Source organism: Oncorhynchus tshawytscha, linkage group LG25 (genome assembly GCF_018296145.1).
Source record: "Oncorhynchus tshawytscha isolate Ot180627B linkage group LG25, Otsh_v2.0, whole genome shotgun sequence".
NCBI lineage: Eukaryota > Metazoa > Chordata > Actinopteri > Salmoniformes > Salmonidae > Oncorhynchus > Oncorhynchus tshawytscha.
Genome location: NC_056453.1, coordinates 39,489,125 through 39,550,072, shown reverse-complemented (window position 1 = coordinate 39,550,072; position 60,948 = coordinate 39,489,125). Strand labels below are relative to the sequence as shown.

Sequence of the window (60,948 nt, the reverse complement as noted above, 5' to 3'; positions counted from 1 at the left end):
ACTCATCTACTCATCCCTGTCTCCCTCTCTCTCTCTCTCTCTCTCTCTACACAGTGAGCACTAAACAGTTGCTGCTAATCTTCTCCTCCTGACTTAGCCCCCCTTTCCCCCACTCCCCGTCCTCCTCCTTTTCCCAGGCCCTCTGCCAAGGTTACAACAGGGATGAGAGAGGGAGGAAAGAAAGGAGGGGGAGGGGAAACGAGGACTGCAGGGGAGGGGCCTGCGTTATGCACGAAGAGCTTCAGTGAAGAGAGGGAATAAGCAGCAGAATCATTTCTGGAGCTGAGCAGCTGCAGGGTATAGAGTCGTGTGTGTCCGTGCAGTATTCATGGCTTTGTGTGTGGTGTGTGACACTGGGACTTGCCCCGGCTCACTTAGCTCACACCCATCGAAGCCACAGGACGTCCCCAGAGCTGCTGTATTAAACAAGGACTGCACTACAGGAACAACCTGACAAGGAGAGAGGAGAAGACAGAAAGGAGAGAGAACACAGAGGAGGAGAGGAGAGAAAGGGGAGAGAGAGAGAGAACACAGAGGAGAAAGGAGAGAGAGAACACAGAGAAGAGGAGGAGAGGAGAGAAAGGGGAGAGAACAGAGAAGAAGAGGAGGAGAGGAGAGAAAGGGGAGAGAGAGAACAGAGAAGAAGAGGTGGAGAGGAGAGAAAGGGGAGAGAGAGAGAGAACAGAGAAGAAGAGGTGGAGGACAGGGAAAGAGAGAAGTACACAGCGTGTTGGAGAAGAGGAGAAGAGAAGAGTAGAGGAGAAGAAGAGGAGGAGAAGAGGAGCAGAGGAGAAGAGGAGGAGAAGAGGCGAAGTGGGGAAGAGGAGAGAAAGAGGAGAGAAGTGGAGGAGGAGAGGAGAAGGGGAAGAGAAGGGGAGGAGGGGAGTACACACCTCAGCTTATATTAGAAGGAGAAAAGGAAGGTGAGAACCGTCGGAGTGGTTGTAAAGGAGCTGAACTTCTCAGAAGAGACTTCCTGTCATGTTTACCTCAGTCCGGAACCTTTGTGTTCAGGACACAATGTCCAGGCTACTATCCTCAGAGTCTGGACGCTGCCTATGAATCCGTCCATACAGCCGCTGCACACACCGAGCCCTGTCTCTTTTACCGTACTTTGTTGTTGGTCAGGAGGGAGGCACAAAGGGAGCTGAAATGCAGAATGTACCGGAGGAATGGAGAGAAGAACAGAGGGCTGGAGGAGGAGAGGTGGATGCTAAACCCTGGGAGGGTAGAGAGGCCTTATTCCAAATTAACACTGTTAACGCCAAACAGGATATGGACACTGGGAAAGAGAATGGAGAGACCGGGGTTAAGGAGAGGAGGAAGGAGAATGTAGAGATGATGAACGAAGGGGGAAAGGGGACGGAGAAAGAGTCGCTGATGATGGAGCTGACCCGTTTGGTTCAGAAGACAGTGAAGGAGAGTAGCTGGTGGGAGAGGCGAGGCATCGACATCACTATCCTGGTCCTGGCCTTTCTCCTGTTACCTCCAGGTAATCCATACAGCTGTCTCACACACTTCATGCACCTGTCTCACACACTTCATACACCTGTCTCACACACTTCATACACCTGTCTCACACACCTGTCTCACACACTTCATACACCTGTCTCACACACCTATCTCACACACTTCATACACCTGTCTCACACACCTGTCTCACACACTTCATACACCTGTCTCACACACCTATCTCACACACTTCATACACCTGTCTCACACACCTGTCTCACACACTTCATACACCTGTCTCACACACCTGTCTCACACACTTCATACACCTGTCTCACACACCTATCTCACACACTTCATACACCTGTCTCACACACCTATCTCACACACTTCATACACCTGTCTCACACACCTGTCTCACACACTTCATACACCTGTCTCACACACCTGTCTCACACACTTCATACACCTGTCTCACACACTTCATACACCTGTCTCACACACTTCATACACCTGTCTCACACACCTGTCTCACACACTTCATACACCTGTCTCACACACTTCATACACCTGTCTCACACACTTCATACACCTGTCTCACACACTTCATACACCTGTCTCACACACTTCATACACCTGTCTCATACACCTGTCTCACACACTTAATACACCTGTATCACACACTTCATACACCTGTCTCACACACTTCATACACCTGTCTCACACACTTCATACAGCTGTCTCACACACTTAATACACCTGTCTCACACACTTCATACACCTGTCTCACACACTTCATACAGCTGTCTCACACACTTCATACACCTGTCTCACACACTTAATACACCTGTATCACACACTTCATACACCTGTCTCACACACTTCATACACCTGTCTCACACACTTCATACAGCTGTCTCACACACTTCATACACCTGTCTCACACACTTCATACACCTGTCTCACACACCTGTATCACACACTTCATACACCTGTCTCACACACTTCATACACCTGTCTCACACACTTCATACACCTGTCTCACACACTTCATACACCTGTCTCACACACTTCATACACCTGTCTCACACACTTCATACACCTTTATCACACACTTCATACACCTGTCTCACACACCTGTCTCACACACTTTATACACCTGTCTTACACACTTTAAACACCTGTCTCACACACTTAATACACCTGTATCACACACTTAATACACCTGTATCACACACTTCATGCACCTGTATCACACACTTCATACACCTGTCTCACACACTTCATACACCTGTCTGACACACTTCATACACCTGTCTCACACACTTCATACACCTGTCTCACACACCTGTCTCACACACTTCATACACCTGTCTCACACACTTCATACACCTTTATCCTATCCCAAGGTAAGATATCTACCTGCACATCGCAATACATACACCCGTCTCACAGACTTTATAGTGGTCCTCTCTGGCTCAGTTCATAGAGCGTGGCGCTTGCAATGCCAGGATTGTGGGTTCGATTGCTGCTGGGTCCACATATGCACGCATGACTGTAAGTCGCTTTGGATAAAAGTGTCTGCTAAATGGCATTATGATATACTAAAGGTAAACATAGTTTTACCACATTCAGTTCACCAGGTAAGACACCAGGTCACAGCTTGACCTGAAACACCTGTCTTGTGTTTGTCTCCACCCCCCCACCATGTGTCTCCCATTATCCCCATTATCCCCATTTTCCCCATTTAACCCATTATCCCCTGTGTATTTATATCTGTGTTTTCTGTTTATCTGTTGCCAGCTTGTCTTGTTTTATCAGGTCTTACCAGCGTGTTTCCCCTTTTCTCCAGTTCTCCAGTTCTTGTTTTCTAGTCTTCCCGATTCTAACCTTTCTGCCTGTCCTGAACCTGAACCTGCCTGCCGTTCTGTCCCTGATTGACTCTGTCTTGGATTACGAACCTCTGCTTGCCCTCGACCAGCCCCTTGCATGTCCCTTTCTTATAATAAATATTCTGAGAACCGAACTATCCGCCTCCTCTGTCTGCGTCTGGGTCATATTCTGAGTCGTGATAATATGAACTGGCCATGACTGACCCAGCAGACTCGGACCAGCTCCGCAACGCTATCTCCTTCCAAGGAGCTGCGATTCCTCAGATTATCTATTAGGCACCAAGCCTCTAGGGTAAACCCCCAGACTCTCAGTAACCCCGCTACCAGCGGCGCTTCTCCCCAGCCTCCCCCGGCACCCAGAGAACCCCGCTTACCTCCTCCGGAGCGCTACGCTGGAGATCTGGCAACCTGCCGGGCGTTTCTCTCTCAATGCTCCCTCATCTTTGAGCTGCAGCCCTCTTTGTTTTCGCTGAAAGATAGCGTACCTGACAACGCTGGTGTCCGGGAGGGCCCTCGCCTGGGCTATGGCGGTGTGGGAGCAATAATCCACCGTTTGCCTCAGTTTGAGGAGTTTGTGGTGGAGGTTAGCAAGGTGGTAGAAAGGTGCCCGGAAGCTACTTCAACTGTGCCAATTTGCCTCCCCCTTCTCTTTGTGGAGAAGAAAGACAAAACCCTGGGCCTGTGTATCGACTATCGGGGCCTTAATGACATCACGGTTAAAAAACTTTACCCTCTACCACTCATATCCTCAGCTTTCAAGCCTCTCCAAGGGGTGACGATCTTCTCGAAGTTGGACCTTCAGAACGCATACCACCTGGTTCGGATATGGGAAGATTACGAATGGAAGACAGCCTTTAACACTGCTAGCGGGCACTGCGAGTACCTTGTTATGCCATTCGAACTGACACGCTGCCGCAGTGTTCCAGGCCCTGGTCAATGATGTGCTCTGTGACCTGTTGAACCGGTTTGTGTTTGTCTACCTTGACGACATCCTTGTTTTTTCCCGTTCAGCTCAAGAGCACGTCCTTCATGTCCGACAGGTCCTTCAGCGTCTCCTTGAAAATCAGCTTTTTGTTAAAGGAGATAAATGTGACTTCCATCGCTGCACCATTTCCTTCCTAGGATACGTCGTCGCTGCAGGAAATATTCAGATGGGATTCTGACAAGGTGGAAGCGGTGGTATATTGGCCTCAACCCAACATCCAGAGTGCAGCTGCAATGTTTCCTGAGGTTTGCCCATTTTTGCCACCATTTCATCCGGGGTTAGAGCACCCTAGCTTCCCCTATCTGAGCACTCACCTCTCCCAAGGTTCCGTTCACGTGGTCTCCAGCAGCTGACCAGGTGTTCTCGGACGTCAAGCATCGATTCACCACAGCTCCCATTTTAATTCATCCGGACCTGTCCCGTCAGTTTGTGGTGGAGGTCGAGTCCCAGCTTTCTGCCCAGGACCAAAAGCTGCATCCCTGCACTTTCCCTTCCCATCGTCTTAATGCCGCTGAGAGGAACTATGACGTGGGAAATCGAGAACTACTCGTGGTCAGAATGGCGATGGAGGAGTGGAGCCTCTGGTTAGAGGGGCCGGAACATCCAATCTTAGTGTGGACTGACCATAAGAACCTGGAATATCTCTGCACCGCTAAGCGCCTCAACTCAAGGCAGGCTCAATGGGCCTTGTTGTTAAATTAAATTTGACTATCTCCTACTACCCTGGGTCCAAGAATGTGAAGCCTGATGCGCTCTCATGCCTGTATAGCCCGTTGCCACACCGCCTGACCCCGAGACCATCCTCCGTACCTCCTGTCTATCGGCTGCACTCATCTGGGGTATAGAGAGCCTGGTCTGTAACCAGATGTTTGTCCCAGACTCTGCCCTTTCTCCTGGTCCTGAAATGGGTGCATTCCTCTAGACTGACCTGCCATCCTGGTTCCCGTCGGACCCTGGCTTTCATCCGACAAAGTCTTTGGTGGCCCACCATGGTTCCTGACGTCTCTACATTTGTCGCTGCCTGCACTGTGTGTGCACAGAATAAGACTCCACGGCAAGCTCTGGCTGGCCTCATTCAACCATTCCCTGTTCCTCACCAACCCTGGTCCCATATATCCCTGGGCTTCGTCACTGGTCTTCTTCCGTCAGATGGCAACACCACTATCCTTTCGGTGGTGGATAGGTTTTCCAAAGCCGCCCATTTCATTCCCCTTTCCAAGTTACCCTCAGGCAAGGAGACAGCCCAGCTCATGATGCAGCACGTCTTCCAGATCCATGGACTTCCGGTTGACATGGTCTCTGATCGCGGTCCTCAGTTCTCGCCCTGATTCCGGAAGGCGTTCTTCACCCTCATCGGGTCGTCAGCCAGCCTGTCATCCGGTTTTCATCCCCAGTCTAACGGCCAGTTGGAGTGAGCCAATCAGGAACTGGAGATGGCTCTTTGTTGCCTCCTCTCCCCAATCCCATCAACTGGAGCAAGCAACTTGTGTGGGTGGAAAACGTCCACAACACCCTTCCCTGCTCGGCCACTGGTCTCTCGCCTTTAGAGAGTTCCTTGGGATATCAGCCCCTGCTCTTTCCTGAGCAAGAGGAAGAAGTCAACGTACCCTCTGCCCAGATGTTTGTCCGCCGCTGTCGCTGTACCTGGAAGAGAGCCCGGTCCGCACTTATTAAGACCACCTCCAGGTATCGTCTCGGGCAGAGGGTATGGCTTTCCACTCCGGATGGAGTTTCCCAAACTTTCCCCCTGCTTTATCAGCCCATCTCTAAAATCCTTAGTCCCACTGCTGTTCGCCTTCTATTGCCCCAAACCCTCCGTATACTTTCCACTTTTCATGTGTCTAGGATTAAACCTCTGTCTCACAGCCCTGTGTCTCCTTTTGCCAGTTTGTCCTGTTTGGTCAGGTCTTACCAGCATGTTTCTCCTGTTCTCCTTGTTTTCCAGTCTTCCCGGTTCTGACCTTTCTGCCTGTCTTGAGCCTGCCTGCTGTTCTGTCCCTGATTGACTCTGCCTTGGATTACGAATCTCTGCCTGCCCTTGACCTGCCCTTTGCCTGTCCATTATTATAATAAATATCCAGGGAACCGAACAATCCGCCTCCTGTGTCTTTGTCTGGGTCATATCCTGAGTCGTGATACACCTGTCTAACAACCGCAAAACTGGTTGAAATGACATCTTTTCAAACTATTTTGCTCACTGGGTTTTAGCCTGGTCAACCAGGTTAAGCAATTGGTTCAATAGTGAGAGTAACATTTAGTCTGGTTAAACCAGGCTGACGCCTCAAACATATTCGTATAGGTTTGCCACATCCTGTGTAACATGCAGATGTGTTGTAAATACACAGGGAGAAGGGAAGTGAGAAATCCACTGTACTAAAACATGAAGGATTATGGCTGTAAAGTAATCCCAGATTTGAGTCATCTGGCCAAACAAGGTCCCCCAGAGGAGAAGGGTCAGGACCAGAAACGGATACCACGTGCTTGATAGCAGAATAGAATATTCATGGAAGCTGTTCTCTAAGCTGTGTTTCAAATGGCAGGAGTAGAATGGAGTAGAACTGTGTTGCAAAATGGTCCAATGAAAATCTTTTTTTATGCTTATTCATGTAGCCTGGGACCAGGCTAACGCTAATGGCTAGATGTTTGCCTGTTCTACATTCCATAATGTGGAATATTTGCGTCTAGAACAACGTGTAAACTTTCCACCCTTTGTTAGACTCCATTTCCTCCCAACTTCTTCCCCATATCCCTCACTCTATCACGCCCTGACCTTAGAGAGCTTTCTATATCTCTATTTTGGTTTGGTCAGGGTGTGATTTGGGTGGGCATTCTATGTTCCTTTCTCTATGTTTTGTATTTCTTTGTTTTGGCCGGGTATGGTTCTCAATCAGGGACAGCTAACTATCATTGTCTCTGATTGGGAACCATACTTAGGTAGCTTTTTCCCACCTATGTTTTGTGGGTAGTTATTTTCTGTTTCTGTTTCGTTTACTCTCTTTGTTATTTTGTTATAGAGTTCAGTTTAAATAAAAAGCACAAACACTTACCACGCTGCGCTTTGGTCCGATTATTCCTCATCCGACGACGACACCTGTTACACTCTCCTTAACTCCTCAACTACATCTCTCCTTAACTCCTCAACTACATCTCTCCTTAACTCCTCAACTACATCTCTCCTTAACTCCTCAACTACATCTCTCCTTAACTCCTCAACTACATCTCTCCTTCCACATACCCCTCTCTCCTCAACTACACCTCTCCTTACCGATATCATTCTCTCCTTAACTCCTCAACTACATCTCTCCTTAACTCCTCAACAACATCTCTACTTAACTCCTCAACTACATCTCTCCTTAACTCCTCAACTACATCTCTCCTCAACTCCTCAACTACACCTCTGCTTCCCCATATCCCTCTCTCCTTAACTCCTCAACTACATTTCTCCTTCCCCATATCTCTCTCTCCTTAACTCCTTAACTCCTCAACTACATCTCTCCTTCCCCATATCCCTCTCTCCTCATCTCCTCAACTACACATCTCCTTCCCCATATCCCTCTCTCCTTAACTCCTCAACTACATATATCCTTCCCCATATCCCTACTCAACTACGTACATCTCTCCTTCCCCATATCCCTCTCTCCTCATCTCCTCAACTACACCTCTCCTTCCCCATATCCCTCTCTCCTTATCTCCTCAACTACATCTCTCCTTCTCCATATCCCTACTCAACTACGTACATCTCTCCTTCCCCATATCCCTCTCTCCTTATCTCCTCAACTACATCTCTCCTTCCCCATATCCCTCTCTCCTTATCTCCTCAACTACACCTCTCCTTCCCCATATCCCTCTCTCAACTACATCTCTCCTTCCCCCCTATCATCCCTCTCTCCTTATCTCCTCAACTACATCTCTCCTTCCCCATAGCCCTCTCTCCTTATCTCCTCAACTACACCTCTCCTTCCCCATATCCCTCTCTCAACTACACCTCTCCTTCCCCATAGCCCTCTCTCCTTATCTCTTCAACTATACCTCTCCTTCCCCATAGCCCTCTCTCCTTATCTCCTCAACTACATCTCTCCTTCCCCATACCCCTATCTCCTCAACTACATCTCTCCTTCCCCATACCCCTCTCTCCTCAACTACATCTCTCTTTCCCCATACCCCTCTCTCCTCAACTACAGCTCTCCATCTCTCCTTATCTCCTCAATTACATCTCTCTTTCCCCATATCCCTCTCTCCTTATCTCCTCAACGACATCTCTCCTTCCCCATATCCATCTCTCCTTATCTCCTCAACTACACCTCTCCTTCCCCATACCCCTCTCTCCTCAACTACACCTCTCCTTCCCCATATCCGTCTCTCCTTATCTCCTCAACTACATCTCTCCATCCCTATATCCCTCTCTCCTCAACTACATCTCTCCTTCCCCATACCCCTTTCTCCTAAACTACACCTCTCCTTCCCCATACCCCTCTCTCCTCAACTACATCTCTCCTTCCCCATACCCCTCCCTCCTCAACTACACCTCTCCTTCCCCATATCCCTCTCTCCTTATCTCCTCAACTACACCTCTCCTTCCCCATATCCCTCTCTCCTTATCTCCTCAACTACACCTCTCCTTCCCCATATCCCTCTCTCCTTATCTCCTCAACTACACCTCTCCTTCCCCATATCCGTCTCTCCTTATCTCCTCAACTACATCTCTCCATCCCTATATCCCTCTCTCCTCAACTACATCTCTCCTTCCCCATACCCCTTTCTCCTAAACTACACCTCTCCTTCCCCATACCCCTCTCTCCTCAACTACATCTCTCCTTCCCCATACCCCTCCCTCCTCAACTACACCTCTCCTTCCCCATATCCCTCTCTCCTTATCTCCTCAACTACACCTCTCCTTCCCCATATCCCTCTCTCCTTATCTCCTCAACTACACCTCTCCTTCCCCATATCCCTCTCTCCTTATCTCCTCAACTACACCTCTCCTTCCCCATATCCCTCTCTCCTTATCTCCTCAACTACATCTCTCCTTCCCCATAGCCCTCTCTCCTTATCTCCTCAACTACACCTCTCCTTCCCCATATCCCTCTCTCAACTACACCTCTCCTTCCCCATAGCCCTCTCTCCTTATCTCCTCAACTACATCTCTCCTTCCCCATATCCCTCTCTCCTTATCTCCTCAACTACGCCTCTCCTTCCCCATATCCCTCTCTCCTCAACTACATCTCTCCATCCCTATATCCCTCTCTCCTCATCTCCTCTACTCATCTCCCCTTCTTTGTTTCTCCTCCAGCCTTTCTGCTGCTGGGCTCATCCCAGGTCCTGGTGTTTTTCCTGGGCATGGTGCTGATGGGGGTGTCCCATGCTGTCATTTCCATTAAGGGAACCCACCTGGCCAGCCACGGATCGCTGAGCGAGTCCCCCGCCTGGGCCGAGTTCTGGGCTGTGTTCTTTATAGAGGTAAGAGGGGGCGGTCGGGGGTGGGTGGGTGGGGGGGGTCTGTGATCTAATGTCACCATGGTATAATTGCTGTATTTTCAGCTAGTAATTCAGCTATCTCTCTGTCCAGGTGTGTGGGTCGTTCACAGCAAGGGCAGGTGTAACAGGCCACATTAAGATGCATCATGCCCACACCAACGTGATCGGCCTGGGTGACTCCAGCACCTGGAAGATACCCTGTCTACCCCGGAGCGTCTACCTGTTCATCGCACCCCTGGCTATACCCATTATCACACCTCTGGTGGCACTAGGTGAGGCAAAGACAGGGTGTGTGTGTGTGTGTGTGTGTGTGTGTGTGTGTGTGTGTGTGTGTGTGTGTGTGTGTGTGTGTGTGTGTGTGTGTGTGTGTGTGTGTGTGTGTGTGTGTGTGTGTGTGTGTGTGTGTGTTTCCAGGTGTAGCGTCTACACGTGTGCTGTGTAAGATACATAATGCTCTGCTGTTAGGTTGTTTTGAAACAGGAACATGTTGATACCTGTGCTAAGAGAATCATGTTTCAGAAGGCTGACAATAACATTATTGTTTAGGCCCCTTCTTATTTACATTGATATTTTCACTCCAGGCTGTGATGGTGGAACTGTCTGTGTCTCTGGTCTCTGTCTCTGGTCCCTGTCTCTGGTCTCAGGTCTCTGGTCTCTGGTCCCTGTCTCTGGTCTCTGGTCTCTGTCTCTGTTCCCTGTCTCTGGTCCCTGGTCCCTGTCTCTGGTCTCTGGTCTCAGGTCTCTGGTCTCTGGTCCCTGTCTCTGGTCCCTGTCTCTGGTCTCTGGTCTCTGTCTCTGGTCCCTGTCTCTGGTCTCTGGTATCTGGTCCCTGTCTCCTGTCTCTGGTCTCTGGTCCCTGTCTCTGGTCTCTGTCTCTGGTGTCTGTCTCTGGTGTCTGTCTCTGGTCTCTGTCTCTGGTCCCTGTCTCTGGTCCCTGTCTCTGGTCTCTGTCTCTGGTCCCTGGTATCTGGTCCCTGTCTCTGGTCTCTGTTCCCTGTCTCTGGTCTCTGGTATCTGGTCTCTGGTCCCTGGTCCCTGTCTCTGGTCCCTGTCTCTGGTCTCTGGTCCCTGTCTCTGGTCTCTGGTCTCTGTTCCCTGTCTCTGGTCTCTGGTCTCTGGTCCCTGTCTCTGGTCTCTGTTCCCTGTCTCTGGTCTCTGGTCCCTGTCTCTGGTCCCTGGTCCCTGTCTCTGGTCCCTGTCTCTGGTCCCTGTCTCTGGTCCCTGTCTCTGGTCTCTGGTATCTGGTCCCTGTCTCTGGTCTTTGTTCCCTGTCTCTGGTCTCTGGTGCCTGTCTCTGGTCCCTGGTCCCTGGTCCCTGTCTCTGGTCCCTGTCTCTGGTCTCTGGTCCCTGTCTCTGGTCTCTGGTCTCTGGTCTCTGGTCTCTGTCTCTGTTCCCTGTCTCTGTTCCCTGTCTCTGGTCTCTGGTATCTGGTCTCTGGTCTCTGTTCCCTGTCTCTGGTCTCTGGTCCCTGTGTCTGGTCCCTGGTCCCTGTCTCTGGTCCCTGTCTCTGGTCCCTGTCTCTAGTCTCTGGTCCCTGTCTCTGGTCTCTGGTCTCTGTCTCTGTTCCCTGTCTCTGTTCCCTGTCTCTGGTCTCTGGTATCTGGTCTCTGGTCTCTGGTCTCTGGTTCCTGTCTCTGGTCCCTGGTCCCTGGTCCCTGTCTCTGGTCCCTGTCTCTGGTCTCTGTTCCCTGTCTCTGGTCTCTGGTTTCTGGTCTCTGGTCTCTGGTCCCTGTCTCTGGTATCTGGTCCCTGTCTCTGGTCTCTGTTCCCTGTCTCTGGTCTCTGGTCTCTGGTCTCTGGTCCCTGTCTCTGGTCTCTGTTCCCTGTCTCTGGTCTCTGGTCCCTGTCTCTGGTCTCTGGTCTCTGTCTCTGTTCCCTGTCTCTGTTCCCTGTCTCTGGTCTCTGGTCTCTGGTCTCTGGTCCCTGTCTCTGGTCTCTGGTCTCTGTCTCTGTTCCCTGTCTCTGTTCCCTGTCTCTGGTCTCTGGTCTCTGGTCTCTGGTCCCTGTCTCTGGTCTCTGTTCCCTGTCTCTGGTCTCTGGTCCCTGTCTCTGGTCTCTGGTCTCTGGTCTCTGTCTCTGTTCCCTGTCTCTGTTCCCTGTCTCTGGTCTCTGGTATCTGGTCCCTGTCTCTGGTCTCTGTTCCCTGTCTCTGGTCTCTGGTGCCTGTCTCTGCTCCCTGGTCCCGGTCTCTGGTCCCTGTCTCTGGTCTCTGGTCCCTGTCTCTGGTCCCTGTCTCTGGTCCCTGTCTCTGGTCCCTGTCTCTGGTCCCGGGTCACTGTCTCTGGTCTCTGTCTCTGATCCATGTCTTTGTCCCTGTCCCTTGTCTCTCTCTGATCCTTGTCCCTGTCCCTGTCGTGTGACTGTATCTGACTGTGTATTGTAACTGATTGTGTGTGTCCCTGACTGTGACTGTATCTATCTGTGATGTCCCCGTGGGCTTTCGACTGGATCACTTATGACAATTTACCATAACGCAACACGCCTTTCAAAGTGTGTTGCATTATTGGGATAAAAAGTGTCAGACTTGCGCCTACATGTTGACTCCATGAACTTTACAAAAAATCATGTGATCAAAGGTCATGAAGTTCTGACTGCAGTCGACTGCCATTTTCTGCATTTTGTTCTTCACCAACTTCATCCTGCAGCATCGCCTGCATTGTGGGAGGATCTATCGTCAACCAATCATTAGGCTGTTTTTATTTCACCCACAGGAACGTGACCAAAGACACGACTGAAACAGGAACCAAAACACCGCAATTTATGTGTACAGTGGTTATATATAAATGAATGTGATATTTGAGTCTGGACTCTCTCTCTCTCTCTCTCTCTCTCTCTCTCTCTCTCTCTCTCTCTCTCTCTCTCTTTCTCTCACCAACGTACACAACATACACACATACAGTACGAGTCAAAAGATTGGACACATCTACTCATTCAAGGGTTTTTCTTTACACACATATAGTCAGTGTGATATTGGGGTTGGAGACATGTTTATCTGGTCATTATAAAGAACAACTTCACTGAGCCTTGCAGTTGGAAAACCACATTACTGTCGTAGATGCTCCTCATCCCGACTTCACTCCTCTACTCGTCTACAGGCGGATGCTTTCGCCCTACCACTCAAACGAGCCCCCCTCCTTCCCCCCGTCTGTGTGTGTCCTGTAGGGCAGCTGAAGGACCACTCGGTGAGCCAGGCCCTGAGGACAGTCCTGATGGTGTCCCTGGGGTTCTACTCTCAATACTGGCTACTGATGAGTGTGTCTGGGTTCCAGTGTCCGTACAGCAGCCTCCTCTGCATGCTGCTCTGCAGGGCCATGTTCTCTATACCTTACATACACGTTAACATCTTCCAGGTGAGATGGTGAACAACACGCATGTACACACCTGGACGGACACGCACACACACACACTCACACTCTCACTCTCACTCTCACTCACACTCACACTCTCACACTCACACACACACTCACACACTCACACTCACACACACACACACTCACTCTCACTCACACTCACACTCTCACTCACACTCACACTCACACTCTCACACTCACACTCACACTCACACTCACACTCACTCACTCTCACACTCACTCACTCTCACACTCACTCACACTCACACTCACTCACACTCACACTCACTCACACTCACTCACACTCACACTCACACTCAGTCACACTCTCACTCACACTCACACTCACACTCACACTCACACACACTCTCACACTCACACTCACACTCACACTCACACTCACACACTCTCACACTCACACTCACACTCACACTCACACTCAGTCACACTCTCACACTCACACTCACACACACACTCACACACACACACACACACACACACACACACACACACACACACACACACACACACACACACACACACACACACACACACACACACACACACACACACACACACACTTGACTAGATCTTCTTAACTCTTTCTTGAACTGCACTGTTGGTTAAGGGCTTGTAAGGTAACATTTCACAGTAAGGTCTACACTGTTGGTTAAGGCCTTGTAAGGTAACATTTCACAGTAAGGTCTACACTGTTGGTTAAGGCCTTGTAAGGTAACATTTCACAGTAAGGTCTACACTGTTGGTTAAGGCCTTGTAAGGTAACATTTCACAGTAAGGTCTACACTGTTGGTTAAGGCCTTGTAAGGTAACATTTCACAGTAAGGTCTACACTTGTTGTATTTGGCACGTGACAAATAAAGTTTGATTTGATAACAACAAAGTCAGGAATAAATGGGTAGTTGCTGATCTGGTCATTATTTGGGTTGATTAGTATTTGGGTCAAACTGTTAACTCAGTCTTTCGTAGAAAAAGCCCCCCTCCACACTTCACAATGCAGCATTGTGTCCTCACAGCTTCTACCAGGAATTTGAACATTACAGGCAGTTCAAAGGCTACAGAAAAAACCCATTCATGCATAACTTTCCCAGACGTAGCCTTTCGTTTCCAGTCCATTGTGTTAATGAGTACAAAAGGTTTTTTTTGAAGTGGGATTGAATGAATCAGTGATTATTGATGTAGTTTAAACCCATGGGGTAGAGGTGGGGTGGAGGGGTGGGGGGGTGGGGGGGGACGCTTGTGTCAAAAGTAGTGCACTAAACTGGGAATACCGTGCAATTTGGGATGCAGTCCTTATGTTCTTCAGGGTTGAGTACTAAATGTGAAGGAAAAACCTCTTCCCCTAATAGTATGTTGTTGTTCTGTTTGTGTTTCTATTGTTGTCACCATCCTCCCTGGTACTCCCACGGTGACTGTCCCTCTCGGGCCCTGTACTGTTGACCCCATCCTCCCTGGTACTCCCACTGTGACTGTCCCTGTACTGTTGACACCATCCTCCCTGGTACTCCCACTGTGACTGTCCCTGTACTGTTGACACCATCCTCCCTGGTACTCCCACTGTGACTGTCCCTCTCGGGCCCTGTACTGTTGTCCCCATCCTCCCTGGTACTCCCACTGTGACTGTCCCTCTCGGGCCCTGTACTGTTGTCCCCATCCTCCCTGGTACTCCCTCTGTGACTGTCCCTCTCGGGCCCTGTACTGTTGTCCCCATCCTCCCTGGTACTCCCACTGTGACTGTCCCTCTCGGGCCCTGTACTGTTGTCCCCATCCTCCCTGGTACTCCCACTGAGACTGTCCCTCTCGGGCCCTGTACTGTTGTCCCCATCCTCCCTGGTACTCCCACTGTGACTGTCCCTCTCGGGCCCTGTACTGTTGTCCCCATCCTCCCTGGTACTCCCACTGTGACTGTCCCTCTCGGGCCCTGTACTGTTGACCCCATCCTCCCTGGTACTCCCACTGTGACTGTCCCTCTCGGGCCCTGTACTGTTGACCCCATCCTCCCTGGTACTCCCACTGTGACTGTCCCTGTACTGTTGACACCATCCTCCCTGGTACTGCCACTGTGACTGTCCCTGTACTGTTGTCCCCATCCTCCCTGGTACTGCCACTGTGACTGTCCCTCTCGGGCCCTGTACTGTTGTCCCCATCCTCCCTGGTACTCCTCTGTGACTGTCCCTCTCGGGCCCTGTACTGTTGTCCCCATCCTCCCTGGTACTCCCCACTGTGACTGTCCCTCTCTGTACTGTTGTCCCCATCCTCCCTGGTACTCCCACTGAGACTGTCCCTCTCGGGCCCTGTACTGTTGTCCCCATCCTCCCTGGTACTCCCACTGTGACTGTCCCTCTCGGGCCCTGTACTGTTGTCCCCATCCTCCCTGGTACTCCCACTGTGACTGTCCCTCTCGGGCCCTGTACTGTTGACCCCATCCTCCCTGGTACTCCCACTGTGACTGTCCCTCTCGGGCCCTGTACTGTTGACCCCATCCTCCCTGGTACTCCCACTGTGACTGTCCCTGTACTGTTGACACCATCCTCCCTGGTACTCCCACTGTGACTGTCCCTGTACTGTCCCCATCCTCCCTGGTACTCCCACTGTGACTGTCCCTGTACTGTTGACACCATCCTTCCTCTCCCACTGTGACTGTCCCTGTACTGTTGACACCATCCTCCCTGGTACTCCCACTGTGACTGTCCCTGTACTGTTGACACCATCCTCCCTGGTACTCCCACTGTGACTGTCCCTGTACTGTTGACACCATCCTTCCTGGTACTCCCACTGTGACTGTCCCTGTACTGTTGACACCATCCTCCCTGGTACTCCCACTGTGACTGTCCCTGTACTGTTGACACCATCCTCCCTGGTACTCCCACTGTGACTGTCCCTGTACTGTTGACCCCATCCTCCCTGGTACTCCCACTGTGACTGTCCCTCTCGGGCCCTGTACTGTTGACACCATCCTCCCTGGTACTCCCACTGTGACTGTCCCTGTACTGTTGACCCCATCCTCCCTGGTACTCCCACTGTGACTGTCCCTCTCGGGCCCTGTACTGTTGACACCATCCTCCCTGGTACTCCCACTGTGACTGTCCCTGTACTGTTGACACCATCCTCCCTGGTACCCCACTGTGACTGTCCCTGCACTGTTGACACCATCCTCCCTGGTACTCCCACTGTGACTGTCCCTGTACTGTTGACACCATCCTCCCTGGTACTCCCACTGTGACTGTCCCTGTACTGTTGACACCATCCTCCCTGGTACTCCCACTGTGACTGTCCCTGTACTGTTGACACCATCCTCCCTGGTACTCCCACTGTGACTGTCCCTGTACTGTTGACACCATCCTCCCTGGTACCCCACTGTGACTGTCCCTGTACTGTTGACACCATCCTCCCTGGTACTCCCACTGTGACTGTCCCTGTACTGTTGACACCATCCTCCCTGGTACTCCCACTGTGACTGTCCCTCTCGGGCCCTGTACTGTTGACCCCATCCTCCCTGGTACTCCCACTGTGACTGTCCCTCTCGGGCCCTGTACTGTTGACCCCATCCTCCCTGGTACTCCCACTGTGACTGTCCCTGTACTGTTGACACCATCCTCCCTGCTACTCCCACTGTGACTGTCCCTGTACTGTTGACACCATTGCAGAAGTATGTAACTGAATGGATGGGCCCATAGAGATGAATAGTAATGTTTATAGGTAGACCTCCAGCAGCCTGATCACGCTGGACTCTACATCCCAACTTTCTACTGTACTGTGAATGTGTCCAGAACAGCAACAACATGTTTCTCTGGACTCTACATCCCAACTTTCTACTGTACTGTGAATGTGTCCAGAACAGCAACAACATGTTTCTCTGGACTCTACATCCCAACTTTCTACTGTACTGTGAATGTGTCCAGAACAGCAACAACATGTTTCTCTGGACTCTACATCCCAACTCTCTACTGTACTGTGAATGTGTCCAGAACAGCAACAACATGTTTCTCTGGACTCTACATCCCAACTCTCTACTGTACTGTGAATGTGTCCAGAACAACATGTTTCTCTGTGGGTATCTTTCTCTTCACTGAATCAGCAGCGTTCCTTCACCCTGAGCAGGTCTTTCCTTTAACCCGTCCTCTCCTGTTCAGCACATCGGCCTGTCCATGTTCTCCCCGACCCGCCGGCCCAAGAGGATTTACCAGATGACCCACGGGGTTCTGAACCTTCCCCGGAACCCCCTGCTGGACTGGACCTTCGGACACTCCCTCATCAACTGTCACGTGGAACACCACCTCTTCCCCTTCCTCTCGGACAACATGTGTCTCAAGGTACTATGTGTTTGTGTCCCAAATGGCACCCTATTCCCCATAGGGCTCAGGTCAAAAGTAGTGCACTACCTAGGGAATAGGATACCATAGGACACAGACAGTGTGTCTGTCAAATATGTGTGGGGAAAGTCAGGATTGGGGCAAATTCCGTTTCACATTTACTAATTGAAAAGCAATGAGGAATTGATCAAATTGAAATGGAATTGTCCCCAACCTTGCTTACATTGCAATAACAGTATATCTGTCAAATATACATTAATCAAATTAGCTTCTTTCAAGAAAATTATATTCACTTTCACCTCTTAACTACATGGAAATATATGACAACTGCTGATGTAAAACAAAAATGTCTTGATAAAATAAATTTCCTTTCCTCCCTCCTCTCCTCTCAGGTAAAGCCCATCGTGTCCCAGTATCTAAAGGAGAAGGAGCTTCCATACCAGGAAGACACATATCTCTCCCGTCTGCAGCTCTTCTTTCACAAGTACCAGGAGCTCATGGTGTTCGCCCCGCCCATCACCGAGCTGGTGGGGGTGCAGTGATGGAGGGGGGAAGGAGAGAGGGAGAAGGAGAGAGGGAGACGGAGAGAGGGAGTCAGAGAGAGGGCGACAGAGAGAGGGCGACAGAGAGAGGGAGACAGAGAGAGGGAGACAGAGAGAGGGAGTCAGAGAGAGGGAGTCAGAGAGAGGGCGACAGAGAGATGGCGACAGAGAGAGGGAGACAGAGAGAGGGAGACAGAAAGAGGGAGACAGAGAGAGAGCGACAGACAGAGAGAGGGCGACAGACAGAGAGAGGGCGACAGACAGAGAGACGGCGACAGACAGAGGGAGACAGAGAGAGGGCGTCAGAGAGAGGGTGACAGAGACAGAGAGAGGGAGACAGAGACAGAGAGAGGGAGACAGAGAGAGAGACAGAGAGAAGGAGACAGAGAGAAGGAGACAGAGAGAGGGAGACAGAGAGAGGGAGACAGAGAGAGAGGGAGACAGAGAGCGGGAGACAGAGAGAGGGAGACAGAGAGAGGGAGACAGAGAGAGAGAGACAGAGAGAGAGGGAGACAGAGAGAGGGAGACAGAGAGAAGGAGACAGAGAGAGAGGGAGACAGAGAGAGGGAGACAGAGAGAGAGAGACAGAGAGAAGGAGACAGAGAGAGGGAGACAGAGACAGAGAGAGGGAGACAGAGACAGAGAGAGGGAGACAGAGAGAGAGACAGAGAGAAGGAGACAGAGAGAAGGAGACAGAGAGAGGGAGACAGAGAGAGGGAGACAGAGAGAGAGACAGAGAGAAGGAGACAGAGAGAAGGAGACAGAGAGAGGGAGACAGAGAGAGGGAGACAGAGAGAAGGAGACAGAGAGAGGGAGACAGAGAGAGGGAGACAGAGAGAGAGGGAGACAGAGAGAGAGGGAGACAGAGAGAAGGAGACAGAGAGAAGGAGACAGAGAGAAGGAGACAGAGAGAGGGAGACAGAGAGAGGGAGACAGAGAGAGGGAGACAGAGAGAGGGAGACAGAGAGAGGGAGACAGAGAGAGAGAGGGAGACAGAGAGCGGGAGACAGAGGCCAGAGGTGGAGGATGACATACACCTACTAACTAACCCACACTGCTGTATGCTGTCATTGGAATAACAGATTGTTAACACTGTCCTATCTAGCAGGATCAATAAGAGCTCAAACTAACTGGCATTAACACAGCTGCAAATTCATCAATTATTCATGTGAAAAAAAAATTAATTAACTGTAACGAATACATAATCTTCATAATCTAAGACTGTAATATGATAGCTACCAATGATCTCTAGTCAAGACAATGTGTGTAATTAATGGTACATACATATTTTCATAAACTGACCTGTATTGTTCCCTTATGTGATCTATCAGAGTAATAAAACAATACAGAAACACACCACATTACCGAGAAAGTGTCCAAATCATATTAACATGTAACAATATTAAACCGCTAATATCAATGTGATGTAATTGAAAAACCTATTGATACCTGCTACAGATGTCTTTTTTGATTTCAAGGCTCATAGGCCTCTCGTCCAAACTAGTCCACTACCTTTGACCAAGGCTCATAGGCCTCTCGTCCAAACTAGTCCACTACCTTTGACCAAGGCTCATAGGCCTCTCGTCCAAACTCCACTTTGACCAAGGCTCTTGACCATTTGACCAAGGCTCATAGGCCTCTCGTCCAAACTAGTCCACTACATTTGACCAAGGCTCATAGGCCTCTCGTCCAAACTAGTGCACTACATTTGACCAAGGCTCATAGGCCTCTCGTCCAAACTAGTCCACTACATTTGACCAAGGCTCATAGGCCTCTCGTCCAAACTAGTCCACTACCTTTGACCAAGGCTCATAGGCCTCTCGTCCAAACTAGTGCACTACATTTGACCAAGGCTCATAGGCCTCTCGTCCAAACTAGTCCACTACCTTTGACCAAGGCTCATAGGCCTCTCATCCAAACTAGTCCACTACATTTGACCAAGGCTCATAGGCCTCTCGTCCAAACTAGTCCACTACCTTTGACCAAGGCTCATAGGCCTCTCGTCCAAACTAGTCCACTACATTTGACCAAGGCTCATAGGCCTCTCGTCCAAACTAGTCCACTACTTTTGACCAAGGCTCATAGGCCTCTCGTCCAAACTAGTCCACTACGTTTGACCAAGGCTCATAGGGCTATCGTCAAAACTAGTGCACTACATTTGACCAAGGCTCATAGGCCTCTCATCCAAACTAGTCCACTACTTTTGACCAAGGCTCATAGGCCTCTCGTCCAAACTAGTGCACTACATTTGACCAAGGCTCATAGGGCTATCCATAGGGCTATCGTCAAAACAAGTGCACTACATTTGACCAAGGCTCATAGGGCTATCGTCAAAACTAGTGCACTACATTTGACCAAGGCTCATAGGCCTCTCGTCCAAACTAGTGCACTACATTTGACCAAGGCTCATAGGCCTCTTGTCCAAACTAGTCCACTACCTTTGACCAAGGCTCATAGGCCTCTCATCCAAACTAGTCCACTACATTTGACCAAGGCTCATAGGCCTCTCGTCCAAACTAGTCCACTACCTTTGACCAAGGCTCATAGGCCTCTCGTCCAAACTAGTCCACTACATTTGACCAAGGCTCATAGGCCTCTCGTCCAAACTAGTGCACTACTTTTGACCAAGGCTCATAGGCCTCTCGTCCAAACTAGTCCACTACGTTTGACCAAGGCTCATAGGGCTATCGTCAAAACTAGTGCACTACATGGAGTAGGGTGACATTTAGGACACATCCTGAATATGTCTAACTGACTGAGGAGATGAATCCGACCAGGAGCGTATTTACCACAGACCGATTGTGTTTTTTTTTTCAGTTGTTGACAAAGAAAACCGTTGTTTACACTGAAATGACAGTAAATATGAAATAAATCAATGAATCATGTCTGTGCCATTGTGCTATGTTTTCATTCTGAGAAACGTCCCTTAAAAAACTGAGATGCTGTAGTATGAGACCAGTGTTTATTGCCAGTCCATACCCTGCGCTGTACTGTGTTGATCTGTACGCTATTCAGTTCTGCCACTAGGTGGCAGAGTTGGATCAGTCTTTTCAATCAAAGCTCTGGCCTCTTATCAACTCAAGAGAATAAAATAATCAATATTTGCTTCTCCATTGCATTGTACTTTGCAATTTGTAATTTGTCCCAACCACTTAGACATACGACCAGCGTGTCGTTTGTATACCTCTGGTAGGATACCATCGTTTCTTATCAGAAAATACATAGGGAATAAATTATTAATTCAAATGCTTGATTGATCCTGTTATATAATCATCTGATAGTATAGAAGTGTTATCCATCAATGATCAACTCATAATCAACTCCAGATGTGCAAATCATGACAGAGACAAGAGGAGTACTACTACACCTCTGTGTGTCCAGTCTGAGCTCCACCCATGTTGCTACTTTTACTCTGTCATCTGATACACAAGGAAATAAAAGGGAGGGCCATGATTGCATGGAGGAGGGCGCGTGGGTGTGTTTGTTTCGGGGCGGGTATATGTATGTATGTGTGTTTGTTTTTGTGTGTGGTGTGTGTGTGTGTGTGTGTGTGTGTGTGTGTGTGTGGATGGTGTGTGTGTGTGTGGAGTTAGCTGAAACTATGAGAGATTCAGCTGAGACGCTCACATAGTTGAGGTGTGGCTTGTTAGAGGCTCCAGGAAGGAACTAACTCAGGTTAGCCAGAGGCAGACAGAGTAGAACAGAACAGAACAGGAGCGGCTGAGGCGAGTTCATCTGAGAGAGAAAGTGAGCGAGAGTGAGTGAGCTATGGCAGACACAGAACTCAAACCAGAGTCAAAACCAGACCAGAAACTCTGCTGCACTGTTTGTTCCAGTGCTCTCAATGGTGACAAATCCTCTACCTGTGGCCACTTAGTCTGTGCCTCCTGCCTGGGCAAGAAAAGTAAGGGCTGCCCCCAGTGTTTACAATGCTCTGGCAGGCCTATACCGGCATCTGTGGAACAGAACGGAACGATGATAGAAATAGTGGCTGAGTCTCCACTGGTGATCAAAACCGAAGAAAGAGAGAAAAGGGATATACAAACCCAAATTTCAAAGACACCAGACAAGGCAATGATACGGGAAGACCTGAAGGAATTAGAGAACCCTAAGACATCAGACAAGGCAATGATACGGGAAGACCTGAAGGAATTAGAGGACCCTATGAAATCAGAGGATGCAAAGATACAGAAAGACCTGAAGGAATCAGAGGACCCTAAGACACCAGACAAGGCAATGATACGGGAAGACCTGAAGGAATTAGAGGACCCTATGAAATCAGAGGATGCAAAGATACAGAAAGACCTGAAGGAATCAGAGGAAGAGAAAAATAAAGAGAGTGATCCTCCACAGCCTGCAGAGGAAGTGAAAGAGGATGTGGGGGTTGGGGTGGGAGACACATTAAAGGAAGAGAAAGCAAAAGGAGAGGTGAAAGTAGAGCCGTTGGGGCCCGATGATGTTGTGTGTGACTCGTGTATGGAGATGAGCCCGTGCCGGGCCCTCAAGTCCTGCCTCACCTGCCTTGTGTCCTACTGCGAGGCCCACCTTAGGCCTCACCTGGAGAACCCCAAGTTCCAGAACCACAGGTTGGTGGAGCCGCTGAGGGACATCGAGAGACGGACCTGTGAGACCCACAAGTGGCCCCTGGACCTTTTCTGCTGTGCCGACGCTGTGTGTGTCTGTCAGGACTGTGTGACAGAGGACCACAGGGGACACAACACTGTGCCTGTGATGGAGGCACGCAGAAACATTGAGGTATTGCATTCCTTCTTTCTCTTACTCCATTTCTCTCTCTCCCTCTCTCTCCCTTTATCTACCTCTCTCCCTCTCTCCCTCTCTCCCTCTCTCTCTCTCTCCCTCTCTCTCTCTCCCTCTCCCTCTCTCCCTCTCCCTCTCTCTCCCTTTATCTACCTCTCCCATTCTCTCTGTTTCTCTCCCTCTCTCCCTCTCCCTCTCTCTCCCTTTATCTACCTCTCCCATTCTCTCTGTTTCTCTTACTCCCTCTCTCCCTCTCTCTCCCTTTCTCTCTCTCTCCCTCTCTCCCTCTCTCTCCTTTATCTACCTCTCTTCCTTTATCTACCTCTCCCATTCTCTCTGTTTCTCTTACTCCCTCTCTCCCTTTCTCTCTCTCTCTCTCCCTCTCTCTCCCTTTATCTACCTCTCCCATTCTCTCTGTTTCTCTTACTCCCTCTCTCCCTTTCTCTCTCTCTCTCTCTCTCCCTCTCTCTCCTTTATTTACCTCTCCCATTCTCTCTGTTTCTCTTACTCCCTCTCTCCCTCTCTCTCCCTTTCTCTCTCCCTCTCTCTCCTTTCTCTCCTCTCTCCCTTCTCTCCCTTTATCTACCTCTCCCATTCTCTCTGTTTCTCTTACTCCCTCTCTCCCTCTCTCTCCCTTTATCTACCTCTCCCATTCTCTCTGTTTCTCTTACTCCCTCTCTCCCTCTCTCTCCCTTTATCTACCTCTCCCATTCTCTCTGTTTCTCTTACTCCCTCTCTCCCTTTCCCCCTCTCTCCCTTTCCCCCAGTTTCTCGCCATCTCTCCCTCTCTCTATTCTGTCTCCCTTTCTCTGTTTCTCTCTCTCCCTTTCTCTCTCTCTCTCTCCTTCTCTCTCAGTTTCTCTCTCTCCCTCTCTCTCAGTTTCTCTGTCTCTCTCTCAGTTTCTCTCTCTCCCTTTCTCTCCCTTTCTCTCCCTCTCTCTTCCTCTGTGTCTTTCTCTCTCCCTCTCTCTCTCTCCCTCTCTCTCAGTTTCTCTGTCTCTCACTCACTCTCACGTTCTTTGATACACATGCACAAACAAACATTTGCATAGATTTGATATCTAAAGGAAACACCTTGTGCATAAAGGGCCAGACCATTCTGAAATGACAGAACACCGTATCAGTTGTGTGGTGTTGTTATCTATGAATATTGGCCACCTCGTGTTTGTAAGTAAAGAGTCACCTAAGTTTCTGTACGTGGCGAGAGTGGAATAAAAACAGGCTGTTTTCTTCACAAACTCATCCAGAGCCGCTGTGGGAAGTGATCAGTCTGAAACATCCTACTGTATTGTATTAACCCATACATTTTCCAAATGCTATAGCCTACATAGATTTTTATTAAGTAAGTATCTTCAACTATTCGTCACACTTTACAATTTGTCCTTGGCATGCTAAGTAGATTTCATCTTAAGTCTTGTGCCGTAATGAATCAAAGGCAGCTACTCTTTACTACACTTATTAATAGACATTTGACAACAGGTACAACAGTGTACAAAACATTATGAACACCTGCTCTTTTCAATGACATAGACTGACCAACTGAATCCAGGTGAAATGTATGATCCCTTATTGATGTCACTTGTTAAATCCACTTCAGTCAGTGTAGATGAAGGGGGAAGGAGACAGGTTCAAAAGAAGGATTTTTTTTTTGAAAGCCTTGAGACAATTGAGACATGGATTGTGTATGTGTGCCATTCCGAGGGTTTATGGGCAAGACAAAAGATTGAAGTTCCTTTGAATGGGATATGGTAGTAGGTGACAGGCGCACCGGGTTGTGTTCAAGAACTACAACGTTAATGGGTCTTTCACTCTCAACAGTTTCCTGTGTTTATCAAGAATAGTCCACCACCCAAAGGACATCCAGCCAACTTGACACAACTGTGGGAAGCATTGGAGTCAACATGGGCCAGCATCCTTGTGTAATGCTTTCGACACCTTGTAGAGTCCATGCGCCGATGAATTGAGGCTGTTCTGAGGGCAAAAGGGGGTGCAACTCAATATTAGGAAGGTGTTCTTAATGTTTTGTACACTCAGTGTATATAGTAGTGTCTGACCGGTGGTAGGCAGGGCTGGCCCTTGCCTTTTACAGGGCCCTAAGTGAGATTTGGTGGGGGGGGGGCCACCCTAAGTGAGATTTGGTGGGGAGGCCCACCCACCTCGCAGACAAAAATGTTTTAGTGCCCCCTACACAACAGTGGAAATAAACATTTAAGTTTTTTAAGTTAATTTCCTGCTTATCTACATATTCTATCATTGGGAGTAGAGAAGTTTAGCAGTTTTATTTAAAAAAATATGCAATTTTACTCATTTTGCCATGGGGCAGATAGAAAAAGTTGCAGTTTTAAAGCTAATTTCCTGCAATTCTACACATTTTGCCTAGACGTATGCCATGTCAGTGATATCTGACTGAGAGTGACTAACAAAATCAATGGAGGCCTCGTGGAGGTCAGGGCCCCTGGGCACATTCCCTGCGTGACTGTCGGTATTCTGCCATAAATCCTACAAATTTAGATAGCTGGCTAGACTGATTTACCCTTAAAAATGACTAATTGAGTGACTGCCAGTGACGGACATAAGAAGAGAAAACCTGCTGAAACCACATTTCAAAATGGCACATTGTGTGTTCTACGACTTTATACAAAGTTAAGGAAAATTACTAAATAAAATCTAAACTTTATTTAACGTGAATCCGACATTTAAATTACTAATTGTTAGACAGGAACTGGAATTAAAGACACACTCAGTCAGATAGAACTTTCCAGAAGATCTCCTTCAAATGTTGATATTTGGTTGTGTTGACAACCAATACAATTCAACGTCGCTTTTGAAATACAGTAAATAGCTTATTAACTTGTCGACAAGTTAACAAATTGAGTCTCGAACTCAAACAAAAATGTAATGTATTCAAGCAGTACATTTAAATAATATATACAATATATTTTAGTAGACGCTCTCATCCAGAGCGACTTACAGTATTGAGTGAGTACATTTTCATACTGGTCCTCTGTGGGATTTAAACCCACAACCCTAGCATTGCAAGGACCATACTCTACCAACTGAGCCACATGGGCCAGTAGATACATCTCCTTTAAATGCTGATATTTGGATGCGTTGTAAACCAAACGCACTACTATTACTAAAGTTATGGTTAAGTTCTTCCTGGGTTCCACATATTTAATACAAAACATCAATAGACTCGGGGGCTCCTGAGTGGCGCAGCGGTCTAAGGGTGTACTAGAGGCGTCACTACAGACCCTGGTTCATTCCCATGTGTCACAACCGGCCGTGATCGGGAGTCCCATAGGGCAGCGCACAATTGCCTAGCGTCGTCCGGGTTAGGGGAGGATTTGTCCCCGGGGTAGGCCGTCATTGTAAATAAGAATTTGTTCTTAACTGACTTACCTAGTTAAATAAAGGTTAAATAAAACATTTTAAATAACAACTCAAGGACAGAGCTACAAAGATTTAAAAATAAGAATACACACTTTCATTCACTTACACAACATTTCAATAGACAATACCCACTGGGCACAGACGTCAATTCCACCTCTATTCTACATTAATTCAACGTAATATCATTGAAATGACGTGGAAACGACGTTGATTCAACCAGTGTGTGTTCCCAGTGGGTAATAACTCAAGGACATAACTACATACATTTAAAATAAGAATACATACTTATATACACTTATTCAGTAAGTACATAAGACAACAACTTTCTCACAGCGCTGCTCTTAAATGAACCACCTAAGACATACAATCAATCAATAAATCAATCAATAAATCTGATAAATCCTACGCTCACGTCCGTGGAGGCTCCTCAGAGGAGGAAGGAGAGGACCATCCTCCTCAGTGAATTTCATCAAAATAAAAATAGTGAAACACTTAAAACAGTTATTAGATAAAACTATACTAAATATATTAATGTCACCAAATAATTTATTGAAACACTGTTTTGCTATTAAGATCTACAGTAGCCTCAACAGCACTCTGTAAGGTAGCACAATTGTGTAGCTGGAGGACAGCTAGTTCCCGCCCTGCTCTGGGTACATTGACGTCAATACAAAACCTAGGAGGTTTATGGTTTTCACACCCTTCCATAGACTTGCACAGTAATTATGACAACTTCCGGAGGATGTCCTCCAACCTATCAGAGCTATTGCAGCATGAAATGACATGTTGTCTACCCAATCAAATGATCAGAGAATTAATCTAGTTCTGATAGCATAAGCGACAGCTAGCTAGCACTGCAGTGCATAAGATGTGGTGAATAGTTGACTCAAAAAGAGAGAAAGACAATAGTTGAACAGTTTCGAACAAATGTATTACTTCAAAAATGAAGGAGGCGCAAGAGAAAGCGAGGTATGTATATTTTGTTCGTTAGTTTAACCTACTCAAATACCCGGCTCAAACAGAGAGTGATGCTATGTTAGCTAGCTGGCTATGGCTATTCAACAGAGAGGGATGCTATGTTAGCTAGCTGGCTATGGCTATCCAACAGAGAGGGATGCTATGTTAGCTAGCTGGCTATGGCTATTCAACAGAGAGGGATGCTATATTAGCTAGCTGGCTATGGCTATCCAACAGATAGGGATGCTATGTTAGCTAGCTGGCTATGGCTATCCAACAGAGAGGGATGCTATGTTAGCTAGCTGGCTATGGCTATCCAACAGAGAGGGATGCTATGTTAGCTAGCTGGCTATGGCTATTCAACAGAGAGGGATGCTATATTAGCTAGCTGGCTATGGCTATTCAACAGAGAGGGATGCTATATTAGCTAGCTGGCTATGGCTATCCAACAGATAGGGATGCTATGTTAGCTAGCTGGCTATGGCTATCCAACAGATAGGGATGCTATATTAGCTAGCTGGCTATGGCTATCCAACAGATAGGGATGCTATATTAGCTAGCTGGCTATGGCTATCTAACAGATAGGGATGCTATATTAGCTAGCTGGCTATGGCTATCCAACAGAGAGGGATGCTATGTTAGCTAGCTGGCTATGGCTATCCAACAGATAGGGATGCTATATTAGCTAGCTGGCTATGGCTATCCAACACTGGAACTCTTCCAAGTCAAGGTAAGCCTTTGGTTTTATTAATTTATTGCCACCAGGACCCACCGGTGTAACTGCTAAACCTTCTTGCTGACTGTACACTGTACTGCATGATTGTAGCAGGTTTACTAACGAGTTAGATCTAGTAGCTATGTTGACTGTGATGTTAGCTAATACGGTGACAACGATGTAGGCTGTGTGTAGTGGTTAGCGGTTATGGCATGAAGGTTTGGCTTGAAATGTTTTTTTCGCCTGGTCACAGACAGCTATTGTGTTGTTCACTGAAGTCCACAAGATAAGGGAAAGGGTGAGAGGAGGAGAGCGCATAGATGCGAGAAGGAATTGTACAACAGACAAAAGATCATGCTGTTTGTATGTGGCTGCTATGAAAGTGAACCGTGTTTGCGTGTGATCAGGGGTGTATTAATTCCTCCAATTCTGTTGAAAAACGTTTCATAAACAGAAAGGGGATAACATACCTGAATCTGTGGAATTCAACTGAATTCAAAATCTTTCAGACACTTTCACTCTCCTGCTATATGAAATTATATGAAATGAATGCATGTTGAAGATATCATGCAGGTCATTAGGTCATAGGTCATTGGGTCATAGGTCATTGCAGAAATGACGTGGTGTGCCTGGTGGGTAGTCTCACTCAGTGACAGAGACAGTCCACGACCCTCAGGTCCAGTCATTCATTCGATAATTCGATAATTCCAACAGAGATCCAGGTTTTTAGCTCACACCTGTTATTTGCAAATGAACCGTTGTTGCAAAACTTTAAATAATGACATTCCCTAAATCAAGGAATGATTGAAAAACCCGCTATTGACAATAGTCATGCAACAACTCAATTACTATTAGCTGAATCCTTGGTAATTCACATGTGCAATGTAAATAAATAATCTCATAATGCTGAACTAAACTCAAGGTATGACTGAGGAGGGAAGGTTCTTCTTTATCTAGCTTTGTTCTTGTGTGTTCACAAGCAAATACCTCTTTTGAGGTATTACATAACTCACAAAGGAATGGTGAAGGCGTTGTTTGATCTGATCCGACTGACACATTGTTGAACAGGAGGCAGAGCTTGTCTGTGTTGAGCCAGGATAGTCTCAAACAATTCAGTATATGCCATTTATCCAGACTTATCCAAACCTCGTTGTTACTGTTTACTGCTGGCTCAGGGAACATCCAAACAAGATCATTCTGTTGACACACAGTTAGACACACGACGTGGGACTCAGTTTCCCTTCAAGGGTTCTCGCTGTTGTCTCACTGAGCATAACACCATTTACATTTAACAAGACACAACATGTCAATAGTTGTAAGTACTGTTTTGTGACGTGAGATATTTGTCTCTGTGAGTATAGGATAATAAGGATAATTAACATTCATGCCTCATCTACAAATTGTTTAAGCCCAAACAGGTCGAACCACTTTGTTGTTCCGTTGTTCTATAGAACACAATATTCGTTTTTTTTTTTCTTCCCCAGAGCAATGAGAGCGTGCTCAGACCAGAACAGGAATCTACTGAGGGGAAAGGAGAGAGTAGGACACATGAGCAGTGTAAGGGTTTTCCTGTGGTGAAGGAGAAGCGGACCAAAATGCAGCGTGGTGGTTATTCACGTTCTTTAATAAAGGAACTAGACATGAAATAACTAACAAAACAATAAATGTGCGAAAACCTAAACAGTCCTATCTGGTGCAAACACAGAGACAGGAACAATCACCCACAAACACACAGTGAAACCCAGGCTACTTAAGTATGATTCTCAATCAGAGACAACTAATGACACCTGCCTCTGATTGAGAACCATACTAGGCCGAAACATAGAAATACCCAAAACCTAGAAAAACAAACAGACTGCCCACCCAACTCACGCCCTGACCATACTAAATAAATACAAAACAAAGGAAATAAAGGTCAGAACGTGACAAGCAGCTGTTGAGTGAGTAACCTGGTCCCAGATCTGTTTGTGTAGTTTTGCTAACTCTGTCATTGATAATGACCATAGAGAGTTGGCAAGACAGCACAATCACAACTGGGAGCAGGCTAACTCTTAAAATGGCTGAGGAATATGAAAATGCTTCATTAACAGTCACATTAGGCTGCCTGGGAGGTTTTCAAAGTGTTGCCTTTCAATAAAGGATGCTCATTTTGAGCACTCTCATACCTACACCAGCACAGGTTTCTAGAATGATGAGAAATAGTTTATGGAAATATGCATATTGACATGCATGCAAAGAAAACAAATTGCTACTTTATTTCAAGCATCATACATTTTGAAATGAAATCAAATGAACCTTATAATTATCTGCACACTCTTATGATAGTGATATTTGCTAGTAATGTCTCTCCTGAGCACTCGGGGGATTTGGCCTATATGGGTACGGCTACATTGAAAGGTTTCTTACAGAAGAAATATGGACCACATATGCATAACGTGGTAACAATCAAAAGGGAAAGATTATGGGGATAAGTATTAGACTAAAAGGTGAGGACACAACAGTTCACCTGACTCAAGGCTGAATCCAAACATTACACTATTGATTTTGTGTGCATTTTGACATTTACTGTGCTTCTCGACCACATTTGTTGATAACGAAATCTGAAAATACTCTGGATACATTCAGGAACATTCTAAGAATATTCTCGGAAAATGTGGGGTAGGTGCGACGTAAGACGAAAACAATGACAAGGGTTTGAGGAAGAAGTCAAATTGGTCTGCAAGTCTTCAACTATAAGACGCTTTCCAAACTGTACCATTGAGGAACTAGAGCGAGCACACTTGTAGCTGTTAAGTTTGGAACACAGCCCCACATCCCCATCATCACACCATTATTTTATTTTTTTAACCTTTATTTAACTAGGCAAGTCAGTTAAAGAACAAATTCATATTTTCAATGACGGCCTAGGAACAGTGGGTTAACTGTCTGTTCAGGGGCAGAGCGACAGATTTGTACCTTGTCAGCTCGGGGATTCGGACTTGCAACCTTTCGGTTACTAGTCCAACACTCTAACCACTAGGATACCCTGCCGCCCCAATTGCTGTTGTTGTTTACGTAATCCATTGTAAATCGTAATCTGTGTCAGGTTGGCATCATTTGAAAGCTTCTTCTATTGCCAACGTGACTAGCTAAACTATACAATATGATCTTACAGGTTTAGGCTTCACAATTCAGAGAAGAAAGACTGTCATTTTGGTGTGCATAGAAGTGAGTCATGAGTACATTCAGATTTGTAGTCCTCAGCAAATGTTCTTTACAATACTACAAACATAGACTCATTATGTTCAGGACAACCCAGGGTATAACGCCATGTCATCATGTAACTGTACATCATAAACATTGACTCTGTACATTACATGAGTTTTATGACATAGATATGTGAAGTGCCCGTTTGGACTCACAGGTGTTTTTGCTTACTTGTATGACATCAAAGCAGTAATTATTATAATCTTTAACGTCTCATCTTTCAAAATACATTGAGCCCTCTTAATTTGCAGCATTTCCCTCACTCAGAGAACAAAACATTTGCCATATTGGTCTAAGGTCCATGGCTCGTGTTTCTTGGCCCAAGCAAGTCTCTTCTTATTATTTTATTTTTTACCCCTTTTTCTCCCCAATTTCGTGGTATCCAATTGTTGTAGTAGCTACTATCTTGTCTCATTGCTACAACTCCCATATGGGCTCGGGAGAGACGAAGGTTGAAAGTCATGCATCCTCCGATACACAACCCAACCAAGCCGCACTGCTTCTTAACACAGCACGCATCCAACCTGGAAGCCAGCCGCACCAATGTGTCAGAGGATACACCGTGCACCTGGCAACCTTGGTTAGCGTGGACTGCGCCCGGCCGCCACAGGAGTCACTGGTGCGCGATGAGACAAGGACATCCCTACCGACCAAGCTAGGCCAATTGTGCGTCGCCCCACGGACCTCCCGGTCGCGGCCGGTTACGACAGAGCCTGGGCGCGAACCCAGGGACTCTGATGGCACAGCGCCCTTAACTACTGCGCCACCCGGGAGACCCAAGTCTCTTCTTCTTATTGGTGTCCTTTAGTAGTGGTTTCTTTGCAGCAAATCGACCATGAAGGCCTGATTAACACAGTCTCCTTTGAACAGTTGCTGTTGAGATGTGTCTGTGATGCATTTATTTGGGCTGTAATGAATTTATCCTCTGCAGCAGAAGTAACTCTGATTCTTCCTTTCTTGTGGCGGTCCTCATGAGAGCCAGTGTCATCATAGCGCTTGATGTTTTTTTTGCAAAGTTCTTGACATTTTCCACATTGTCTGACCTTCATGTCTTAAAGTACTGATGGACTGTCATTTCTCTTTTCTTATTTGTGCTGTTCTTGTCATAATATGGACTTGGTATTTTACCAAATAGGGCTATCTTCTGTATAGCACCCCTACCTTGTCACAACACAACTGAAATGCATTAAGAAGGAAAGAAATTCCACAAATGAACTCTTAACAAGGCACACCTGTTTATTGAAATGCATTCCAGGTGACTACCTCATGAAGCTGGTTGAGAGAATGCCAAGAGTGCGCAAAGCTGTCATCAAGGCAAAGGCTGGCTACTTTGAAGAATCTTTGTTTAACACTGTTTTGGTTACTACATGATTCCATATGTGTTATTCCATAGTTTTGATGTCTTCACTATTATTCTACAATGTAGAAAATAGTACAAATAAAGAAAAACCCTTGAATGAGTAGGTGTGGCCAAACTTTTGACTGGTACTGTAATTCAATGAATCAACATTTTATTTAATATCATACAAAGAATGCCTATGTAAATGGTTAGTGCGTTTACTCATCCATCTTACATCAAAACAAGAGATGATTGGATAGTGAAATCAATAGTGTCCAATAGAAATGATCATCAGAATGTCAGGACTGGATCAGAAACCTGTACATCCAGTAGCTAGATCTCTTGGAGCAAGGTTGGCCATGCATGTTCTAGATCTATGCATTGTTACTTTTAGCACTATTGTTGTGGTCCTACAACCAATTCTAACAGTAAACCAGTAGCATATATAACCTATTGGAGATATACTCTTCAGTCTCTCCGGGACTTGGGACTTTCCTTGGGAACTTAATTCGCAGACATGGTTTAGCAGTTTTCACAGTTATCTGTATCTGAGGTTAGAAAACATAGAAATTAGACCAGGACTTGTTTCATTATTTTCAAGTGATATAACATTTCATATTTCATTGCAATTGTGTTTTTGTATTGTCACAGATCTCTCTTTGGGACTGGAAATATGTCCGTTAGCTTGCTAGCTGTAGCTAGCTAGCTGACGTTACCTAGAATGGATAGTTAACCTGATAAACCACTTACCCATGTGCTACACAACCTCCTGCTGCTAACGTTACTATACATGCAGGCAATGCTGCCCGTCCTCCTATAGTTTCTCCCACCAGCCTCCTCTGGTACAGATAGGAATTCTAGCATGAGTACCAGTTGCAACTCAAGAGTCACTTGGTTCTAAGAAATGCAGGTCCTAACTGTAGTGAATCAGATTACTTCCCTGAAAAACACAATAGAATAACGCAGAAATCAGATCATATCTGACAATAGAGAAACGGACAGGAAAACGCTCTGTTCCTGTGACTCAGCTGTATTGTGAACGATCCGATAAATTGGTCAAATAAATGAGTTGAACAGAATTGTTCACATAAAGGCATAGCTTCAGCACGACAACAACTTGGCTATAGTGCGCGCAGTCATTGAATTTCCCTCTCCTTCTCTTCCTCTCCTTCTCTTCCTGTTGTCCTTCCTGTCCTTTTTTTTTTAAATTCCTGACAGAGGGAACTACTAGATAAGCAAGCAGAGATGGTGAGGACAATGACAGCAGCAGAGAATGCCATCAACAAACTTCAAGTCAACACGGTCTCTATTGAGGTACGGTAGGCTGCCCTCCTTGTTCCATGTTTAAGGGATGATGTCAAAGACTGATGGATCTGTGACCGTTGAACAAAGTACTGGGTAGCATCCCTGTAGCCGAGAGATATCCCATCCCTGTAGCCGAGAGATATCCCATCCCTGTAGCCGAGTGATATCCCATCCCTGTAGCCGAGTGATATCCCATCCCTGTAGCCGAGTGTTTGTACATTCCAGATATCCCATCCCTGTAGCCGAGTGTTTGTACATTCCAGATATCCCATCCCTGTAGCCGAGTGTTTGTAGATTCAGATATCCCATTCCAGATATCCCATCCCTGTAGCCGAGTGTTTGTACATTCCAGATATCCCATCCCTGTAGCCGAGTGTTTGTAGATTCCAGATATCCCACGCGACCAGTGACAAAACAGAGACATGTCACAATGTTTTACAAGCAGTAAAAAAAAAAAGAAAAAAAAACGACTAATAAAAGAACAAGAGATACCTCTAATTTATAAGTAGTCCCCAGGTATCGGAACCGCCCACCCCAACCTGACAGGTTTACCCAGGTGTGGTGAATGAATTTGTATAGGGTTTGGCTCCACCGTCATGCAGCATTCCTTGTCCCCTAGGGATTGATTGTGTAAGCAGACAGTCAATACCTGAAGCATAGACACCTTTATGGGAAAATTGCAGACTGTGGAGAAACACACACATGCAAACACACACACACACGCACACACACACACACACACACCACACGCACGTATGCATGGTGGTATTATAAATGTTGTATTGTAGATGTGTAGTGTTGTATTGTAGATAGGTAGTGTTGTAATAATGTTATGTGTAGTGTTGTATTGTAGATAGGTAGTGTTGTAATAATGTTATGTGTAGTGTTGTATTGTAGATAGGTAGTGTTGTAATAATGTTATGTGTAGTGTTGTATTGTAGATAGGTAGTGTTGTAATAATGTTATGTGTAGTGTTGTATTGTAGATAGGTAGTGTTGTAATAATGTTATGTGTAGTGTTGTATTGTAGATAGGTAGTGTTGTAATAATGTTATGTGTAGTGTTGTATTGTAGATAGGTAGTGTTGTAATAATGTTATGTGTAGTGTTGTATTTTAGCCTTACTGGAAAACATAGTCACAAGAACAAACAAAAGCCACTTAAATCAGACCACTGTCTGTCTGTCTGTCTGTCTGTCTCTGTCTGTCTGTCTGTCTGTCTGTCTGTCTGTCTGTCTGTCTGTCTGTCTGTCTGTCTGTCTGTCTGTCTGTCTGTCTGTCTGTCTGTCTGTCTGTCTGTCTGTCTGTCTGTCTGTTTGTCCGTCCGTCCGTCCGTCCGTCACCTCAGCCCCTATATCTAAATATACTGTACCTAGTGTGTACACAATTATAAAACGGACCTGACAACACCTCTTCCATCTCCCCATGCAGAATTCAGTGACGGAGGTCCGTGAGGTGATTGAGAACCAGTTTACGGTGCTCCAGGCTGCGGTGGAGCGGGCCAAGAGAGAGGTAATGCTATTTATTGATGAAGTGATATGCCTAGCTGTTTTAGGCACTGTCCCTATATTTAGGCTGATCTATTATTTTTTACTTGCTTCTAAAAAATATATATATTGTATGACATCACATTTGATGTATGTTTTATGTACTGTTTGTTTCTGTAAAATCTGCATATAAACCAAGATTTTCTAATAAACGTATACCTGAACCTAAAGGTGACGGAGATCCTGGAGGGAGAAGAGAAGCAGGCTCTGAGACAGGCCGATGGGATCAAGGTACACCTGGAGCAGAGGTGCACTGAGCTAAAAAAGACACAGGCGCAGGTGGAGAAGCTCTCCAAGAACAAGAATGACGTGGACTTCTTACAGGTGAGGTCTTACTTTGGTCTGGTGGTTTACGATGGATTGAGACTGAGTTAGAGGTGGTGCCAAGTCCGTAGTTCTAGTCACTGACCTACGGTGATTCTCATCAACATTAACACAAGCCACAGTGCTGCTATCATACATATTCACTTTAATCATGGAACATGACTCAGGTGGACTCCCTACAGGTAAGGTGTTACTTTGGTCTGGTGGTTTACGATGGATTGAGACTGAGATAGAGGTGGTGCCAAGTCTGTAGTTCTAGTCACTGACCTACGGTGATTCTCATGGTGGTAGGTAATGCACAGACAGTAGCCTCATTTACAGGTGCAAAATCTATTTGGTGGTTAACCATGGACTGCTGATGAAGTGGTGCCACATGGAACATGACTCAGGTGGACTCCCTACAGGTAAGGTGTTTTTTCTCTGGTCTGGTGGATTCGGTGTTGCTTGTGTTGTGGTGCCGGACAGTGCCAAGTGACTCAATAGTGTTATTAACAAACCTGAAGTGCGTATGTGCTGCTGTCATACGTATTTACTTTAATCATGAAATACGACTAAAGTAGGAAAATGGTGGAGGCTGGTGGGAGGAGCTATAGGGGGATGGGCTCCTTTTATTGGTTGGAATGCAACAGAAAACAAACGCATCAAACATATGGAAACCACGTTTGACTCCATTCCTTTCATTCCATTCCAGAGATTACAAAGAGCCCCTATAGCGCCTCACGACAGCCTCCGCTGGTAGAAACTAACCTAATGTTTTACCAAAAGCCATGTTTCATCATTAGTATTCTCAGGTTCCCATTAACGTAAGCAAGTAAGCCTTGTCCAATGGCCAATGAGGGCAGCTATATCCTGTTCCTGTAGCATGAGACAACTTGATGTACAATTACACCCCCTTGGACAAGACGCCATTAGCGATACTTCATCAGTCATTTCCAACGGTGTACAAAATAGTGAACCCGAGGTGTGTTGTGTGTTTTACAGGAGTACTCTGAGTGGAAGAAGGACTGCTCCGACATCACCCTACCTGGGGTCTACATCGGCCTCATGGACCGGCTCAACTCCTTCAGCAGAGAGATTGTTACCTCCACACAGGAGCTGTGTGAGCTGCTGCTGTCCAACTACATTGAGACACTCAAAGAGACCTGCAAAAATGGTGAGCGCAGTCACCATCTGGTTGGCAGAGGCAAACTGCCATAGTGGCTGGCGGCAAGCCTCTGCAAGTCTCTGCTCACCCATTAGTGGGAAAAACATAACGGCCTGAGCATGCAGTTGCGGTTCGGGCACACAAAGAAATCCCTCACGCTAGTCACAGAGAAACATAGAAAGTAGAGAGGAAGTGATGGTGTGTTAGGAGGAAGAACAACACTTCAGCTTTGTGCCCCAGATGCAAAGAGAATCTCCGTAGACTCTCTACCTGGGTGTGTTTCAACTTGTCTACAGACCTGAGGTATCCTTCAGGCAGTGTGGCATAGGTGTAGAGCAATTGTTACAACTGGAGTAGAGTAGACTGGTAGACTGGTAGACTTGTAGACTGGTAGACTGGTAGACTTGTAGACTGGAGTAGACTGGAGAAGACTGGAGTAGACTGGAGAAGACTGGAGTAGACTGGAGACTGGTAGACTGGTAGACTGGAGTAGACTGGTAGACTGGAGTAGACTGGAGTAGACTGGAGTAGACTGGTAGACTGGCGTAGACTGGTAGACTGGAGTAGACTGGTAGACTGGAGTAGACTGGAGTAGACTGGAGTAGACTGGTAGACTGGAGTAGACTGGAGTAGGCTGGAGTAGACTGGTAGACTGGAGACTGGAGTAGACTGGTAGACTGGAGTAGACTGGATAGACTGGTAGACTGGAGTAGACTGGTAGACTGGTGGACTGGAAGACTGGTAGACTGGAGAGACTGGAGTAGACTGGTAAACTGGATTAGACTGGTAGCCTGGAGAAGACTGGAGAAGACTGGAGAAGACTGGTAGACTGGAGACTGGTAGCCTGGAGTAGACTGGAGAAGACTGGAGAAGACTGGAGAGACTGGAGAAGACTGGTAGACTGGAGTAGACTGGTAGACTGGAGAAGACTGGAGAAGACTGGTAGACTGGAGTAGGCTGGTAGACTGCAGTAGACTGGAGTAGACTGGTAGACTGGAGTAGACTGATAGACTGGTAGACTGGAGAAGACTGGAGTAGACTGGTAGACTCGAGTAGACTGGAGTAGACTGGTAAACTGGATTAGACTGGTAGACTGGAGAAGACTGGAATAGACTGGTAGACTGGAGTAGACTGGTAGCCTGGAGTAGACTGGAGAAGACTGGAGAAGACTGGTAGACTGGAGTAGACTGGTAGACTGGAGTAGACTGGTAGACTGGAGTAGACTGGAGTAGACTGGTAGACTGGAGTAGACTGGTAGACTGGAGAAGACTGGTAGACTGGAGTAGACTGGTAGACTGGAGAAGACTGGAGAAGACTGGTAGACTGGAGTAGACTGGAGTAGACTGGTAGACTGGAGAAGACTGGAGTAGACTGGAGTAGACTGGTAGACTGGAGTAGACTGGAGTAGACTGGTAGACTGGAGAAGACTGGTAGACTGGAGTAGGCTGGAGTAGACTGGTAGACTGGAGAAGACTGGAGTAGACTGGAGTAGACTGGTAGACTGGAGAAGACTGGTAGACTGGAGAAGACTGGAGAAGACTGGTAGACTGGAGTAGACTGGTAGACTGGAGTAGACTGGAGTAGACTGGTAGACTGGAGTAGAATGGTAGACTGGAGAAGACTGGTAGACTGGAGAAGACTGGAGAAGACTGGTAGACTGGAGAAGACTGGAGACTGACTGGAGTAGACTGGAGTAGACTGGTAGACTGGAGTAGACTGGAGTAGACTGGTAGACTGGAGTAGACTGTTAGACTGGAGTAGACTGGAGTAGACTGGTAGACTGGAGTAGACTGGTAGACTGGATTAGACTGGTAGACTGGTAGACTGGAGTAGACTGGTAGACTGGAGTCAGAGAGAATAACATAGTTAAAAGCCTCTAATCTAGGGCTGTCTGTCACTAGAGGGAAACCCAGCTGTGAGTTAGCATGTTTGATTGTCATATTAACATAGTATAACAAAGACAGTGTAGCGATGTGTTCTTTGTTGCTTACTCTATATTTACTAATGATTTACCTTCAGTAATGAACAAAGCAAGAGTGGTCATGTATGCTGATGACTCTACAATGTATAGTTCAGCATCAGAATGTAATGAGCTAACAGCAGTGAACTGAGAATGGTGTCTGAGTGGGTTGATATGAACAAATTGGTGTTGAACATTTCTAAAACTAAATGTATTGTCTTTGGTTCAAGATATATGATTGCTGATGATTCCCAATTGAATTTGTAGATGAATAGAACGACCTTAGAGCAAGTGAAAAAAATTACTAGGCGTCATGTTGGACTCAGCTTTATCATGGTCAGAACACATAGATAATGTTGTTATTAAGATGGGTAAGGGAATTGCTGTTAAAATACAATGTTCAGTGTATGTAACATCTAGCACACTGAACCAGGTGATTCAATCCCTGGTCCCATCACACTTAGAGTACTGTCCAGTTATATGGTCAATCCCTGGTCCCATCACACTTAGAGTACTGTCCCTGGTCCCATCACACTTAGAGTACTGTCCCTGGTCCTATCACACTTAGAGTACTGTCCCTGGTCCCATCACACTTAGAGTACTGTCCCTGGTCCCATCACACTTAGAGTACTGTCCCTGGTCCCATCACACTTAGAGTACTGTCCCTGGTCCCATCACACTTAGAGTACTGTCCCTGGTCCCACACTGGTCCCATCACACTTAGATTACTGTCTCTGGTCCTATCACACTGGTCCCTGGTCCCATCACACTTAGAGTACTGTCCCTCACACTTAGGTCCCCTGGTCCCATCACACTTAGAGTACTGTCCAGTTATATGGTCAATCCCTGGTCCCATCACACTTAGAGTACTGTCCCTGGTCCCATCATGATCAATCCCTGGTCCCATCACACTTAGAGTACTGTCCCTGGTCCCATCACACTTAGAGTACTGTCCCTGGTCCCATCACACTTAGAGTACTGTCCCTGGTCCCATCACACTTAGAGTACTATCTCTGGTCCCATCACACTTAGAGTACTGTCCCTGGTCCCATCACACTTAGAGTACTATCCAGTTATATGGTCAATCCCTGGTCCCATCACACTTAGAGTACTGTCCAGTTATATGGTCAATCCCTGGTCCCATCACACTTAGAGTACTGTCCAGTTATATGGTCAATCCCTGGGTCTATCACACTTAGAGTACTGTCCAGTTATATGGTCAATCCCTGGTCCTATCACACTTAGAGTACTGTCCAGTTATATGGTCAATCCCTGGTCCTATCACACTTAGAGTACTGTCCAGTTATATGGTCAATCCCTGGTCCTATCACACTTAGAGTACTGTCCCTGGTCCTATGACACTTAGAGTACTGTCCAGTTGCTCTAACCATATGAATATTATCCAAATGCATCAACATTTCTCATGGCTTCACGTTGAAAACAAATTACTATTCAGTCTTCTGATTTTCTTTAGGAATGTTATATTACAAAGAAAAAAAAACACAGTATTTATTAGGGCAGTAAGTATGTAGTAACAACACGCATAACCACCGAACCAGACAGGTAAATTCAGGGCATCTAAGACAACCCAAGCCAAGGACAAATCGTCTTAAACATACAGTTTTATATAGAGCCATAGCTGAACGGAACTCTTTACCAATCCATATTTCTCAGCTGAATGGAACTCTTTACCAATCCATATCTCTCAGCTGAATGGAACTCTTTACCAATCCATATCTCTCAGCTGAATGGAACTCTTTACCAATCCATATCTCTCAGCTGAATGGAACTCTTTACCAATCCATATCTCTCAGCTGAATGGAACTCTTTACCAATCCATATTTCTCAGTCAACAAGTAAATCCACCTTTGAGAAAAAAATGTAAGAACATCTAATGTGATAGACCATATGACTGGACAGGAAGTGGACAGAACATCTAATGTGACAGACCATATGACTGGACAGGAAGTAGACATGACTGGACAGGAAGTAGAACATCTAATGTGATAGACCATATGACTGGACAGGAAGTAGAACATCTAATGTGACAGACCATATGACTGGACAGGAAATAGAAAGTACATCTAATGTGACACCACATGACTGGACAGGAAGTAGAACATCTAATGTGATAGACCATATGACTGGACAGGAAGTAGAACATCTAATGTGATAGACCATATGACTGGACAGGAAGTAGAACATCTAATGTGACAGACCATATGACTGGACAGGAAGTAGAACATCTAATGTGACAGACCATATGACTGGACAGGAAGTAGAACATCTAATGTGACAGACCATATGACTGGACAGGAAATAGAACATCTAATGTGACAGACCATATGACTGGACAGGAAATTGAAAGTACATCTAATGTGACAGACCATATGACTGGACAGGAAATAGAAAGCAACAACTGAATGTTAAATGTGTTTCCTGTCAGGTATTGTAACTCTCTGTATTGTCTACTTGTTAAATGTTTGTAAAGTCTTAATTTGTAATTGTTTGTAATGTCTTATTAATTGGGTTGGACCCCAGGAAGATTAGCTAACGTTACGGCGTTGGCTAATGAGGATACTAATTAAATTCACAAAAGTGTCCATGCAAAAAGAGATTACTACATTCAAATGAAAACTTCATGCTTGTGAGTTAAAAAGTGAAGTAGGTCCAATGTGATTATTTCTGACCATAAAACATGTTATATTTCTCTCTCCTCTCCAGACATGATAGGGATTAAAACAACAGTCCATGAAATAATCGCAGCCAAACAGAACATGGACATTCCAGACCCAAAGACGCGGGAGGACTTTCTAAAGTGTAAGTCTCTTCTATCATATTGAGGTCATTCATACACAAACAAAAACAAGGCTTCAAATCACTTGAATGATATTACAGTAGTCCTTCAAGTAGTTACCATAATATTCTGTAGAAATATTCTAATCTTTGTATAACGAAATTGTAGTTTGAATCTGTAAAGTTGGCCTTGCCTAAGTTATTGATTCTTTTTTACTTTTATAATTTCTGTTATGTTATTCTCTCTCACGCTGTGCAGATGCCAATCCTGTGAGTTTTGACGCAGACACGGCCCATAAATTCCTGCGCCTGACTGAGGAAAACAGAAAGGTGACCAACACCACACCCTGGCAACACCCGTACCACGACGTCCCTGAACGTTTTGAGAGCTGGCGACAGGTACTGGCCACAGAGAGCTTCTATGTCGGCCGACACTACTTCGAGGTGGACGTGAGCGGCGAGGGCACGTACGTCGGACTCACCTACAAGAGCATCGACCGCAAGGGTCCTGAAAGTAACAGCTGCATCACCGGCAATGACTTCTCATGGTGCCTCCAATGGAACGGGCGTAGCTTCTCTGCCTGGCACGGTGATGTGGAGACGCCTCTAAGCGTGGACAAGTTCACACGCATTGGGGTCTATGTGGACTATAGCCGTGGATTACTGGCTTTCTACGGGGTGGATGACGTCGTCGGCATGACCCTCATCCACAAATACAAGGCTGAGTTTCTGGAGCCCCTCTACCCAGCCTTCTGGCTGTCGAAGAAGGAGAACGTGGTAGTGCTTGTTGAACCTGGAGAGCCGCTGACACTGAAAAGCCCCTCTCCCCCTAAAATACCCCTTAACACTGACGTAGCACCCCAAAGCCGTTTCACAGTAACTCTTGTTGTTGAACAATGATCAATTCGTCGGTAGTAGTAATTTTCTCCATCGAGCCTGAAAAGATTCAGAATGCAGGAAACAATGGAAAAAGAAACCAAAATCATTATCAGGTGACAAGAAACCTCACGAGATCTGTATATTATGGTCTAAATGAAAGTTGAATATTTATAATATATTTGTTCCTATTCTTGTTGTGTTGCGTGACTAGTCTTGGTATAACGTCAGTGGTTAGGTTACATCTAATGTGATGGGTCACTTTCTATTCATATTGTGTGTTTAAATCTGACACAGAACAGTTTTGATACTGTGACTATTTGAATGGGGGACTTCTTTGGGAAATGTTGGGACTGCTGTTACTGTTTACTACAAACTGTGACTTTGGAATGTACTGTATTTGAGAGATGCCACAGTAAATTAAATTTAATTGTATTTGTCAACTGCTTGGTATGTGTTACATGCGTCATAAAAGTGTATTTGTCACATGCTCTGCAGACTAACAGGGACGTGCTTACTTTACAGGTCATTTTCCAACAACGGAGAGTTAAACAAATACATACAACATTTAAGTAGTAACACAAGGAATAAATACACAGTGAATAATGAACTACAATAACGAGTAAAAAATAACATGGCTATATTCAGGGTGTACCAGTACCGAGTTTAATAAATATGAAATTCATTTAACATACACACACACACACACACACACACACACACACACACACACACACACACACACACACACACACACACACACACACACACACACACACACACACACACACACACACACACACACACACACACACACACACACACACACACACACACACACACACACACCACACACACACACACACACACACACCACACACAGTTCATTCATAATTGTTTGCCAAAAGATATACACTATTAATTAAGAAGAAAATCGAGCAAGATAAGTTAAATGCATAGCTGAAAGCATAGGGGTAGGAGATAATTGAGGCAGTTATGTATAGTGCCTTAGGAAAATATTCACACCCATCTGAGTTTTTCTTGTTGTGCTACAGCCTTATAAATATATATATATATATATATATATATATATATATATATATATATATATATATATATATATATATATATATATATCATCAATCTACACACAATACCCCATAATGACAAAGCGAAAACAAGTTTTTTAGAAATGTTAGCCAATGTATTCAAAATAACAAAAACAAAAATAATAAATACCTTACTTACATAAGTATTCAGACCCTTTGCCATGGGATACTTTGCTATGGGAGAAATTGACCTCAGGTGCATCTTGTTTCCATTGATCATCCTTGAGATATTTCAACAACTTGGAGTCCACTTGTGGTAAATTAAATTGATTGGACATGATTTGGAAAAGTACACAGCTGTCTATATAAGGTCCCACAGTTGTCAGTGCATGTCATAGCAAAAACCAAGCTATGAGGTCGAAGGAATTGTCCGTAAAGCTCCGACACAGGATTGTGTCGAGGAACAGATCTGGGGAAGGGTACCAACACATGTATGCAGCATTGAAGGTCCACAAAAACACAGCGGCCTCCATCATTCTAAAATGGAAGAAGTTTGGAACCACCAAGACTCTTCCTAGAGCTGAACACCCGGCCAAACTGGGCAATCGGGGCAGAAGGGCCTTAGTCAGGGAAGTGACCAATAACCTGATGGTCACTCTGACAGAGCTATAAAGTGCCTCTGTGGAGATGAGAGAACCTTCCAGAAGGACAACCATCTCTGCAGCACTCCACCAATAAGGCCTTTATGGTAGAGTCGTGAGACAGAAGCCACTCCTCATAAAAGGCACATGACAGCCTGCTTGGAGTTTGTCAAAAGGCACATAAAGACTCTCAAACCATGAGAAACAAGATTTTCTGGTCAGATGAATCCAAGATTGAACTCTTTGGCCTTAATGTCAGGTGTCATGTCTGGAGGAAACCTGGCACCATCCCTACGGTGAAGCATGGTGGTGGCAGCATCATGCTGTGGGGTTGTTTTTCAGCGGCAGGGACTGGGAGACTAGTCAGGATCGAGGCAAAGATGAAGGGAGCAAAGTAAAGAGAGAACCTTGTATGAAAACTTGCTCCAGAGCGCTTAGGACCTCAGACTGGGGTGAAGGTTAACCTTCCAACAGGACAACAACCCTAAGCAACAACCCTATAGCTGTGCAGCAACGCTCCCCATCCAAGCTGACAGAGCTTGAGAGGATCTGCAGAGAAGAATGGGAGAAACTCCACAAACACAGATGTGCCAACCTTGTAGCGTCATAGCCAAGAAGACTCGAGGCTGTAATCACTGCCAAAGGTGCATCAACAAAGTACTGAGTAAAGGGTCTGAATACTTATGTACATTTGATATTTCAGTTTTTGTTTGTCATTATGGGTTATTTTGTCTGGACTGATGAGGGGAAAAACATTTGAATCAACTTTAGAATAAGGCTGTAATGTAACCAAAGGTCAAGGTGCTTGAATACTTTCAGAAGGCAAAGTACAAGCTCAAACACACATGCTGATATGATATCAGTGGCGATCCGTCACTCAGGGCAGGTGGGCCAGATTAGTGGTGATCTGTCACTCAGGGCAGGTGGGGCAGATTAGTGGCGATCCGTCACTCAGGGCAGGTGGGCCAGATCCCCACCTGTTTAGCTAAAATTAGTATGTTTTTTTTTAGGGCATGTTTGCATGTTATTTTAGGATTAAAACAAGTCACATATCAGATGGCAAAAATAATATATTTTTTACATGTTTTGCATGTTATTTTAGGATTAAAACAAGTCACATATCAGATGGCAAATATAATATATATATATAAAACAAAAGCATTGAGTTAATAAAGCCTCATACAAACATGGTCTCTTTTTTTGCTTTCTTGAGTAAGGCAGCTCCAAAAGGCAGGTGTTGCAGTCTAGCTCTGTGTTTTCTGGGGTGGTGGGGCAGCAAGCGGAAAGTATGGAGCGTAGGGGTTGTTAATGTTCACTAGCTTCGCCGTGATTGACAAAATGTGGAAAAAGTCAAGGGGTCTGAATATACTTTCTGAAGGCAATGTATAGGTAAGGGTAAAGGTAAGGGTAATGTAGGGGTAAAGGTAAGGGTAATGTATAGGTAATGGTAAAGGTAAGGGTAATGTATAGGTAAGGGTAAAGGTAAGGGTAATGTATAGGTAAGGGTAAAGTATAGGTAAGGGTAATGTATAGGTAAGGGTAAATGTAAGGGTAATGTATAGGTAAGGGTAATGTATAGGTAAGGGTAAAGGCAAGGGTAATGTATAGGTAAGGGTAAAGATAAGGGTAATGTATAGGTAGGGGTAAAGGTAAGGGTAATGTATAGGTAAGGGTAAAGTATAGGTAAGGGTAAAGGTAAGGGTAAAGGTAAGGGTAATGTATAGGTAGGGGTAAAGGTAAGGGTAATGTATAGGTAAGAGTAAAGTATAGGTGAGGGTAAAGGTAAGGGTAATGTATAGGTAAGGGTAAAGTATAGGTAAGGGTAAAGGTAAGGGTAAAGGTAAGGGTAATGTATAGGTAGGGGTAAAGGTAAGGGTAATGTATAGGTAAGGGTAAAGTATAGATAAGGGTAATGTATAGGTAGGGGTAAAGGTAAGGGTAATGTATAGGTAAGGGTAAAGGTAAGGGTAATGTATAGGTAAGGGTAAAGGTAAGGGTAATGTATAGGTAAGGGTAAAGGAAAGGGTAATGTATAGGTAAGGGTAAAGTATAGGTAAGGGTAAAGGTAAGGGTAAAGGTAAGGGTAAAGGTAAGGGTAATGTATAGATAGGGGTAAAGGTAAGGGTAATGTATAGGTAAGGGTAAAGTATAGGTAAGGGTAATGTATAGGTTGGGGTAAAGGTAAGGGTAATGTATAGGTAAGGATAAAGTATAGGTAAGGGTAAAGGTAAGGGTAAAGGTAAGGGTAATGTATAGATAGGGGTAAAGGTAAGGGTAATGTATAGGTAAGGGTAAAGTATAGGTAAGGGTAATGTATAGGTAGGGGTAAAGGTAAGGGTAATGTATAGGTAAGGGTAAAGTATAGGTAAAGGTAAAGTATAGGTAAGGGTAAAGGTAAGGGTAATGTATAGGTAGGGGTAAAGGTAAGGGTAATGTATAGGTAAGGGTAAAGAATAGGTAAGGGTAATGTATAGGTAAGGGTAGAGGTAAGGGTAAAGTATGGGTAAGGGTAATGTATAGGTATGGGTAGAGGTAAGGGTAATGTATAGGTAAGGGTAAATGTAAGGGTAATGTATAGGTAAGGGTAAAGGTAAGGGTAAAGTATAGGTAGGGGTAAAGTGACTTGGCAACATGATAGATAATAGACAGTAGCAGTAGTTTATGTGGTGAGTGTGAAAATGAGTGAATGTGTGTGTGTGTGTGTGTGTGTGTGTGTGTGTGTGTGTGTGTGTGTGTGTGTGTGTGTGTGTGTGTGTGTGTGTGTGTGTGTGTGTGCGTGTGTGCGTGTGTGTGCGTGTGCGTGTGCGTGTGTGTGTGTGTGTGTGCATTGTGGTTTCAGTGTAACTACAGTACCAGTCAAAGGTTTGGACACCTACTCATTCCAAGGTTTTTCTTGATTTTTACTGTTTTCTACATTGTAGAAAAATAGTTTAGACATCAAAACTGTGAAATAACACATATGGAATCATGTAGTAACCAAACAAGTGCTAAACAAATCAAAATAGATGTTATATTTGAGATTCTTCAGAGTAAACACCTTTTGCCTTGATGACAGCTTTGCTCACTCTTGATGTGGACACCGAGGAACTTGAAGCTTTCGAGAACCCTCGAAATATATATAGACTTATATATAGACTTGTTTATACTGTATTATCTGACTGTATGTTTGTTTTACTCCATGTGTAACTCTGTGCCGTTGTATCTGTCGAACTGCTTTGCTTTATCTTGGCCAGGTCGCAATTGTAAATGAGAACTTGTTCTCAACTTGCCTACCTGGTTAAATAAAGGTGAAATAAAATACATTTAAAAAAAAACGCTCCACTAAAAGGTGTGTCTTCATTTTCACAGCGACTGATTGCTTCCATTCACATAAAGGTCAATAAAGAGGATCTCTGGATCAGTGTACACTAGTTTGACAGGATCCTAATGGGTTATTATTGGAATTCCAAAATGAATAGCAGTTTGTTCCCTCCCCCACTATTCTTTATGGATCCTAATATCTACAATAGAACAGTGAAGAGCCAGGATGTTGCATTAAATATGAAAGTAGTTTGTTATCCATATACAGCAAGCAGGGATATTACAATGTCAATCCTGCTTTTAAAATCATATTCATTCATTCAGAATAATTTATAGCAAAAGAATAAGGTAAGAAAGACCAGTGAAATTTCCTACATTTGGCATCCAGGAGAAAGGAAATCTAGACTTTGGGGTTCTTCGGGCGTGGCCACCTGACATATGCACTAACCTAGGTACAAGATACCCTTCTCTCCAACAGAAGCTTCACAGGCAGCGGCGATCAGCTTCAGCACGCAATCACTGTTTCTGGAGAGGTAATATTGATGGTTTCTCGAAACTCATGGCTTCTACGTTTGTGGCTAGATAGAGTACAGCATTTTAGCTAAGCTTTTTTGAACCTTAACCTAATTCTCCTAACCTGCTAAATAAATTATCTTAACCTGCTACTTTAATTATCCTAACCTGCTATGTTAATGATCCTAACTTGCTACTTTCATTATCCTAACCTGCTATGTGTCACGTTCTGACCTTAGTTCTGTTGTTATGTCTTTGTTTTAATATGGTCAGGGCGTGAGTTGGGTGGGTAGTCTATGTTCTTTTTTCTATGATTTGGTATTTCTGTGTTTGGCCTGGTATGGTTCTCAATCAGAGGCAGCTGTCAATCGTTGTCCCTGATTGAGAACCATACTTAGGCAGCCTGTTCTCACCCTTGAGTTGTGGGTGATTATACGTTCTGTTTAGTGTGGTTTGCACCTGACGGAGCTGTTTCGGTTGTGTTTTTTTGTTTCTTTGTTTGATAGTGTTCAGTTTAAATAAATAACATGAACAAGTATCACGCTGCGTTTTGGTCCTCACCTTCTTCCACCGGCGACCGTTACACTACGTTAATTCTCCTAACCTGCTACGTTAATTCTCCTAACCTGCTGCATTAGTTCTCCTAACCTGCTGGGTTAATTCTCCTAACCGGCTACGTTAATTCATCTAACCTGCTACTTTAATTCTCCTAATCTGCTTACGTTAATTCTCCATCTAGCCACAGCAGCCTTGTGGAGGGCGTTCTGTCCCTGGTTATCCCGAGTTTCCACACCGATGGAGATCTGTATGGAGTACAGCTACAGAAAGAAGTGACTTTACACAGCAGGTTAGGAGAACTAACCCAGCAGGTTAGGAGAACTAACCCAGCAGGTTAGGAGAACTAACCCAGCAGGTTAGGAGAACTAACCCAGCAGGTTAGGAGAATTAACCCAGCAGGTTAGGAGAACTAACGCAGCAGGTTAGGAGAACTAACCCAGCAGGTTAGGAGAACTAACGCAGCAGGCAAGGAGAACTAACCCAGCAGGTTAGGAGAACTAACCCAGCAGGTTAGGAGAACTAACCCAGCAGGTTAGGAGAACTAACCCAGCAGGTTAGGAGAACTAACGCAGCAGGCAAGGAGAACTAACCCAGCAGGTTAGGAGAACTAACCCAGCAGGTTAGGAGAACTAACGCAGCAGGTTAGGAGAACTAACCCAGCAGGTTAGGAGAACTAACGGAACAGGTTAGGAGAACTAACGCAGCAGGTTAGGAGAACTAACCCAGCAGGTTAGGAGAACTAACGCAGCAGGTTAGGAGAACTAACCCAGCAGGTTAGGAGAACTAACGCAGCAGGTTAGGAGAACTGAGAAAGTTGGAAGGAGGGTGACTCTGTTTGGGCTAGCTACTATGTCAACTTCTTCTCATGCATTCTCATGCCAAACATGGAATGTCTGGCTTCACGATGACAGCAATCGGGTTGGGGTGAAGAGATCTGGGACAAGGTTGGAGGCAGGGGTTGTAGGAAGAAGACAGAGAGAGGGTGCATCTCAATAGACTGAGACACTAAGACATTGGAGAGGACGGGCTTGTGGTAATGACTGGAGGGGAGTTAGTGGAATGGTATCAAACCCTGTAAATCAAACATATGGTGTCCAGGTGTTTGATACCATTCCTTTTGCTCCGTTCCGGTCATTATTATGAGCCGTTCTCCACTCAGCAACCTCCTGTGCCCTCAATAGATTCACTTTTACAGCTGACGTTACTTCCCCACACACCAGAGGAGAAATATTTTTTTCATTAGTAGCTTTTTTCTTACTTCTTCTTCTTCTTTGGTATTATGGCGTTCTCACATTTTGCTTGTGCATGCCGCCACCTACTGTTCGGTAGTGATCACGTTACATTTTGTGATACAAAAATTTAAAAAAAAAAACTCCACCAACTAATATCAATATACCACTATTACATACCACCAACTAATATCTATATACCACTATTACATACCACCAACTAATATCTATATACCACTATTACATACCACCAACTAACATCTATATACCACTATTACATACCACCAACTAATATCAATATACCACTATTACATACCACCAACTAATATCTATATACCACTATTACATACCACCATCTATATATCACTATTACATACCACCATCTCTATACCACTATTACATACCACCAACTAACATCTATATACCACTATTACATACCACCATCCATATATCACTATTACATACCACCAACTAACATCTATATACCACTATTACATACCACCAACTAATATCTATATACCACTATTACATACCACCAACTAATATATATATATACCACTATTACATACCACCATCTATATATCACTATTACATACCACCAACTAACATCTATATACCACTATTACATACCACCAACTAACATCTATATGCCACTATTACATACCACCAACTAACATCTATATGCCACTATTACATACCACCAACTAACATCTATATACCACTATTACATACCACCAACTAACATCTATATACCACTATTACATACCACCAACTAACATCTATATACCACTATTACATACCATCAACTAATATCTATATACCACTATTACATACCACCAACTAATATATATATACCACTATTACATACCACCATCTATATATCACTATTACATACCACCAACTAACATCTATATACCACTATTACATACCACCAACTAACATCTATATGCCACTATTACATACCACCAACTAACATCTATATGCCAATATTACATACCACCAACTAACATCTATATACCACTATTACATACCACCAACTAACATCTATATACCACTATTACATACCACCAACTAACATCTATATACCATTATTACATACCACCAACTAATATCTATATACCACTATTACATACCACCAACTAATATATATATACCACTATTACATACCACCATCTATATATCACTATTACATACCACCAACTAACATCTATATACCACTATTACATACCACCAACTAACATCTATATACCACTATTACATACCACCAACTAATATATATATACCACTATTACATACCACCATCTATATACCACTATTACATACCACCAACTAATATATATATATACCACTATTACATACCACCAACTAACATCTATATAACACTATTACATACCACCAACTAACATCTATATACCACTATTACATACCACCAACTAATATCTATATATCACTATTACATACCACCATCTAAATACCACTATTACATACCACCAACTAACATCTATATACCACTATTACATACCACCAACTAATATCTATATATCACTATTACATACCACCATCTATATACCACTATTACATACCACCAACTAACATCTATATACCACTATTACATACCACCAACTAATATATATATACCACCAACTAATATCTATATACCACTGTTACATACCACCATCTATATACCACTATTACATACCACCAACTAATATCTATATACCACTATTATATACCACCAACTAACATCTATATACCACTATTACATACCACCAACTAACATCTATATACCACTATTACATACCACCAACTAATATCTATATACCACCAACTAATATCTATATACCACTATTACATACCACCATCTATATACCACTATTACATACCACCAACTAATATCTATATACCACTATTACATACCACCAACTAATATATATATATATACCACTATTACATACCACCAACTAATATCTATATACCACTATTACATACCACCAACTAATATCTATATACCACTATTACATACCACCAACTAATATCTATATACCACTATTACATACCACCAACTAATATCTATATACCTCTATTACATACCACCAACTAACATCTATATACCACCAATACATACCACCATCTATATATCACTATTACATACCACCATCTATATACCACTATTACATACCACCAACTAATATATATATACCACTATTACATACCACCAACTAATATCTATATACCACTATTACATACCACCATCTATATACCACTATTACATACCACCAACTAATATCTATATACCTCTATTACATACCACCAACTAACATCTATATGCCACTATTACATACCACCAACTAATATCTATATACCACTATTACATACCACCATCTATATATCACTATTACATACCACCAACTAATATATATATACCACTATTACATACCACCAACTAATATCTATATACCACTATTACATACCACCATCTATATATCACTATTACATACCACCATCTATATACCACTATTACATACCACCAACTAATATATATATACCACTATTACATACCACCAACTAATATCTATATACCACTATTACATACCACCATCTCTATACCACTATTACATACCACCAACTAACATCTATATACCACTATTACATACCACCAACTAACATCTATATACCACTATTACATACCACCAACTATATATCACTATTACATACCACCATCTATATACCACTATTACATACCACCATCTCTATACCACTATTACATACCACCAACTAACATCTATATACCACTATTACATACCACCAACTAACATCTATATACCACTATTACATACCACCAACTAACATCTATATGCCACTATTACATACCACCAACTAACATCTATATACCACTATTACATACCACCAACTAACATCTATATGCCACTATTACATACCATATCTATTGTTGAAAGTGCAGTATAGAGTAAAATACCTGTTACTTTTTATTCTCGTTTTTTATTCTTAAACCTGTGTGTTTGCTTATGTTCTTTGCTAAATATCCATTTTGAATGTATAATTCCACTTACGTATATGTTTGTACAATTTGGAAAAAAATACAAATTAAAGAAGCCCCAGTTCCCGATTAGGAATTCCGAGTTGCTTGACTGATAAACGATTATTCACTCGGAGCTCTTTTTATTTTTTTGTCTTGAACGCCCCCCGAAGTCGGGAAGTTAGAGATTTCCGAGATCCCAGTTGTTTTGAACGTGGAAATAATCTTCATTGACTCTTGATTTGTCAGTGTCATACACTTTGACCTAGTGCGTAACCCGGAAGTGTAGTTCCGTCTGCAGTTTTCACAATGATGAGACTGGTAAGTCGTCAGTTGTCGCTTTTTTTCATCATATGATTTAATGATTTGATCAAGTTTGGCTATTTGGTATGGTAAACATGTTACTAAGAAATCACATCGTAATATTGCATCGTCCTGGGACGTATGGAGAAAATATAACGTTACCTCTCATCCAGAGAAGATAGCTTGCATGCTAACATAATCGTTTAGCTAGAATTTGTTTACATGTTAGGCCTATTTAACAAACTGGTTATTTTATGACAATAGCCACCTAACAAATCACGAACACTAACAAATCAGTATCTAACTAGTGAGGTTAGTGAAGTTGATAGCTAAGTGCCTATCGCACACTGGGAATGTAACAATCCAGGTATTGGCTGTCTAGCTAGCTAACGTTAGCTTTTTTTTTAACGGGGATCATTGTTTTAGTATGCAATGGATGAAGTATGCAGATTATAGCATTTTACATCACATGTTTGGAGTGATGAATGTCCTCTTTCATATGTCTCTAGGATGACAACGATGATGACGTCTCCCTGTTTGATGCCGAGGAGGATACAGGCAGAGGAAAGTCAAAGAAGACTAAAATCAAGTAAGTTGGTTCAGCCACAAGACGGTATAATGCAATGGCTCTCAGCCCTGGATAAAAGCGACAGATCAATTCAACCTACTGCATTGGCTGAGAAACGTTCATGCTTTTACCATGTTTTCTAGGCATCCAGTGGCCTCCTTCTTCCACCTATTCTTCAGAATGAGTGCCATCCTGGTGTACCTGCTCTGTGAGCTCCTCAGCAGTAGCTTCATCGCCTGCATGGTCACCATCATCCTTTTCCTGTCAGCTGACTTCTGGACCGTTAAGGTAGACCCTGAACAGTTAATAATAATTATAATTATAATAATAATATAATACTAATAGATCAGTAACAGCAATAGAACAGCAATATAAAATCAATAGAACATCAATAGAATATTGATTGAACAGCCATATAATATCAATAGAATATTGATTGAACAGCCATATAATATCAATAGAATATTGATTGAACATCAATAGAATATCAATAGAATATTCATTGAACATCAATAGAATATTGTTTGAACATCAATAGAATATTGTTTGAACATCAATAGAATATTGTTTGAACATCAATAGAATATTGTTTGAACATCAATAGAATATGAATAGAACAAGTGTAAATATTGTCAAACCTCTTTTTTTCTTTTGCTTTAAGTAAGTAGCCTAATTATGTATTAACACCAAATACTATATTTCAGAATATCACAGGCCGGTTGATGGTAGGCCTGAGGTGGTGGAACCAGGTGGATGACGATGGAAAAAGCCACTGGGTTTTTGAGTCCAGAAAGGTAGATCACACACACATCCCAGTCCTTCTGGGTAGGCAGTAACTAACTACCCAACAAACTACTACCCTCTACTGAAATACCTTCGTCTTTAGGGTCAAACCTAGTTCCATAGAACCAGTATCGACTCTGGATTTTTATGTCGTAGGGTAAAATCCATTTGAATTCAATCACTTTTTTTTTGTTGACAGCATCCCTTTTGATTTAAACAACACTTTCCGTACATGTTTGGTCCATGGTAGAAGCGGTTAGAAAATGAGTGACATTTTGGACCTGAATACCAAAACATTCAGGAGATAACAGGTGCTCAGTTGACCCATTTGACATACCCCAACATACCATGACACATCCATGTCTTCGTCACTGGAAAAGATAAACAGTTTAGATTTATAATCATGTAAAAAGCTTGCAAACATTTTTTATCAAACTATATTTTATTATTTCTTGAAAAAAATGTTTTTTAATAAAAAAAATTATAATTTTTAAACCTTTAACCTCAATGATTTTAAAAATGTGTGAATATTTTTTTTCAGATTCACATATGTTGTAATTTCGACTCTATTTCACAGAATCTGAGGTTTTTGTGTGGTGGCTGCCGTCTGTTGAGAAACAACATGCTCTTGAGTACAGGGTGGGTGTCATTTCAATTATAGATATAGAATGGACCTATCCCTCCAGACAACTGCAATTCAGCTGGTACACCATTGAAATTGAATAGAATTGATAACTTCTAATTACTACCACAAAGATCACTGCCAGTCCATCCACTGTCGAATGTGAACTTAAATGGTCATGTCTATTCTATTATCTGTAGTTCTATGATTTCAATAGGTTTCCTTTGGAGTATTGAGAGTATAATATAAGATAAGATATTCCCACTGAAGTCAACATTCTCTGATGTGTGGACCGTCAACATTCTCTGATGTGTGGACCGTCAACATTCTCTGATGTGTGGACCTCCAACTATCTTTGTGGTACCATTTGAAAGTTGACATTTTCAATTTTATTCCCATTTTTGTACATTTACCAACCAAAACATGACACCACACTGCATTCAATAGCATGTTGTGTCTCAACCGATGGCGGAAACAACACAAAAACCTTAGATCAGGGATGGGGAACTTTCATCGGGGTGGGGGCCTCATTAGTCTGCAGAGGCATACCCATACCCACACATGCTCTTGAATCTCCCCCTTGAGAGTGGAGAGAGAACGGGGGAAAAATGAATTTATTTCCTGCAATTCTACACATTTTGACATGGGGCGTAAAGATAATGCTGCAGTTTTAAAACAAGTGTGCTGAACTTCTACACATTTTGACATGAGGCATAGAGATAATGCTACAGTTTTAAAACAAGTGTGCTGAACTTCTACACATTTTGACATGAGGCATAGAGATACTGCTACAGTTTTAAAACAAGTGTGCTGAACTTCTACACATTTTGACATGGGGCGTAGAGATAATGCTGCAGTTTTAAAACAAGTGTGCTGAACTTCTACACATTTCGCCATAGGGTGGATAGAATACTTTGCAATTTTATAACTAATTTCATGCCATTTTAAATGTAGTGTGGGAAGAAATGTTTGCAATTTTTTAAATATATCTGAGTGAGTGTGACTAACAAAATCAATGGGGGCCCTTCTGGTTGGCAATTCGACCATGATTACTACAAGTTTAGACAGCTGGCTAGACTAATTTACCAATCTCAAAAATGTCAGCTGACAAGGTCTAATTGACTGACTGTCTGTGTCTGACATAGCAAGAGGGAAACTGCTGATGAACAACCAAATATCTAAATTGCATCTTGCGCATTCTACTATTCTTACTCTCAACAGTAAGTCGAGACCCTGATTGAGTTTTAAAAAACTGTTTTATCTGCTGTATAATATGATCTAAGGTACAAATATATTTGAATATGAAAAAATTGTAAACTTATTTTTTTAAATATAAAACATATCCATAAATTATTAAATAGTTTGACAACCCCGTTTGTCAGCTTTTGCATGATTTATAAATCTAAACTGTTTATCTTTTCCGGTGATGAAGACATGGGTGTATCATGGTATGTTGGGGTATGTCAAATGGGTCAACTGAGCACCTGTTATCTCCTGAATGTTTTGGTATTCAGGTCCAATAAGTCACTCTCTGAGCACTTCTATAATGGGCAAATATGTATGGAAGGTTTTGTTCAAATCAAAAGGGGTGCTTTTCAAAAGTGATTGATTTCAAATTTATTTACTCCATAACAAACGCCTATTAGTTATATCTGACTCCACCTACATTCTTTTAGATGCACTTTTTTATTTTAGTCTATTTGGGAAATATTTTCTTAACTCTTAACTCTGTTGGTTAAGGGCTTGTAAGTAAAGCATTTCACGGTAAATTCTACACTTGTTGTATTCGGCGCATGTGACAAAGTTTGATTTGATTCAAAGCATTATAACCCTCAATTATAGAATTGACCCTCAAAGTTTATATTGCCAAATTCTAACTTGGTCAATAAGCTAGTAGGTTATTCTCACATCTGTGAAATGCCTATCTTCCTCAGGGGAATTCAAAGCAGCTGGTGTCAGACTCCGAGTCGAGGATCTTCTGGCTGGGTCTAGTCGTGTGTCCTATCATCTGGGTCTTCTTCGTCTTCAGCACCCTCTTCTCCTTCAGGATTAAGTGGCTGGTTAGTTTTAATATAAATACTGTATATACCACTTAGCAGACACTTCTACCCAAAGTGGCTTACAGTACATTGAGTGCATGATTTATTTTTTGCCTACGGGAATTGTACCCCAACGAGCTTGGTATCGCCAGCGCCATACTCTCTCACAATGAGGTTGATCCGTGTGGAAAGTGGTGTGTCCCTGTTGTCAACGTCTCCCTCTCCTCCACCCAGGCCGTGGTGATCATGGGCGTGGTGCTACAGGGAGCTAACCTGTATGGCTATGTTCGCTGTAAAGTGGGCAGTCGGACGAACTTGAAGAACATGGCTACTAACTATTTCGGAAGGCAGTTTCTTAAACAGGTAACTTTTCTAATGCCTAGTCTCAGAATTTCATTTCAGAAGGGTGCCCTTGAAAAGCGCCCTGACACACTTCGGGAGAAGGGTGGAGAATCGGGATGCAACGTGGAAAGTCCTTCCAGGAAATGGACAAGAATGGTTTGCAATTTATTGGATCAGGATGTTATACCTAATGTTGTTTTTTTGTTTTGTGTGTTTTCTCTGACAGACAATGACTAACCAAGAGGAATCATAAAGAAGAACGTCGACTCTTAAGATCTGAACATATGTTTGCATTATTCTGAATGCCGTTGTATATCTGGAGTTTTACTAGCAACTAATACTGAATAGAAATCTTTTGGGACATTGCTTACCTTTGACGAGTTTTCCCATTGTGATACCATTTCAGGAGAGAAGTAGCATCATTTGTAGATAAGGTAAGTTTTTCCACTGTAGCTCTACTGACTCAAAGCAAATCCCTTATATCTGCTTTGATGTTTTGCATATTATCCCGAGACTTTATACAATAACATTGAAATGTTGTTTCTGACTTGTATTATACAAACATGTTGCCTGTATAACATTGATGGTTGTAAATATAGAACATCAAGGTCATGTGTTCATGTTTTTGTGCAAATACATTTATAACATTTCAAAAATGACGTGTGTTTTTGAGTTATTTTGGATGTACAGCATGAGGTGCATTCTACACTACTCATCTTTTTGGAATCTGACATCTTTAATTTTACTTAGATGTTTGGTGTCAAAGAGTAAGGCCCCCGAGTGGTGCAGCGGTCTAAGGCATTGCATCTCAGTGTATCACAACTGGCTGTAATTGGGAGTCCTATAGGGCGGTGCAGAATTGGCCCAGAGTCGTCCGGGTTAGGGGAGGTTTTGGCCGTCGTTATAAAATAAAAATGTGTTCTTAATAATAAATAAAGTACACACAGGAACATCAACCCCCTCTGATTTGTAGTTTTACTTACAGGAACATCAACCCCCTCTTTGTAGTTTTACTTACAGGAACATCAACCCTCTCTGATTTGTAGTTTTACTTCCAGGAACATCAATCCCCTCTGATTTGTAGTTTTACTTACAGGAACATCAACCCCCTCTGATTTGTAGTTTTACTTACAGGAACATCAACACCCTCTGATTTGTAGTTTTAGTTTTACTTACAGGAACATCAACCCCCTCTGATTTGTAGTTTTACTTACAGGAACATCAACCCCCTCTGATTTGTAGTTTTAGGAACATCAACCCCCTTTTGTAGTTTTACTTACAGGAACATCAACCCTCAACTTCCAGGAACATCAATCCCCTGATTTGTAGTTTTACTTACAGGAACATCAACCCCCTCTGATTTGTAGTTTTACTTACAGGAACATCAACACCCTCTGATTTGTAGTTTTACTTACAGAAACATCAACCCTCTCTGATTTGTAGTTTTACTTACAGGAACATCAACCCCCTCTGATTTGTAGTTTTACTTTCAGGAACATCAACCCCCTCTGATTTGTAGTTTTACTTACAGGAACATCAACCTCCTCTGATTTGTAGTTTTACTTATGGGAACTTTATGGGGAGGTATTAGATAAACGTATGTGGTGTAGTTAAATCACTACTTTGTAAGTAACTCATGAGCCTGCTTAACAATCAGTCATGCATGTTGGTCATAAATTATGTCCATTGCTCCACAAATGTTAGCGACACCTTGTGGTACATTATTGCAAGTTTTCTGCCACAACAAAGATGGCCGCTGTCCATGACCGATGTGAAGAAGACGTATAGGGAAGCGATCTCTTGTTGATTGTCCCGCCCCAGCCAATGATCATTCTAGGTGTCATTGTTATTTTTTAATCGTTTTTGCTAAATATATTTTCCATATTAGTAGCCTTTTATTCTGTATCCACGTTTCACACGAACACTCAGGATGATCCCGACCGAGGATGCGTCCGCGAGGGAGATATAGGACAAACCAAAGCAGGTCGGGTGCAGGTAATCAGACGGGTCATTTCGCTAGCTTGACTTTGGCAATTAACTACTTTGACAGTTGAATTTGTCTTATTTTCTACCATTTGTATGCATGTTATGAGTGTAATTTATCCAAATTGTATTTATTTGATTTATTTCACCTTTATTTAACCAGGTAGGCAAGTTGAGAACAAGTTCTCATTTACAATTGCGACCTAGCCAAGATAAAGCAAAGCAGTTCGACACATACAAAGACACAGAGTTACACATGGAATAAACAAGCCAATAACATAACACATGGAGTAAAACAAACATACAGTCAAACATACATACATACAACAAATGATGAGTTCACAGTAAATGTTCCCTTACAAAAAAAGATTGCTGTTTTGAAACTGCAGTAAAAGTACAGTAACTCAAATCTGACTATAATTCCACCCTCCTGATTCCTGTTTACATTAAAGCAGGAGGCACCAGTGACTAGATCAATAAAAAAGTGGTCAGATGAAGCAGATGCTAAACTACAGGACTGTTTAGCTAGCACAGACTGGAATATGTTCCGGGATTCTTCCAATAGCATTGAGGAGTGCACCACATCTGTCACTGGCTTTATCAATAAGTGCATCGATGACGACGTCACCACAGTGACCGTACCTACATACCCCAACCAGAAACCACAGATTACAGGCAGCATCCGCACTGAGCTACAGGCTAAAGCTGCCGCTTTCAAGGTGCGGGACTCTAACCTGGAAGCTTATAAGAAATCCCGCTATGCCCTCCGACGAACCATCAAACAGGCAAATCGTCAATACAGGACTAAGATCGAACAGTACTACACCGGCTCTGATGCTCATCGGATGTAGCAGGGCTTGCAAACCATTACAGTCTACAAAGGGAAGCACAGCCAAGAGCTGCCCAGTGAAACGAGCCTACCGGATGAGCTAAATTACTTCTATGCTCGCTTCGAGGCAAATAACACTGAAACATGCATGAGAGCACCAGCTGTACTGGAAGAATGTGTGATCATGCTCTCCGCAGCCAATGTGAGTAAGACCTTTAGACAGGTCAACATTCACAAGGCAGCAGGGCCAGACGGATTACCAGGGCGTGTACTGCGAGCATGCGCTGACCAACTAGCAAGTGTCTTCACTGACATCTTCAACCTCTCCCTGTCTGTGTCTGTAATACCAACATGTTTTAAGCAGACCACCATAGTGCCTGTGCCCAAGAACACTAAGGTAACCTGCCTAAATGACTACCGACCAGGAAGTGCTTTGAAAGGCTGGTCATGGCTCATATTAACACCATCATTCCAGAAACCGTAGACCCACTCCATTACCGCCCCAACAGAGCCACAGATTATGCAGTCTCTATTGCACTTCACACTGTCCTTTCCCACCTGGACCAAAGGAACACCTATGTGAGAATGCTATTCATTGACTACAGCTTAGCGTTCAACACAATTGTGCCCTCAAATCTCATCAATAAACTAAGGACCCTGGGACTAAACACCTCCCTGGATCCTGGACTTCCTGACGGGCCGCCCCCAGGTGGTAAGAGTAGGTAACAACACATCCGCCACGCTGATCCTCAACACAGTGGCCCCTC

At 44.1% G+C, this 60,948-nt stretch overlaps 3 protein-coding genes across 3 annotated transcripts; all 3 read left to right on the top strand.

The window, feature by feature from the left end:
- Window positions 1-815: 815 nt before the first annotated feature.
- Window positions 816-18,116, top strand: LOC112224038 (fatty acid desaturase 6). Its single transcript, XM_042305741.1, has 6 exons — window positions 816-1,492; window positions 9,620-9,786; window positions 9,896-10,076; window positions 12,968-13,155; window positions 17,307-17,486; window positions 17,879-18,116. Exons 1-6 carry the CDS (start codon window positions 1,153-1,155, stop codon window positions 18,026-18,028), a joined length of 1,206 nt encoding a protein of 401 aa, XP_042161675.1. The 5' UTR covers window positions 816-1,152; the 3' UTR covers window positions 18,029-18,116.
- Window positions 18,117-21,796: 3,680 nt separating this feature from the next.
- On the top strand, window positions 21,797-42,828 carry LOC112223936 (tripartite motif-containing protein 16-like). The gene is made up of 7 exons (XM_042305739.1): window positions 21,797-22,783; window positions 33,655-33,750; window positions 35,170-35,250; window positions 35,457-35,609; window positions 36,591-36,762; window positions 41,438-41,533; window positions 41,769-42,828. The coding sequence occupies exons 1-7, from the start codon at window positions 21,797-21,799 to the stop codon at window positions 42,407-42,409; spliced, it is 2,226 nt and encodes a 741-aa protein (XP_042161673.1). The 3' UTR covers window positions 42,410-42,828.
- Window positions 42,829-52,934: 10,106 nt separating this feature from the next.
- Window positions 52,935-58,028, top strand: tvp23b (trans-golgi network vesicle protein 23 homolog B (S. cerevisiae)). Its single transcript, XM_024388382.2, has 7 exons — window positions 52,935-53,033; window positions 53,525-53,604; window positions 53,727-53,871; window positions 54,288-54,377; window positions 56,923-57,048; window positions 57,262-57,390; window positions 57,596-58,028. Exons 1-7 carry the CDS (start codon window positions 53,022-53,024, stop codon window positions 57,620-57,622), a joined length of 609 nt encoding a protein of 202 aa, XP_024244150.1. The 5' UTR covers window positions 52,935-53,021; the 3' UTR covers window positions 57,623-58,028.
- Window positions 58,029-60,948: the final 2,920 nt, after the last annotated feature.

Bases quoted from the DNA above. Each gene is read 5' to 3' on its own strand.
- LOC112223936 (XM_042305739.1), top strand. From the start codon at position 21,797: ATGGCAGACACAGAACTCAAACCAGAGTCAAAACCAGACCAGAAACTC. The intron at 35,610-36,590 runs GTGAGGTCTTAC...TGTGTTTTACAG, and splicing joins ATGACGTGGACTTCTTACAG to GAGTACTCTGAGTGGAAGAA. The intron at 41,534-41,768 runs GTAAGTCTCTTC...CACGCTGTGCAG, and splicing joins GCGGGAGGACTTTCTAAAGT to ATGCCAATCCTGTGAGTTTT.
- tvp23b (XM_024388382.2), top strand. The intron at 53,872-54,287 runs GTAGACCCTGAA...ACTATATTTCAG, and splicing joins CTGACTTCTGGACCGTTAAG to AATATCACAGGCCGGTTGAT. The intron at 54,378-56,922 runs GTAGATCACACA...TATCTTCCTCAG, and splicing joins GGGTTTTTGAGTCCAGAAAG to GGGAATTCAAAGCAGCTGGT.
- LOC112224038 (XM_042305741.1), top strand. From the start codon at position 1,153: ATGCAGAATGTACCGGAGGAATGGAGAGAAGAACAGAGGGCTGGAGGA. The intron at 9,787-9,895 runs GTAAGAGGGGGC...CTCTCTGTCCAG, and splicing joins GGGCTGTGTTCTTTATAGAG to GTGTGTGGGTCGTTCACAGC. The intron at 17,487-17,878 runs GTACTATGTGTT...CTCTCCTCTCAG, and splicing joins CGGACAACATGTGTCTCAAG to GTAAAGCCCATCGTGTCCCA.